The 57,822-nt window shown below is 37.2% G+C and overlaps 1 protein-coding gene across 1 annotated transcript; it reads left to right on the top strand.

Moving 5' to 3' along the window:
- The first annotated feature begins 18,741 nt into the window (after positions 1 to 18,741).
- LOC100691163 (histone-lysine N-methyltransferase EHMT1) lies at positions 18,742 to 41,765 on the top strand. The gene is given in 25 exon segments (XM_019356477.2): positions 18,742 to 18,840; positions 20,356 to 20,807; positions 20,916 to 21,051; positions 22,432 to 22,514; positions 23,097 to 23,325; positions 23,476 to 23,621; positions 24,616 to 24,759; positions 25,593 to 25,897; positions 26,030 to 26,113; positions 26,149 to 26,153; positions 26,204 to 26,293; positions 26,393 to 26,436; positions 26,438 to 26,500; positions 27,795 to 27,917; positions 29,528 to 29,629; positions 29,720 to 29,824; positions 31,662 to 31,816; positions 33,647 to 33,814; positions 33,967 to 34,111; positions 34,283 to 34,360; positions 34,784 to 34,899; positions 36,480 to 36,566; positions 36,671 to 36,749; positions 37,525 to 37,700; positions 41,286 to 41,765. Coding segments are annotated over 24 exon segments (3,153 nt in total). The 5' UTR covers positions 18,742 to 18,840; positions 20,356 to 20,414; the 3' UTR covers positions 41,383 to 41,765.
- The last annotated feature ends 16,057 nt before the right edge of the window (positions 41,766 to 57,822 follow it).

Below are 57,822 nucleotides of genomic sequence, written 5' to 3'. Positions count from 1 at the left end.
TGTGTGTGACAGAGAGAGAGAGGGAGGGAGAGAGAGAGAGTGAGAGAGAGAGAGAGAGAAAGCCTTTTTATGGGATGATCTCATTGTAAGATTCAAATTCAATATATTTAGACTGGTTGACTGAATTGGATCTTGTGTGTGTGTGTGTGTGTGTGTGTGTGTGTGTGTGTGTGTGAGATGATCTCATTGTAAGATTTAAATTCAATATATTTAGACTGGTTGACTGAATTGGATTTTGTGTGTGTGTGTGTGTGTGTGTGTGTGTGTGTATGTGTGTGTGTGTGTGTGTGTGTGTGACAGAGAGAGAGAGAGAGAGAGAGGGCGAGAGAGCCTTTTTATGGAAGCATCTTATTGTATGATTTAAATTCAATATATTTAAACTGGTTGACTGAATTTGGTCCTGTGTGTGTCTCTCTGTGCATGTGTGTTTCCATATGTGTACATATTTCTGATTGTGTGACTGTTATACTTTTTTTGCTGATTTTTTTCATTTAACAATTATATTTGAGGGACCCTTAGCATGTTCAGGATTTTTTCAGCTGTCCATTTTGCTTTTCCAATTTTTCTATTTAACTTATTACTATTGTGCTAAGTCATAGCATTTCTGCTGCTTTTCAGTATTTGTGCTAAATACAGCATTTCTGCTAAATCATACTATTTCTGCTATTTTATAAGATTTGTGCTAAATACAGCATTTGTGCTAAATCATACTATTTCTGCTATTTTATAGGATTTGAGGTAAATATATATTTCTGTGTAATTATAGTATTTCTACCAAATCATAGTATTACTGCTAAAACTAAAGTATTTCTGCCGAATCTTGATAGTTCTGCTATGTTATTGTACTTGTAATTAATTATAGTATTTGTGCCCTAGCATAGTATTTCTGCCAATCTTAGTATTATTGGTAAATCATAGTTTTTGAGCAAAATCATATTATTTGAGCATATTCATTCTATTTGTGCCATAGAATAGTATATTTGCTGAATCGAAGCATTTCTGCTATGTTGTAGTATTTGTCCTAAATCACAGTATTTCTGCAGTGTTTAGGTATTTTAGTTTAAATAAGTATCTCTGTAATCTTGTACCATATTTGCTAAATTTCTGTATTTCTGAGAAGTTATCATGTTTCTGCTAAGTTACAATATTTCTGCTAAGTTCTGCTAGGTTATTTTATTTCTGCCGAGTATTATGTTTTCTTTACATTATTGCAGTTCTGCTAAGTTTTTACATTTTTGCTAAGTTCTGCTATGCTTCTCCAATATATTACAATTTTTTGCTACTTTTCAGCTTTTTCAGCTATTTTTAGCAGACAGCTTCAGCGTTACAGCATCCACACTGCATTTTCGCAGGAAATGCAAATTTTTCTAGTTATTCTTCAAGTTGCTTCCGTACGTTTTTCGTCCGTTAACTACTTCCACAATTTTCAGCCGATTTTCCCCGTTCAAATTTTAAACTATTCTGCTATTTCTGCTAATTTCTGCAATGATTTTTGCTATTTTTTGCTATTATACTTTTTAAAATATTAAGCTTTTATGCAATTTTTTGTCCCATTGAAATGAATGGAAAACTTCCAAATTCTGCTAAAACTTGCTTGTTTTGAAACTTAACTACTTCCTCATACCTTCACCTAGAACAACCATTCAAACTTTAAAATGTTCACAAATTTTTCTGCTATTCTTGTCTGATTCAGCTTTTCATATCTTTTAACATTTTTTCTTATCCTCTTCAAGTTTTGAGTTTCATTTTTGTGATTTTTCACAAATACATGCGTTGTTATGGTTGCTATGCAGTTGGTTCTAAGTGAGCCACTGTACCTTTGCAATTTTCTCTTCATGTCCGAACAACTTCTTGCTACTCGCTCAATTTCCACTCAACCCACACAAATTATACATCAAAACGTAGGTATTTTTGCTGGCTTTCAGAAAATGTCACTATCATTGTTGTGGGTTTTATAGAATTTTGGCAAATCTCCTCAGACCAACACAAAGTCTGAAAACTTCCCATAGAAAGTCAATGGAGAGTTCGTTCAAAGTCACCGCTGGATTTCTCTAATGAGAGGCATATTCGAATCGTCATATCTCCTTAACGAAGCGAAGTTAAGACATGAGGCTTGTCCCGGTATATCTTCAGACACTCCTGACGCTCACAATTCAAGAATTTTTTTCTCACCTATTACCATTTGGCCATGAATTGGGTTTGTTTGAGGGTAGGAAATTTGTCCCTCGCTCAGATTTCTTCAGATTTCAAACTCTGGAAATGAGGCACTTTTTTCTCTCGTCATATCTTTTTGATGGATTTCAACAGAGACCTGAAACTTTCCATGACTGTTCACCAAAGCCTGCTGTTTCTTACGGTGAAAGAATGATTTTGATGCTCCATATAGATTTAGAGTTACAAAACGTTGTTTGAGGGCAAGTCAAGGCAGTTTTGGTTTGCCTCTACTCAGTTACAGTGTATTACAAGTCATATATCTTCAATAATTTATATTTTATCTCTGAATTATGAAGACCTGCAGATTTCCCCATCTCTTCTGAACAAAACGGTGTCAGAATGACCGTTCTAGCTCCTACGGTTAGGAAATTATGGCCATTTGTTCGAGGGGAATCCTGAATGGGAGAAATACACTGAAGAAAACCCATAGCTCTCTTTGTGTCTGTGTGTGTAAGTGCTGATTACAGCAGGTGCAGCCAATTTAGCTGACCTAGATATACCAAGCCCAGACTCTTAACAGCCACTGTACACTTTGCTCTCTGTGTATGTGTGTGTGAGTATCAATATTTCTCCCATGTTAAAGTATTACTCCTCCATAATAGTATTTGTGCTAAATCAAAGTACTTCTACTACATCTTAGTACTTCTGCTCAATCATAGTATTTCTGCTAAATTATGATTTAGCAAATCATGGTGTTTGTGCCAAATCATGGTTTTGGGGCAAAACCATAATATTTATTTTATGTTAAAGTATTACTACTAAGTGGAAGAATGTCTGTTATGTTATAGTATATTTGCTGAATATAGTATATCTGCCAAATCATAGTATTTACCCCAAATCATAGTATTTATGCAAAATTGCAGTATTTCTGCTAAAAAGCAGAAATAGTACCTTTTAGCAGAAATTTCTGTCAAAAGATATTATTTATGTTAAAACATAGTATTTCTCCTAAATCATAGTATTTATGCCAAATCAAAGTATTTGTACTAACTCATAGTACTTCTGCCAAATCATAGTATTTCTGCCATATCACCGTATTTGTGCCAAATCATGGTATTTTTTTGCCAAATCATAGTATTTGTGCCAAATCGTAGTATTTGTGCCCAATCATAGTATTTCTGCCCTATCATTGTATTTGTGCCAAATCATGGTATTTGTGCCAAATCATTGTATTTTTTTGACAAATCGTGGTATTTGTGCCAAATCATGTTATTTGTGCCCAATTAAAATTTCTGTTATGTTATAGTATTACTACTAAGTCGTAGAATTTCTGTTATGTTATAGTATATCTGCTGATTGTAGTATATGTGCCAAATCATAGTATTTATAGCAAGTCATAGTATTTGAGCCTAAACATAGTATTTCTGCCAAATTGTAGTATTTGTCCAAAAACATAGAATGTCTGCAAAATCATAGTATATCTGTTATGTTATAGTATTACTACTAAGGCATAGCATTTCTACCAAATCATAGTATTCCTTCAAAATCATAGTATTACTGCAATTTCATAGTATTTGAGCGAAATCATAGTATTTGTGAAAAAACATACTATGTCTGCAACATCACAGTATATCTGTTATGTTATAGTATTACTACTAAGTCACAGTATTTCTGCCAATTCGTAGTATTTGTACTAAATCATACTACTCGTGCCAAATCATAGTATTCAAATCAAAATATAGTATTTGTACCAAAGCATTGTATTTGTATGAAGTACAGTATTTCTGCCAAATCATAGAATTACTGCAATTTCATAGTATTTTGAGGAATCCCTTTTGTTATAGTATTACTTCTAAGTCATAGTATTTCTGCTTTGTCATAGTATTTGTACTGAAACATAGTATTTCTGCCAAATCATAGTATTACTGCTATTTCATAGTATTTGAGTGAAATTACAGTGTTTCTGCAAAAACATTGTATTTCTGCTAAATCATAGTATTTCTCTCATCTTACAGTACTCAATCATAGTATTTCTGCCAAAGTTTAGTATTTCTGCCAAATCATATTATCTCTGCTAAATCATAGTGTCTCCCAAATCATAGTATTTGTGCCACATTATGGGATTTTGCCAAAACATGGTATTTTTTTGCCAAATCATAGTATTTGTGCCAAATCGTAGAATTTTTACCCAATCATAGTATTTCTGCCCTATCATTGTATTTGTGCCAAATCATGGTATTTGTGCCAAATCATGGTATTTTTTTGACAAATCGTGGTATTTGTGCCAAATCATGTTATTTGTGCCCAATTAAAATTTCTGTTATGTTATAGTATTACTACTAAGTCATAGAATTTCTGTTATGTTATAGTATATCTGCTGATTATAGTATATGTGCCAAATCATAGTATTTATAGCAAGTCATAGTATTTGAGCCTAAACATAGTATTTCTGCCAAATTGTAGTATTTGTCCAAAAACATAGAATGTCTGCAAAATCATAGTATATCTGTTATGTTATAGTATTACTACTAAGTCGTAGACTCTCTATTTTGTTAAATTATATCTGCTGAATACAGTATATGTGCCAAATCATAGTATTTATAGCAAACCATAGTATTTGTGCTAAAACATAGTATTTCTGCCAAATTGTAGTATTCCTTTAAAATCATAATATTACTGCAGTTTCATAGTATTTGAGCAAAATCGTAGTATTTGTGCAAAAACATACTATGTCTGCAAAATCACAGTGTATCTGCTATGTTATAGTATTACTACTAAGGCATAGTATTTCTACCAAATCATAGTATTCCTTCAAAATCATAGTATTACTGCAATTTCATAGTATTTGAGCGAAATCGTAGTATTTGTACTAAATAATGGTACTTGTGTCAAATCATAGTATTTTTTGCAAATCATATTATTTGAACCAAAACATTGTATCCGTACGAAGTCATAGTATTTCTTCTAAATCATAGTATTTCACCCAAATCTCAGTAGTTGTGCTAAAACCCAGTATTATTGCCAAATTGTAATATTTGTACTGAAACATAGTATTTCTGCCAATACGAGTATTTGTACTAAATCATAGTACTTGTGCCAAATCATAGTATTTCTGCCATATTGTGCTAGTTGTGCAAAAACATATACTATGATTTTGCAGAGAGTCTATCTATTATGTTATAGTATTACTACTAAGTCGTAGACTTTCTGTTTTGTTATAGTATATCTGCTGAATATAGTATATGTGCCAAATCATAGTATTTGTGCTGAAACATAGTATACTGCCACATTATAGTATTTGTGTAAAACCAGAATGTCTGCAAAATCATCATATATCTGTGATGTTATAGTATTACTACTAAGGCATAGTATTTCTGCAAAATCATAGTATTTTTGCAGAAACATAGTACTTCTGGTAAATCATAGTATTTCTACTAAATAATAGTATTTCTGCCAGATCATATTATTTGTTTCAAATCATAGCATTCGAACCAAATCATAGTATTTGTGCCAAAATATTGTATTTGTACAAAGTCATAATATTTCTTCTAAATCATAGCATTTCAATCAAATCTCAGGAGTTGTGCTAAAACGCAGTATTATTGCCAAATCATTGTATTTGTACCCAAACATATCAGTTCAACTTATTTAACTCTTCTCAACAGCCCAACACCTCTTCTTCACCCCGTTTCAGCAGAATTGTGTTTTCACCCCTTTTCAGCACAAATCCCAGCTTTTTCAGGTGTTTTCAACAGAAATCTCTTTTTTAGCAGACATTCTGCTGATTCACCTGTTTTCAGTGCAACGTTCTACTTCTTTACCTCTTTTCAGTAGAAATTCTGCTGATTCACCTATTTTAAGCAGAATTTTCAGCCTTTCACCTCTTATCAATACAAATCTCAGTATCTTCTGCTCATTTCAGAGGAAACCTTTTCACCTCTCCTCTTTTCAGTACAAATTTGAACTTCTGTACCCCTTTGAAGCAGAATCTTTGCCTTTTCACCTCTTTTCAGCAAAAGTTTCTGTTTTTTCACTTGTTTTCAGCATAATTTTTCAGTTTCTTTAGTGCCATACAATTTTTGCAGCACACAGCTTCAGCGTTCCGGCATCCACACAGCATTTTCGCAGGAAATGCAAATTTTTCTAGTTATTCTTCAAGTTGCTTCCGTACGTTTTTCGTCCGTTAACTACTTCCACAATTTTCAGCCGATTTTCACCGTTCAAATTTTAAACTATTCTGCTATTTTTGCTAATTCCTGCTATGACTTTTGCTATTTTCTGCTCTTATACTTTTTAAAATATTAAGCTTTTTTCCTTTAATTTGTCCCATTGAAATGAATGGGAAACTTCTGCAATTCTGCTAAAACTTACTCTTTTTTGAAACTTAACTACTTTCTCATACTTTCGCCTAGAACAACCATTCAAATTTTAAAATGTTCACAAATTATTGGGCTATTCATGAATGATTCAGCTTTTTCATATCTGTTACCGTTTTCATCTTATCCCTCTTTAAGTTTTGAGTTTCATCTTTGTGATTTTTCACAAAATACATGCGTTGTTATGGTTGCTATGCAGTTGGTTCTAAGTGAGCCACTGTACCTTTGGCAATTTTCTCTTCATGTCCGAACAACTTCTTGCTACTCACTCAATTTTCACTCAACCCACACAAATTATACATCAAAACGTAGGTATTTTTGCTGGCTTTCAGAAAATGTCACCATCATTGTTGTGAGATTTATAGAATTTTGGCAAATCTCCTCAGACCAACACAAAGTCAGAAAACTCTCCATAGAAAGTCAATGGAGAGTTTGTTCAAAATCATCGCTTGATTTCTGTAATGAGAGGCATATTCGAATCGTCATATCTCCTTAACGAAGCGAAGTTACGACATGAGGCTTGTCCCCGTATATCTTCAGACACTCCTGACGCTCACAATTCAAGAATTATTTTCTCACCTATTACCGTTCTGAAATGAGTTAGACTTGTTTGAGGGTAGGAAATTCGTCCTTCGCTCAGATTTCTTCAGCTTTCAAACTCTGGAAATGAACCACTTTTTTCTCTCGTCATATCTTTTTAATGGATTTCCACAGAGACCTGAAAATTTCCATGATTGTTCACCAAAGCCTGCTGTCTCTTACGGTGAAAGAATGATATTGATACTCCAAATAGATTTAGAGTTAGAAAGCGTTGTTTGAGGGCAAGTCAAGGCAGTTTTTGCTTTGCTCTACTCAGTTATGGTGCATTAGAAGTCAAATATCTTTAATAATTCATATTTTAATGATAATGTGTCAACACTTTAAGATTCCCCCATCTCTTCTGAACAAAACGGTGTAAGAATGACCGTTCTAGCCCCTACGGTTAGGAAATTATGGTCATTTGTTTGAGGGGAGTCGTCATTATGAGAAATAGACTGCAAAAGTCCTGTGTCTCTCTGTGCTGCGTGCACCTGTTTTGGCGGGAAAAAGTGCACAGGCTCTCTGATTGGTGGATTCAAATTCAGCAGCTCCCAGGCTGCTTGACTGAGCTAGAAACTTACTTCTCTCTCCCTGTGTGTGGGTGTGTGTTTGTGTGTGTGTGTGTGTGTGTGTGTCTGTGTGTGTTTGTGTGTGTGTGTGTGTGACAGAGAGAGAGAGGGAGAGAGAGAGAGAGAGAGAGAGAGAGAAAGCCTTTTTATGGGATGATCTCATTGTAAGATTCAAATTCAATATATTTAGACTGGTTGACTGAATTGGATCTTGTGTGTGTGTGTGTGTGTGTGTGAGAGAGAGAGAGAAAGCCTTTTTATGGGATGATCTCATTGTAAGATTCAAATTCAATATATTTAGACTGGTTGACTGAATTGGATCTTGTGTGTGTGTGTGTGTGTGTGTGTGTGTGTGTGTGTGTGTGACAGAGAGAGAGAGAGAGAAAGCCTTTTTATGGGATGATCTCATTGTAAGATTTAAATTCAATATATTTAGACTGGTTGACTGAATTGGATCTTGTGCGTGTGTGTGTGTGTGTGTGTGTGTGTGTGTGTGTGTGACAGAGAGAGAGAGGGAGGGAGAGAGAGAGAGTGAGAGAGAGAGAGAGAGAAAGCCTTTTTATGGGATGATCTCATTGTAAGATTCAAATTCAATATATTTAGACTGGTTGACTGAATTGGATCTTGTGTGTGTGTGTGTGTGTGTGTGTGTGTGTGTGTGTGTGAGATGATCTCATTGTAAGATTTAAATTCAATATATTTAGACTGGTTGACTGAATTGGATTTTGTGTGTGTGTGTGTGTGTGTGTGTGTGTGTATGTGTGTGTGTGTGTGTGTGTGTGTGACAGAGAGAGAGAGAGAGAGAGAGAGGGCGAGAGAGCCTTTTTATGGAAGCATCTTATTGTATGATTTAAATTCAATATATTTAAACTGGTTGACTGAATTTGGTCCTGTGTGTGTCTCTCTGTGCATGTGTGTTTCCATATGTGTACATATTTCTGATTGTGTGACTGTTATACTTTTTTTTGCTGATTTTTTTTCATTTAACAATTATATTTGAGGGACCCTTAGCATGTTCAGGATTTTTTCAGCTGTCCATTTTGCTTTTCCAATTTTTCTATTTAACTTATTACTATTGTGCTAAGTCATAGCATTTCTGCTGCTTTTCAGTATTTGTGCTAAATACAGCATTTCTGCTAAATCATACTATTTCTGCTATTTTATAAGATTTGTGCTAAATACAGCATTTGTGCTAAATCATACTATTTCTGCTATTTTATAGGATTTGAGGTAAATATAATATTTCTGTGTAATTATAGTATTTCTACCAAATCATAGTATTACTGCTAAAACTAAAAGTATTTCTGCCGAATCTTGATAGTTCTGCTATGTTATTGTACTTGTAATTAATTATAGTATTTGTGCCCTAGCATAGTATTTCTGCCAAATCTTAGTATTATTGCTAAATCATAGTTTTTGAGCAAAATCATATTATTTGAGCATATTCATTCTATTTGTGCCATAGAATAGTATATTTGCTGAATCGAAGCATTTCTGCTATGTTGTAGTATTTGTCCTAAATCACAGTATTTCTGCAGTGTTTAGGTATTTTAGTTTAAATAAAGTATCTCTGTAATCTTGTACCATATTTGCTAAATTTCTGTATTTCTGAGAAGTTATCATGTTTCTGCTAAGTTACAATATTTCTGCTAAGTTCTGCTAGGTTATTTTATTTCTGCCGAGTATTATGTTTTCTTTACATTATTGCAGTTCTGCTAAGTTTTTACATTTTTGCTAAGTTCTGCTATGCTTCTCCAAATATATTACAATTTTTTGCTACTTTTCAGCTTTTTCAGCTATTTTTAGCAGACAGCTTCAGCGTTACAGCATCCACACTGCATTTTCGCAGGAAATGCAAATTTTTCTAGTTATTCTTCAAGTTGCTTCCGTACGTTTTTCGTCCGTTAACTACTTCCACAATTTTCAGCCGATTTTCCCCGTTCAAATTTTAAACTATTCTGCTATTTCTGCTAATTTCTGCAATGATTTTTGCTATTTTTTGCTATTATACTTTTTAAAATATTAAGCTTTTTATGCAATTTTTTGTCCCATTGAAATGAATGGAAAACTTCCAAAATTCTGCTAAAACTTGCTTGTTTTTGAAACTTAACTACTTCCTCATACCTTCACCTAGAACAACCATTCAAACTTTAAAATGTTCACAAATTTTTCTGCTATTCTTGTCTGATTCAGCTTTTTCATATCTTTTAACATTTTTTTCTTATCCCTCTTCAAGTTTTGAGTTTCATTTTTGTGATTTTTCACAAAATACATGCGTTGTTATGGTTGCTATGCAGTTGGTTCTAAGTGAGCCACTGTACCTTTTGCAATTTTCTCTTCATGTCCGAACAACTTCTTGCTACTCGCTCAATTTCCACTCAACCCACACAAATTATACATCAAAACGTAGGTATTTTTGCTGGCTTTCAGAAAATGTCACTATCATTGTTGTGGGTTTTATAGAATTTTGGCAAATCTCCTCAGACCAACACAAAGTCTGAAAACTTCCCATAGAAAGTCAATGGAGAGTTCGTTCAAAGTCACCGCTGGATTTCTCTAATGAGAGGCATATTCGAATCGTCATATCTCCTTAACGAAGCGAAGTTAAGACATGAGGCTTGTCCCGGTATATCTTCAGACACTCCTGACGCTCACAATTCAAGAATTTTTTTCTCACCTATTACCATTTGGCCATGAATTGGGTTTGTTTGAGGGTAGGAAATTTGTCCCTCGCTCAGATTTCTTCAGATTTCAAACTCTGGAAATGAGGCACTTTTTTCTCTCGTCATATCTTTTTGATGGATTTCAACAGAGACCTGAAACTTTCCATGACTGTTCACCAAAGCCTGCTGTTTCTTACGGTGAAAGAATGATTTTGATGCTCCATATAGATTTAGAGTTACAAAACGTTGTTTGAGGGCAAGTCAAGGCAGTTTTGGTTTGCCTCTACTCAGTTACAGTGTATTACAAGTCATATATCTTCAATAATTTATATTTTATCTCTGAATTATGAAGACCTGCAGATTTCCCCATCTCTTCTGAACAAAACGGTGTCAGAATGACCGTTCTAGCTCCTACGGTTAGGAAATTATGGCCATTTGTTCGAGGGGAATCCTGAATGGGAGAAATACACTGAAGAAAACCCATAGCTCTCTTTGTGTCTGTGTGTGTAAGTGCTGATTACAGCAGGTGCAGCCAATTTAGCTGACCTAGATATACCAAGCCCAGACTCTTAACAGCCACTGTACACTTTGCTCTCTGTGTATGTGTGTGTGAGTATCAATATTTCTCCCATGTTAAAGTATTACTCCTCCATAATAGTATTTGTGCTAAATCAAAGTACTTCTACTACATCTTAGTACTTCTGCTCAATCATAGTATTTCTGCTAAATTATGATTTAGCAAATCATGGTGTTTGTGCCAAATCATGGTTTTGGGGCAAAACCATAATATTTATTTTATGTTAAAGTATTACTACTAAGTGGAAGAATGTCTGTTATGTTATAGTATATTTGCTGAATATAGTATATCTGCCAAATCATAGTATTTACCCCAAATCATAGTATTTATGCAAAATTGCAGTATTTCTGCTAAAAAGCAGAAATAGTACCTTTTAGCAGAAATTTCTGTCAAAAGATATTATTTATGTTAAAACATAGTATTTCTCCTAAATCATAGTATTTATGCCAAATCAAAGTATTTGTACTAACTCATAGTACTTCTGCCAAATCATAGTATTTCTGCCATATCACCGTATTTGTGCCAAATCATGGTATTTTTTTGCCAAATCATAGTATTTGTGCCAAATCGTAGTATTTGTGCCCAATCATAGTATTTCTGCCCTATCATTGTATTTGTGCCAAATCATGGTATTTGTGCCAAATCATTGTATTTTTTTGACAAATCGTGGTATTTGTGCCAAATCATGTTATTTGTGCCCAATTAAAATTTCTGTTATGTTATAGTATTACTACTAAGTCGTAGAATTTCTGTTATGTTATAGTATATCTGCTGATTGTAGTATATGTGCCAAATCATAGTATTTATAGCAAGTCATAGTATTTGAGCCTAAACATAGTATTTCTGCCAAATTGTAGTATTTGTCCAAAAACATAGAATGTCTGCAAAATCATAGTATATCTGTTATGTTATAGTATTACTACTAAGGCATAGCATTTCTACCAAATCATAGTATTCCTTCAAAATCATAGTATTACTGCAATTTCATAGTATTTGAGCGAAATCATAGTATTTGTGAAAAAACATACTATGTCTGCAACATCACAGTATATCTGTTATGTTATAGTATTACTACTAAGTCACAGTATTTCTGCCAATTCGTAGTATTTGTACTAAATCATACTACTCGTGCCAAATCATAGTATTCAAATCAAAATATAGTATTTGTACCAAAGCATTGTATTTGTATGAAGTACAGTATTTCTGCCAAATCATAGAATTACTGCAATTTCATAGTATTTTGAGGAATCCCTTTTGTTATAGTATTACTTCTAAGTCATAGTATTTCTGCTTTGTCATAGTATTTGTACTGAAACATAGTATTTCTGCCAAATCATAGTATTACTGCTATTTCATAGTATTTGAGTGAAATTACAGTGTTTCTGCAAAAACATTGTATTTCTGCTAAATCATAGTATTTCTCTCATCTTACAGTACTCAATCATAGTATTTCTGCCAAAGTTTAGTATTTCTGCCAAATCATATTATCTCTGCTAAATCATAGTGTCTCCCAAATCATAGTATTTGTGCCACATTATGGGATTTTGCCAAAACATGGTATTTTTTTGCCAAATCATAGTATTTGTGCCAAATCGTAGAATTTTTACCCAATCATAGTATTTCTGCCCTATCATTGTATTTGTGCCAAATCATGGTATTTGTGCCAAATCATGGTATTTTTTTGACAAATCGTGGTATTTGTGCCAAATCATGTTATTTGTGCCCAATTAAAATTTCTGTTATGTTATAGTATTACTACTAAGTCATAGAATTTCTGTTATGTTATAGTATATCTGCTGATTATAGTATATGTGCCAAATCATAGTATTTATAGCAAGTCATAGTATTTGAGCCTAAACATAGTATTTCTGCCAAATTGTAGTATTTGTCCAAAAACATAGAATGTCTGCAAAATCATAGTATATCTGTTATGTTATAGTATTACTACTAAGGCATAGCATTTCTACCAAATCATAGTATTCCTTCAAAATCATAGTATTACTGCAATTTCATAGTATTTGAGCGAAATCATAGTATTTGTGAAAAAACATACTATGTCTGCAACATCACAGTATATCTGTTATGTTATAGTATTACTACTAAGTCACAGTATTTCTGCCAATTCGTAGTATTTGTACTAAATCATACTACTCGTGCCAAATCATAGTATTCAAATCAAAATATAGTATTTGTACCATAGCATTGTATTTGTATGAAGTACAGTATTTCTGCCAAATCATAGAATTACTGCAATTTCATAGTATTTGAGGAATCCCTTTTGTTATAGTATTACTTCTAAGTCATAGTATTTCTGCTTTGTCATAGTATTTGTACTGAAACATAGTATTTCTGCCAAATCATAGTATTACTGCTATTTCATAGTATTTGAGTGAAATTACAGTGTTTCTGCAAAAACATTGTATTTCTGCTAAATCATAGTATTTCTCTCATCTTACAGTACTCAATCATAGTATTTCTGCCAAAGTTTAATATTTCTGCCAAATCATATTATCTCTGCTAAATCATAGTGTCTGCCAAATCATAGTATTTGTGCCAAATTATGGGATTTTGCCAAAACATGGTACTTGTGCCAAATTATAGTATTTGTGCCCAATTAATATTTCTGTTATGTTATAGTATTACTACTAAGTCGTAGAATTTCTGTTATGTTCTGCCAAATCATAGTATTACGGCTATTTCAAAGTATTTGAGTGAAATTACAGTGTTTCTGCAAAAACATTGTATTTCTGCTAAATCATAGTATTTCTGTTATCTTAAAGTACTTGCACTCACTTATAGTATTTGTGCCAAAGTTTAGTATTTCTGCCAAATCATATTATCTCTGCTAAATCATAGTGTCTGCCAAATCATAATATTTGTGCCTAAGCACAGCATTTGTACCAAAACATAGTATTGCTGCTATATCACAGTATTTGAGCCAAATCATAGTATATGTCCTAAAACATAGTATTACTGCCAAATCATAGTATTTGTCCTAAAGCATAGTATTTCAACAAAATCACAGTATTTCTGCTATGTTATAGTATTTGTGCTTGTAGAAAAACCTGTGTTATTGTGAGCTACATTACCCAGCAGCCTCTGAGCAGTGAGGGAATTCATGGGACTTCTGAGCTAGATGGTCTTCCTTCGTTCCTGGGCTAACGATTAAGGAGAGAGCTGCTGGGAAGGGGAGCAAATAGCCCATCCTGTATTTGTTGGGGATGGTGTGTGTCACATAAATGTGAGTTAATGTTCCATGCTTAAGATGTTTACCCTGCTACTTGTGTGTATTGGTTTTAGTTACCTTTAGCGTATGTGCCAGTTAGCGATAGCTATGGCAGCCCAGTTATTTGATTGTTTTGGGCTTGTTCCTCCTTTGTTTGTTCCCCCTGCAAATTTATGTGAATTTGTACACTGTAATATCGCTGTATTACGTAGTGGCTAAGTAGGAGGCTGACTGTTACTAAGTGCATCAGTGTACATAGGTCATCTCTTGTGTTGGAGTGCCCTCTTGTGGCGCCTTTTGGGTAGTGCCTTAGTAAACGTGAACACTGCAAAGAAGTGGTATCAGACTGGTTTGTAGTGGAGGAATTTGTTGCCAGTTTCTTTCATCTTTAATCCGTATTCATGTTGTAATGTAGTAACTTTTGTGGCACAAATACCACAATATGGCAGAAATACTATGTTTTGGCACAAATACTTTGATTTGGTATACTTTAGCTTCTTCACCCCTTTTCAGCAAAATTTTCATTTTTTTCACTCCTTTTCAGCACAAATTCCAGCTTTTTTTTGGCTGTTTTCAGAAAAAAAAACTCTTTTCAGCAGAAACTCTGTTGATTCACCTCTTTTCAGCGCAAGGTTCTGCTTCTTTGCCTCTTTTCTGCAGAAATTCTGCTGATTCACCTCTTTTCTGCAAAATTTTCATCCTTTTCGCCTCTTATCAGCACAATTCTCAGCAGCTTCTGCTAATTTCAGCAGAATTGTCAGTCTATCCACCTCTTCTTTGAGAGAATGGGTTTGGCTCAGTGAGATGAGTAGCTGCCTTGAGACCAGTAGGGTCAGGTTCAAATCCTGCTCATGGCAAAAAAATTTTTCACCACTTTTCAGCAAAAATTTCTCCGTCTTCACCCCTTTTCAGTAGAATATTTGGCTTTTCACCACTTTTCAGCAAAAATTTGTGCTTCTTCACCTGTTTTCAGCAGAATTTTCAGTTCTTCACCGCCATACAATTTTTTGCAACTTTTCATCTTTTTCAGCTATTTTCAGCAGACAGCTTCGGCGTTAAGGCATCCACACAGCATTTTCGCAGGAAATGCAAATTTTTCTAGTGCTTTATTATACTTTATTCTGGTTGCTTCCGTACGTTTTTTGTCGTTTAACTACTCCCTCAGTTTTCAGCCGATTTTCTCAGTTCAAACTTTAAAAAATTCTGCTCTTTCTGCTAATTATTGCTATGACTTTTGGTGCTCATAACTTCTATACTTTTTGAGATATTGAATTTTTTTTTGCAATATTTTTTGCCCATTTCTGCCATATTATCAGTGGCGTCACTGATTTTCCTTGCCGGGATGACCTGTGTTTTAGCTCAGTGAGATGAGCATCCGTTCTCAGACTGGGAGTCCCGGGTTCAAATCCCGCTTATGGCAACATTTCTTTCAGTTAACAGTTAAACTTTTTTAACTCAATTTCAGCTTTTTCACCCCTTTTCAGCAAAATTTTTAGCTTTTTCACCACTTTTCAGCACAAATCCCAGCTTTTTCAGCTGTTTTCAGCAAAAACCTCTTTTCAGCAGAATTCTGAAAAGAGTTCTGCAGAACTCTTTTCAGCCCAAATTCTGCTGATTGAACTCTTTTCAGCAGAATTTTCAGAATTTTCACCTCTTATTAGCACAAATCTCAGCTGTTTTCAGAAAAAACACTTTTGAGCAGAAATTCTGCTGATTCATCTCTTTTCAGCGCAACTTTCTTCTTCTTTACCTCTTTTCAGCAGAAATTCTGCTGATTCACCTCTTTTCTGCAGAATTTTCAGCCTTTTCTCCTCTTATCAGCACAATTCTCAGCAACTTCTGCTCATTTCAGCAGAATTGTCTGTCTCTCCACCTCTTCTTTGTGAGAATGAGCTTGACTTATTGAGAGTGACTTTGGCTCAGTGAGATGAGTAGCTGGCTTGAGACTAGGAGGGCCAGGTTCGAATCCTGCTCATGGCAACATTTTTTTTTTCACCACTTTTCAGCAACAATTTCTCTGTCTTTACCCCTTTCAGTAGAATTTTTGGCTTTTCACCACTTTTCAGCAAAACAATTCTGCTTCTTCACCGGTTTTCAGCAGAATTTTCAATTTCTTCACCGCCATATAAGTTTTGCAAGTTTTCAACTTTTTCAGCTTTTTCAGCAGGCAACTTCAGCGTTAAGGCATCCACACAGCATTTTCGCAGGAAATGCAAATTTTTCTAGTTCTATATCTTCTTCCATAATAGATAACTGTACACCATCATTGCAATCTAAACTTCAGCTCAGCTCAAGTTTGAAGTCAATTGGAAACTTTTTTCTGAATACACTCAAATTCTTTTTCATATTTTGTAAATTAATCAGAAATGCAAAGACATATCAATGTTTAAAACTCACATTGATTAGAATTCATGACTGATGATTGATAAATTACCTATAGGTGTACGGATGCCCATATACAGCATTTAAAGCTATTGTGTACATTATATTATCTACTCTCAGTTTATCATATTAAATCTCAACTTATTAGTTACCAAACCTTTTTCCAAACACATCAGCACTAACCAAAATCATTTTGTTGACTTATATAAAAATAAATTTGCCATATTAACGTTTTAAACATTTCTATCTAATGTCATTTAAACCCCTTGTATAACAACAGTTGGACCTCCAAATCTTTTAAGCTTTCAGTTTTTTCTAAGTGTCACACATTAAATAGTTTTCATCTCTTTCAATCAAAAAGTTAAACTGCATTTTTTTAAACGTACCAGTAGCATTAATGGAGACCGAGAAGTAACTAAACATTTAAAACAGTTATCAGTAGAGAAGAAAGAAAATAACCCATTTCAGCATTTTTAGTTCAGATCAGAATTATTGTTCTGATTAAGGAAACAGTCAATTTTGCCAACTTATTGTCCTGATCCTCCAATTTTCTTTTTCCAATGTGATTAAACCAAATTCAAGTTTGTGGGTTTTTAAAAAAAAATAAAAGCAGATACACATTAGGATGTTCAAACCTTCTGGGGTTTTCTTTTTCTTTAATCAGTTCAAAACATGGAGTAATTTTCATTTCTGGATTTCACAGAGTGAAAATCCAGGTCAAATATACAATGTGTTATGCTGAGATTTTTATGAACAGCTATCTGCACTGATGTTTACTGGGTACATGTTATGTTGACGTCCTCCAGGACGCAAACACAAAAACCTGTTTTATTCTGAATAAATGTGTGAGATGGCCATCAGGCCTCTATATCCACCTCCAGGTTTTAGTGACTACTTGGATTGGGGAGTCTTATTTAGAGCAATGTGTCTCTTTGGTTAATTGCTCAACTGAGCCCATTTTTGTTCAGTCTTTTTCTAACTGAACTTTCACATTTAACATGCTAACTGAAGCCTGTAGAGTGTGAGATGTAGCTCTTTTATTTTCTGTATTGTACAATCTGACTTAGGGTGAATTTGCTGGGATTTCCACTCCTAGAAAGATTGGTGACTGTGTTGCATGTTTTGAATAATCTTCTTCAGAGTAGACTTTTTGTGTAAGCTGATAGGGAATGAAAAGAACTATAAAAAGCTGCTGTGGTTTTAATTTTCCAAGAGAGGTGTCATGTATTTAGCAATAGCAATACATTGTTTAGTGACACTACTTTATGTTCTAAACAGAAGAACACCAAGTGTGATGTATGTGCGCATTGATCCACCTGTGCTCTTCCACAACATGTTAAAAGTAAGTCACTTTCCACTTAAAGGGTTGTTGTGCCTAAGTAGCCGAGTTATAATGCTCCCAAGACACCTATAAGCTATTGTCATTTTTGTAAACAGAGAACTCATGTACATTACAGGTGGCAAATTATACAAGGCATGAAAGCAGCCTGATATCAGATAGAAGTGTTGCACTTCTATTTTCAGGCAGGGTAGCACAAAAGAGGAAAGAAATGTAAATCATGCCTATGTGTCTTGACTCAGCATGTGATGACAATGTATCAGAAAAGCTGAGAATAATTACTCTAAAGCAGGGGTCTCAAACTTAAATGAGCTGTGGGCCAATGCTGGCACTGTCATCCCATTGGGAGGCCACTTTAGTGTTCAAGTAGTACAGTAGTGCATTTAGTATTTAATAAAATAAAAATGCAGACATAAGTGTACACATTAGTTTTTGACTCTCTCACTGAACTAACACAGCTAATCCCTCAACATGTTTGTAATCTCTGCTCATATTGCCTTCATAATAAACAACAAACAGATCCTTCCTAACAAGGAAGGATTTGTTTTTAAAGAACTGAATTTAACATTGCACTCAACAACAAACAAATCCTTCCTAACAAATAAAGGAACTTCAGGTAGTGTTTAACTAAAACACAGAATCTTTATTTGAAATAAAGTATGAGATTGTTTGATAATTCTCCGAAAAACACCGGCTTAACAGAGGTAGTGGCAGTATTATTACCAGTTTATAGACTGGCAGTTTTAGCATAAATAAATACGCCGGGTTCGTACTGTTCTAAGTGAATGAGCCGAGGTCTTCGGCTAATGAAAGCAGAGACACTCTACAACACTTGAAAAAGATTTCGCCAAGGATGCAAGTTGCAAGCGCTCGCAATGCGTCACGTGAGCATGCGGGTGGGGCGGAAGTGAGGACCGTAGTGTTCCTGTTCCATCGGTCCCACCTTAGTTTGGACAGCTATGCGGATGAGTGTAGGTAGGATGAAACTCTGCTGGTGTAACTTTTTGTTTTGGCTTTTAGCGCTACAACCTCTGGTTGTCCATTATCACTCGTGGCTTGCAATGCTTCTCTACGGAAGCGAGCTTTGCACGGCCTTTCTTGCATCTTTAACCCAGTTTGTGTTTCTTATGTATTAGCATACCTTCTGGTCACAGAGCTAACTGTTGACTTCTCTAAAGTCTCTAAAGAACATGTAATACTTGAAAAGCGTGAAAGGTGGCTTTTCAGACACGCCGAGTTGTTTTGTGGTATCTGGAGATTCCTCAAAGATTCATGTAGTGATCACGACTAAAAAGAATTCGTCAACGAAAGGATTACAAATATTTGAAGTCGTTTCCTAATTTAGGCTTTTGCTTCCGAATGAAAATAAAAATGGCAGCCCATCTGCTGCAAGAATAACATGGGAAATGGCATTTCAAAAACGTATTTTGCATTAATACGTCGTTTTCATTTGGATTGTTTGGAAACGTCTTTCGGAATTCTCCAAACAACCCCGAGACAAGAGAAAGTGCATCTGAATAACATTCAGTAGTTTTCGAAAGTACCCGCTAAGTTTACTTTTAGGATAAACGGTGGTTAGATCGGTTACCGCTGAGCTGCTATTGGTAAACAAAACAGGGCCACAAACTGATACCAAATATTCGTATTTTTTCTTTACTGCTGCTTTCGAACTAATATGTATACTAAAGTTGTTAAAATTCTGTCCTAAGCGAAACACGCAAATAGGCGACGTGAAATATGTATACTGCGTGGTGTGTCACGTAACATGACAAAAATTACTGGCCAGACCCCTTGGGGTCAAAGTTCATTGACATGCAAATATGTGATAATTGTGTTTTTGCTGCACTCTCCATGCCTTCTCTGTTGAATATTTAATGTTCATAGAAGGGTATTTGCACTGCTTTTAGTTCGTATTAAGATCAGATGTCTCAAACTTCATCGCAGTGTAACCTCGAAAAGGAGCGCTAAAAACGACAGTACAATTTAATTTTCAGTTGAGCTTTATTTATGTAGTGAGTTTACAACAAGCTCAAAGGCCCTTTGGTAAGGTCACTACATGCATAAGGAACCTTTCAACCTACATGCATAAGGAACCTGTTGTTGAAAAAAGTCTAACCAGATAACAGTACTACATGTGATTATTTTGATGAACAAATTTTACGCTCAAATTAATTAAACCTTACTTTGCACGAATGTTTTCAATTATTTTTATTACAAACCTGGTGATTGCCTTTTAGGGGAAGACTAAAACTTATTTGAGATACACCAAATGTTTTTTTTTTAACCCTGAGGATCAAAGGAAATCTGGTGCCATAAAGGATGTCTTGAATATAGCTATTGTTCAATGACTGATAATAACCTTAAATTCAACACCAGCTCAAGGTCAAGGATGAACCTGCGTAAAACCTCTCCTAAGACCTGTTAAAGAGCTTAGCAACGTTTTTCTGGAACAAGCATTTGTGGCCTTAATTTTTTTTCTTGAATCTTTAGGCAGTTCTAATGCACCCACAGTCTGACGTGCTCCAACACTCAGCCACCTCAGCACAGCAATGGATCACAGCGGAGCCGATGAGGGTCCTTCTCCCAGCAGACGACCTTCAAGTCCTGCTTCTAGAACACCTGTGGGTGTCAAAGGACAAGTGTCACTGAGCAGTCAAAGGCCCAAAGTATTGATAACTCCCTTTCACAGCTCACCCATAGCCAACGCAGCTTTTCACAGCAAACGGACAGCAGCTGGGAACCCTCTGGGATCTCCGGTCAGCCTTTTTCTGGGCACTGCTGGATGTGTGACCACTCCACTGTTCAGAGAAAGACCTGCTGCTGCTGCAATGGCTGCCATCGCCACCACTGCTGCTGGGAACTCAGAAAGACAGGCTCACAGTTCAGGCTCATCACAGGTGACAGCAGGAAAAAAAGTGCAAGCAAGTCCGTCTACTGACAAGGTAAACAGATTTTCTTTGAAATGTTATCAGGCAGTATTTAGAATATGCTGTGTGTTTATATAATGCACATATGAACTTGATAACATCACATTCTCATCATCTGCAAAGGGTGCCAGTTTGAAGATGTCAAAGTTGGCTGTGAGAGACTCAGTGAAGTCTGGACCGCTGTTCAACATGGAGCTTCATCACGGCCCCAAAGGCAAAGGAAAGAGGACTGTCTCCACTTCAGTCAAACCTCAGGCTGGTCAGTCCATCCATTCCTTTGGAAATTAAAATTTTAATGAAATCTTTTATTGATTCCAGTTTGCTGCAGACAGATGGCATCATAAGTAACAAGTATGCACCAAAGTGCATGCCACGTTTACTGTTCAAAGGAGTAGGCAAAGAAGAAATCTGTGCATATATATCAAAGGAGCTATGTTTAGAAATGTGTCCAAACAGCAGTTTGCTTCTGAGTACGAAAAGAGGAATTCTCTATATCTGTGTCTGTTCCCTACCTTTACTTCATATGAACTGCTTACACACTTAACAGATTTTTTTGCTGGGAACAGGTGGAAAAGCCATATAATTTTAAAGGCTTTTAGATAAGTAGTTATTAAATTTTGACTAAAAATTGTTTTCTGTTCTTGTTTTCCAGTTGCCTGTGTGAGGCATTTAGTAAACAGGTGTAAATTGTAGCTGTGCAGTCACTAATAATGCTCCAAATATTTTTTTTTTAAAAAGTAAACTATTAAAGCCTATATACCCGCACTGATAGAATTTCTTTTCCTGACCTGCTAACGTAGGTCACTCTTTACAAAAGACATCAAATTTTTTGAGCTCTTACTTTTAATTTATAATATGTTATTATGTTAAAAATGTTTTGAATTTGCATGATTTTACACTATTAATCAAAACCGTTCTCACGGTGAGATTTGAGTTTCATCCACTATATTTTTGAGTTTCACATCAGCAACGTGTATACAAATATTTTCTCCAAAGTTTTTTGTAGTTCTAACTTCAATGGACTGAATTGAATTAATTTGAAACTGAAGTTTTTAAAAATATAATTATTGCCAAAAGGCATGCAGACTGCTACTACAAACATTTGTAAAAGAATGAGTTGCTCTCAGGAGCTCGGTAAATTCTAGTATGGCACCATGAAAAAGTGCTACCTGTGCTAGTCCAGTCATGAAATTTCCTCTCTTCTAAATATTTCACAGTCAACTGTTAGTGGTATTATATCAAAGTGGAATCAAGCGGTAGACCACAGAAAATCACAGAGCAGGGTCAGCAGATGCGGAGAAGTTGCAAACTTTCTGCATAGCCAATCGCTACAGACACAAGTTAAAGCGTAGACTGCACCCGAGGCCTTCTCACTCAACGTGAGTTTCCGAACTCACAAATGTACTTCTGGAAGAACGGTCAAAAATTCTCATAAACACTCTGCTAAACCTTGTGAAGAGCTGAAGCTGTTATACCTGCAAAGGGTAGGCCACCATCATATTTAAGAATGAGATGTCGCTAAAGTTCATGTGCATGTGAAGGCAGACAAGTGAATACAATTGGCAGTATATAATTTCGCAGTTTTGGCATTCACAGAATAAATGGTAAAATGATTTTGGTCTTTTTGTCCCTTTCCTAGGTCTAAAGAGGAAGAAGCGGAAGATGGGAATGTACAACCTGGTCCCTAAAAAGAAGGCCAAGGCAGTTAAACAGCCAGAGAAGGCAGGTCCATTAATTTATTTGCTCACTGACACAAACGTTGACTGGGGGTTGGGTTGAAAAGAGGCACTCTACTAAGATATTACGCAGTTGTTAATAACAAGTGCAGATCCTTGAAACTCATGGCCTTGTATGTTTTCCTAAATGGGTTTAATTCATTATTTGTCAGACTGATTCTGAGTGGGACATTGGCATTTTTCATTTGTCACTGTCACAATGTGGTTTTCTTGTTCAACTGTTTCAGAACTTTTGCTATAAAAGGATGTCTACACAGAATGCTGTTTGCTTGTTGCAAAAAATTGCTTTGTAGTTACTGGTCACTCGTTCACTTTAATTTGTTATCATACATGTCAATCATAATGTCAATACTTTGCTCTCACTGGTAGTCACTTGACCTAGAAGTTGAGAAGTTTAACTTGAGACCTGCCCACTGGACTTTGAGGTTGGCAAGTGTTGTTTTCATGGACTTGTTCCTGCAGACTACTTCCAGTGTAGACCAGCCTTTTTTTCAAATGACTAGACATAAAATGTCAGAAAATGTTATTCCTGTCTTTATTTATTTTTTATTATTTTTCTGTGTTTTAGAAAGAGGAGCCTAAAGTCAGAATGAAGAAGAACCAAACTGCAGCTGTTGAGAAACCAGTGATTCCACCTGTAACTGTACAGGCTGGAGCAACGACAGCTGTCAGGGGTGAATCGCACGTGGAGGAGATGGAGTCAGGACAAGGCAGCCATGTAGAATACACAGAGCTGGCTTTGGACTGCCTGGACCTGAAAGCTCAGCAGGAGCTTCTCTCGCCATCCATATCACCAGGTAAGATGATCTTACTGAATGATAACTGGATTACCTCTAACCTAAAGTCATCACGTCTTCTCTTTTCTTTCTACAATGCTCAGTTTTAGAGGGCACAGAGGTCACAGGCTTGCTGTGATGTGTATTAGAATAACAGGATTTTGTGTGTAGGTCTGGCAGCATATTCTGAAGTGGCAGAAACAGACCTGGCTGAGGAATTACCGCTATGCTGCTGTCGCATGGAGACACCTAACAGCAGAGGAGGCCTCTCTGCGTTGGACCAGACCTGCATGGCCACGGAGAGTGCAGATGGAACGGTAAAGATCTGCTGGAATAACAAAGACATTCATGGTCTCATTGCCCCTGGAGAAAAAAGCTTTACAGTGAACTATATGAAATTAATTTTATTTGTAAACATCTTCAGATAAACAATACATGACTTTTTATTTAGCTAAGAGTTACGGTTAGCCAAGTAGTATATGGAAAAATTAACTACAGCCTTTCTGCTTCGATAGGAATTAAGAGATTAAGTAGTGCTGCTAATCAAATATACTTGATTAGATGACCATTAGTAAGTGTGGGCATCTCTATACAAGCAGAGGTTTTGGTAGGGCCTGGAGCATTCAGCCGTGTTAGCTGAAAAATTAGTAATGGTCTTAAAGAAGCAATTGCTGCTGGGACAAGTTTTAAGGCCATTTCCAAATAATATAAACTCGTATCATGCAACAGAGAGAATGTCTTTCCATGAGTGGATGTACCAGCAAATTCACCACAATGGAAGACTACAGTGGTCAGAGAAATCTGTCTGACAGCTAAAACAGAAAGTCCAAGAGTTACATGTCAGACTCTGTAGGCCTTAGCATGTTAAATGTTAAAGTTCATCACAGTAAAAAAAATTTTAAAAAATGGCTTGATAGGAAAGGTTTCTAAATCCTCTTTTCTCTATAAAAGACATCACAGCTTGGCTTTGCTAAGATGCATCTGAACAAAACGCACAACTTCTGAATCAATGTCTTTTGGAGAGATGAGATCAAAGTGCAGATGTTTGGCCTTAATACACAGTGCCACATTTGGCAATAACCTAACACCTCATACCAGCTGTCAAGCACGGTGATGGAGAGGTGATGATTTGAGCTTGTTCTGTAGCCACTTTTGTATACCAAAGTATTCCAAAATCAAAAGCGAGACCATCTGCTTGCGAGCTAAAGCTTGGCTGAACTTGTCCTTTCATGCAGCGTGACAATAACCCCGTTTGCATTAATGCTGCACCAGTGCGGTATTCATTTTTTGTGTCTGTCTGTGTCCGCTCAGCTAAATCGCTGTCACAGGCGAGTGATGAAGCAGGAAATGATGCGCCCCTCCAACACTGTCCATCTGCTGGTGTTGTGCGAAGATCACCGAGCCGGTATGGTCAAGCACCAGTGCTGCCCTGGATGTGGACTCTTCTGTAGGACGGTGAGCAGAGAAAGCACACAAAGTCCTGAGATTATCAATGTACTGCAGTACATGCTCAAATATACTGCAGTATATTGGACATTTTGTTTCAGCCCAACGCCACACTGAATCTGAAATGAAGCAGTCAGGATATAATCAGAGAAGACTTTGATCTTTAACCTTTTGGGGTCCAGGGTGTAATTGGCTGTTTTTGACAACTTTTTATTTTACCTTTATATTTCACCTTTAAAAAAACATTTTTCATTTTGGCATACTATATTAACACAATTGAATTACAATCAAACAAAAAATGTAAAACAATCTGAATAAGAAAAAGTTTGAATTTTTTTACTGTAAAAACCACAAACATGTTTAGCGAATCTTTTTCATAACTTGAAATGCAAATAGAAAGTGTACATGTTAAAAACTTATGCACAAATTTTGCAAACAGTAAAGTTGTATGCAACCATTTACACAAAAATGAGGCCAATGCCTCAGGCATTTCTTGTACTACAACTTAAAAATTTTTAAAGGACAATCAGGTGTCAGAGATTAAGACTCTAACATGACAGCATGTGGAACAAGTGATGCGCTCGGAATACTTTCCACATGCACTGTTTATTTACTTTACACATTTAAAGGGGATGTCACATTCCTCCAAGAGACTCATTTACAGATTTCTGACCTCTCTTCCAGGAAGGTTCCTGTCTTAAAATCAATACAAATCAACACAAAATATTAGTAATCGCTTTGAGTGTATATGTGGCTTGACAACTAAAAACATCACCTGAAATGTTTCAATCTGAAACATGTTGAATGTTTCACTGCTGTACTTCTTAACTTTCATCCCACAGGGCACCTTCATGGAGTGCAGGCCCTATGGCAGCATCTCCCACCGCTTTCACCGTGACTGCGCCTCCATCCTGAAGGACCGAAAGTTTTGCCCCCACTGTGGAGAGGATGCCTGTGGGGCGAAGGAGGTCACAGTCCCCAAGGCTGATTTGTCACCCTCTGTCCCTAGATTAAATCCTGGGTCATCGCTTCCAGCTGTATCTGTGGTGGCTACGCCGCCTTCAGTCCCAAACATGTTACGAATACAGGGGCTCAGAGCTAAAAAGAGCAGTGAGCCGCAGAGAGGCAGAGATGAGAGCCCAAGCAGGTAACATAGTGCTGCTTGTGCCCATGTCATCGCTTTTCCTCACAGATGAAAAGTAAAGACATGACTTTCTGTATTTAAAGGAACTATTAAAAGATAAATCAAGCTTACTACTTGTTTCTTTTTCCTCTGCAGGTTAAAGAATGAGGCTGTGAACACTGCAGAAAGACTTCCTAAAGAGTCACTGGAGAGCATTCTGTTGGCACTAGATGATGAGAAGTAAGGTTAACCTTGAAATGTAAGAGTGACATCAGTGTGGGTCTCAAAGTTTACAGTTTGAGATAAATGAATAACCTTTATTTTTTTCAGCCTCAAACCAAAGAAGGTCAAGTACCCCCACAAGGCAGCTGTACATTTCTGCAAAGCAGGGAGACCTCCAGAAGGTCATCCAGCTACTAGGTAGCTCACATATGTTCTCAGAAGAAAATTGGCTTAAGCAAAATCAACTCAGGATCTATTTGTTGGCGGCTGTTTAAGACCAAAATTTGTGTGTTACAGTTGATGGGAAGGACCCCAACTTCTTGATGGAGGGCCAAAACAGATGCACCCCCCCTTCATGCAGCAGCTGCTGAGGGTCACCAGGAGATCTGTGACATGCTGGTCCAGGTGAGACGATACTAGCTTCACTGCAGACTGCTCCATAAGACGTATTGGAGACATCCTTTTTGGACACCCAAGTTGTAAATGCGATTACTCAAGAACAAGGTGATACCATAGGCGCATCTACTAGAAATCTTTGAGTTTCAATCTAAGTAACCTTGAACTCAAGTTTTCTTGCAACTATAACTCAAGAAGCAAGTCACCTAGGATTTTCACATTTATACTGTATGTGGATCTATTAGACTGAGGAGCAGCACTGGCGGCCACCAGTACTTTTCTATTCTGTGGGAGGAAAGCTGGAATTGTGTCAAATAAATCCTGGGAAGACATTTTTAATATCAGTGATCCCTAATCTTGAAAAATGACATTGTATAGAGTTTTGAAAAGAAAATAATTAGTAAGTATAGATAAATAAATCCTTATCAGATAGTTTAAAAAATGAATGGCCAATTAATCATTGCAAAAAGTAGAAACAAATTTTAAAAAACTAATCCTATAAATTAATTCAGCTTGCACCATGAACTAATATGTCGGAGTGCATTTGTTTATCTGTCCAGTATTATTAAAATTCCACTTCCATCCTTTCTCAGAGTGGTACTGAAAAAACTGGTTCATGCATTTGTTACTTCAAGGCTGGACCAACTCCCAGTTTGGATTCGGAAGTGAGACACCCTCTCCACTTTTAGTTGAGGTGACCTTGAACCATCCATTAGTTTGGCTTTCACTGTTGGGAGATTTCCGATAATGCACTAGCACTTCTACATCGCTCCACTTTTTCCCCCCCATATGATCATATCAAAGCATTGTCATTTGTCTTCATCTGCTCTGTTTGTTGTTCATGGTTTCTCTGTATGAGTTAACATGCCCATCTGGGCTCACAGGTGGAAGGCGTAGTCATACCGGATACTGACTTTAAAGCTTATTATAATTGTACAAACTCCATTTTTTCAGTATGTACTGTATTTCTATGTATGTTTGTGCATATTGCTTCACCTATGTCCCATTTTCCTATCAAAATATAAAGTAATTGAGCAATAAGGTATCATCCTAAATTTTGTACAGTACAGTATGTGCCAGTCAAGGATTCCCAGTTTAGTCTCTGGTGTAAATTATTCTTTAAAAATTATATTAAAAAAATAACAACAACACAATAACAATAACAATCGTTTTAGAGTTTATCAAAAAAAGGTTCTGACAAATTTCCTGTTAACTTCCGTTACTGAAACAGATCTTGGTTTGGCAAGGCACTGGCTGAAGTCAGTGTGTAAACTTGTCACGTTGTGTTTGTGTGCACACACAGGCTGGAGCTAACCTGGACATGTTTGATGAGGACCAGAGAACACCACTGATGGCAGCCTGTGAAAACAATCACCTGGACACAGTGAAGTATCTTCTTCGAGCCGGAGCGTCCGTCAGCCACAAGGTGGGTGGGTCGGTCCCCATCTTGGGCACCATCAACGTCTCCTGTCAGCCTGGTGTATGCTGTAGTCAGATTCAGTGTCATCCATCACTCAGTCTGATTCCACTCTCTGTCATCTACTGCCACTCCTCAGGACCTTCAGAACCTGAGGTTCTGTTTTTAAAATCTCATTCATTTTTTCACCTGCTTATTAACAACTCTGTTGAAAGGGGGGGGGGGGGGCAGGCGATCACAAGAATCTTAGATTATTGTACAGTTGAAGAGATTCAGGGACCTGAAAATAACCAAAACAGTAAAGCAAAAAATAAAATAAAATTTCACTACATGGGCAACCTGGTAGCTGTTCAGTTTCTAGCTCTACACAATTCACAAGATCAGTTTATGGATGGGGAGGTTTGAACATGAGTTCTGCCTTGCATGGGAAACTGGTCACAACTGGCATTGAGAGGTTCAGGCAGCAGCTAACCCAGGTACAGTTTTGCAGAAAATCTGCCTACAACTTTGTCTTTGTGTAGGTTCTCGGTCATCCAGATCATTATAGTCTAAGGAGCTGGGAAGAAAGCAACTGGACCTCTTTAAATTTTGTAAAGATGTTTTACCTCATCAAAGAAGCTTCTTCAGTTTTAAAACCAAAAGGTAGACAGTCCCAGGTATTTAAACCCTAGTGTGGGTTGTCCCTTAAGAGGGTCATTGAGTCAAAACTCCAAAACACAAGCTAAGCAACACAGTGTATTCCGTGCAGTGCCAGCCATCCATGGCACAACATAGAAGAGCCAGTTTGACAGAAAAAAGACTTGTCTGTACATTAGCACCTTAAAGGATAATGGTCACTCTTTTGAGGATGCCAATGTTCATATTTTGGAAAGAGAAGACAGATGGTTTGAAAGAGGAGTAATAAAAGCCATTTATGTCCACTGTGAACGACTATCATTGAACAGAGGGGGTGGCTTACGACACCAACTGCCTGCCCCTTACAGTGCAACCCTGAGATCCCTTTCCAGGCGCCTCAGTCCCGACAAACATCTCAACAGGTCACATGTGTCAATCATATACATTAGAGACCAGAACTAGAGTGTCTTGAGTCAACCTTCGTCATTACTGAGTAATGAATAATAATCCACTGGTTTTCCTGGTGTGATGATATGACGGCAGCATTACTACACTAGAATGAAGTGTATTGTTTTCATCTACATAAATAGTTTGATTTGTTATGGGTTAGTGAATGTAGGATATGCAAAGGGTTCTGAGTATTTTCAGAATCTGCTCTGTTGTGATTTGTTCTTTTATTTATGCAGAGAATTGATTATGTAATTGTGGCCGAGGAAAGAATTAGCATTGAAGCAACAAATAGGCGAGAGACCCCCGTTAAGCAAGTTTCTGAAACTACTATATGAAATATAAATATGCTCACCAGCTGTAAGGCATAAAGAGTGGAGCAGGAGCAGGTAGAGAACATTTCAGAGCTGCTTGGTGCACTTTGCTTCATCGTTTTTTGTCTATTGTCCTTTTTCACTCACAAGGTCCAGAAGTCAATAAAGTTCCCTTTCTTCTGGGCTTTGACAGTGTTGGCAGCAATGCAGTGTTGTTCAGTGTGAATCATGTTGTCATCCCAGGATATCATGGGCTTCACTTGTCTGCATCTGGCAGCTAAACTGGGGCATTACAATATAATCCATCATCTGCTCTCCAAGGCATCCAAATACATCAACTGTCAGGTAAAATACGGTGTGATTCACTAACAAACCCCTAATAGTCATGTGTTACGGGGAATCTTGGTGTGACATTTTCAGCGTATGTGTGCACAGGATGATGGAGGGTGGACTCCCATCACCTGGGCCATCGAGTACAAGCACAAGGAGCTGGTCCACCTGCTGCTGGCCAAAGGAGCCGATGTTAATATCCGAGATAAGGTTGGTGTGCTCGGCATACTGTTTTACTCTTGTTCCACACACACAGGAGAACACTCTCCGACTAGTCTAATTGTATTCTGTTAGGCTACATTCACACTGCAGGTCTTAATGCTCAATTCCGATTTTTTGATCAAATCCGATTTTTTTTGTCTGCTTGTTCACACTACAAATAAAATGCGACAGCAAACGCACTCTAGTGTGAACGCTCAAAGCGGCCCGCATGCGCAAAAGAAGATGTGACACACAACGCGCTTTGTTTAGACCCAGAGCAAACAATATTGTTTGACTGATGGCCCTTAATATAAAGACTTCAGACTTTACGTTTCCCAATTTTTGCTTTAAGTTATTTTGTTATTTACATAATAATGTAGATAACCTAATAATTATCCTTATTGCTGTTTTAGAGGATCGGTGCTTCAAAGGATAGTTGCAGATTTCTGTCAGAATCTGCAGATTATACAGTACAAATAAAATGTTCACGTTTCTCCAACGTTGTCTTCCCAACAGTTTCACTGACATCTACACTGGATGGCCAGGAAGCGTTTGCGATGTCCTCTTGGGCGCTTCTCCGGCGCTGATAATTGGCGTCTGTCTTGTGTCAGTGACGTAAAAGACGGATTTAATGCGACATGACCGTTCAAACAGCAGTCGCTTTCTAAAACATCGGATATGTATCGGATTCAGTACCACATACGAAAGTGACCCAGATCGGATTTGAAAATATCGGATTTGTGCCGTTCACACTGTCATACCATGATCGGATATGGGTCGCATAGGGTCAAAAAAATCGGATTTGATGCGCTTTCGCCTGCAGTGTGAACGTAGCCTTAGATTTCTTTACAAAAAATTTAAACCTGTCATCTGAGTGAAGTTTAAGTAGTCACAAGACATCGTGGAAATACTGGCCTTTCTTTGGGGCTTTTCCCTCCTATTGGAACTGTTTTTCTTTTTAATATGCTATTGTGCTGAATGCTTACATATTGAAAAAGGGGGAAAAGCATCTGGTACAAAAAGTCCTGACCTATTTAGAAATAAAAAATCTAGGCAGTCCACAGTTAAGTTAGGACTTGGACATTTTTTGAAAACTAAGACATTTTTTGAGATATTGTCTTGACCTCTACAAATTCTGCCTTTTAAAAAAAAAAAGCATTAACCGAGACTGTGCAAGAAGCTTGTTGATTCGTAATGAAAGTGTCTGGTCACCATAAAAAGTGGAAATTAAATGTTTCTTTCTTTCTTCATAATTTTGTTTTTGGGATCTTCCGGAGTAGCTTTTCGAGATTCGTTGTCTTAAAGTGGGTCTGGTTTTAGCTCCTCTTCCTTCAAGCCAACGTTTTTCTGTTTTGCCTCATACAAACACGGTTTGAAGCAGCTTGGTGGGCTTAGCTAGTTGTGTCTTTCAAATAAAATAAAAAAAATTAAGGATATCAGCTATGTCTAACAGATTTTTGTCAGTCGTGGGCCTTACTTGGAGACCTATTATTATTATTATTATTTGAACAAACTGTTTATGTTAAGATACACTGACATGCCTACATGCCTTGATGGAAATCTGTATCCAAAAAAAGTGTTTTCCTCCTGAGGTCACAGTTCAGGGATTCACATACTCAAAATAGTAGCTTTTTCACTTGCATGTCTTTCTTTCTGCTACCCCTGGGGGATTAGTCCGCGCACAGAGTCAAATTCATTGGCAACTTTAACTTAGTGCTAGTGTGACTTTTTGGAGCTCAGTAAAGTCTTTGCAAGTGCTTGTTGAGATGTTTTAGAGCACTGTTGCCGAGGGTAGAGGTATGTCATGTCTGAGGCTTACACCTTACACCTGTCACTGTCATTTTAGGAAGAGAATGTCTGCCTACACTGGGCCGCTCTGTCAGGCTGCGATGACATTGCCCAGGCTCTGCTAGAGGCTCGATGCGACCTGAATGCTGTGAACGTTCATGGTGATACACCGCTTCATGTCGCCGCCAGAGAGAACCACCTGGAGTGCGTAATGTGAGTGTGAAGTCTGAGTCTCAGAGGTCACTCAGTTTCTTCACATCAGATGATGATGCTGATTTTGAGGAAACGGTAAATTTTTGTTTGTCTGTAATGAGAGAAAAGAGGAAACAAAGGGTTAAATTATAGCTTAAGATTAATACATTTATTTTAGCAAATCAAAATTTTTCAGCCAAAACAATGAGGCGGCATGCATAAAAAGCTTTCAGCTATTTAGTCACTGAATTTCTTGCATTTGTTTGCTTCTTGGTTTCAACCACAAACAGATTATTTAAACATTTTGTTTCTTATACAAAGTATTCAAATGCAGCTGCAGCTGTAGAAAGCCTTATCTATAAAATACAGTCTGCTTCTCCTGAAAATGTGGTAATACGCAAGAGCTCTAGAACAAATAATATGTGGGTTTCCATTCTGGGAAATCAGTGCTTAACTGATAATACAGAACCAAATGAAGCCCCTAATTTCTGAGGCAAACTGATATTAATCAGAAGGTTTGATTCCCGGCTCTTCTAGTGTCTGCAAGTGTCCTTGCTCAAGGTACAGAGTTGCATATGTCCATTGAGTGTGTTAGAAAGTGCTTAGTAGGGATGGGTATTGATAAGATTTTCACGATTCCGATTCCATTTTCGATTCTGTTTAATGATTCGATTCTTTATCGATTCTCTTATCGATTCTTTTTAAAAAAGGAGAACACTAAGGTCGATTAGCTTAGAACTTTGTTTTATATCTTCTCTTTGAACAAGATAGAAATTTAGGAGTAACATGGCCTTACAAAGCCAACAGTGAGATCTTAAGAGATCCACAGCCTACGGCTCTTCAATGGGGTGTCACAGGGTCCCCAGGAAAAAAAAATTGTAAATGTAAAATAATAAAATAAATATTCTTCTGTAGCAATAACAAAGTATAACATAAATTGTTCTGTAGCAATTACACAAGAATATCCAGTAATGTCCCTGCCTACAATTAAACACATTCACTTACCGAAAATCGGGGGCATCTGCTGTGGCACATGGGTGCAAGCCTTTGACCACAAACTTAGTCACTGCTCGGTGACATTCGTCTATCCTGGCCTGAAAGGAGACGCTACCGGTAGACTGCAGCGAGAACTGACAGCATCTGAGCCAGCCAGACTCTGTCTGTGTCTCTCATCATGGTCACCTAAATGCAGCGCACAGTAATGGCAGGTTTTGTAATAAGGCAGATCGCGCTAACATAATATGTACTGTTAGTTGATTATTTACCTGCCGTATTAACGGGAGAGGACGTGCAAACGTTACCGCTGCTGCTGGGTTGAGATTCACGAGTCCAGAGCGGAATTAAAAATACGACATTCATTTAAGGTTATCGCGTGTTTTGTGAGCAAATGCTTTTGCATATTCGTAGTGTTTCCTCCTTTAAATGAAATATCTAATTTGCAAGTATTGCAAGTTGCCCTGTTGTCATCCGTTCTTGTAAAGTATAATCAAACTTTTGAGCGTTTGAGCCGCTTAGGCGCCCTGCCAGGTAAATGATGCTCCGCAACGTCATTCGGGGCGACTGGAATCGATAAGGGAATCGTTTGCAAAAATGGCAAACAATTCCAAGGAATTGAAACAGTGGGAACCGGTTCTCAACAAGAACCAGGTTTCGATACCCATCCCTAGTGCTTAGGCATAGATAAAAATGCTATATAGCTGTGTTTGTGATTAGGTAAATGAGATTTAGAAATGGTTTTGACTGCTCAAATTGAGCAGTGACAGTGAGGACCAGTCTATCTCACTGTTTGTCACCTTCACTCTGTTTTTTTAGATTACCATAAGTCTTAACTTAAACATTCTCCATATGCAGGTTGTTTCTGTCTCGTGGAGCTGATGTCAGTCAAAGGAACAGGGATGGAGAAACAGCTCTGGACTGCTGTGCTTGCGGTTCCAAAGTGTGGACAGCCCTTAATACCAACAAGAAGCTGACTGATGCCAGGAGAGGAAGGGAATGCCGTGGAGAGAGAGTGCTCAGCAGGTAGTGCTGCACTTTGTCCTATTCCTTTGTTGGCTGAAGAATTTCTGCTTTCACAAAATCTGCCATTCCTCAAAAAGGAAAACTAAAAACTTGTAGATTTTTTTGGTTTGTTTGTTTTGTTGTGGTTTTTGTTTTCCTTTTCTGTCTGTTAGGGACATTTCTCGGGGGTATGAGGCAGTGCCTATCACCTGTGTTAATGCAGTGGACAGTGAGCCATTGCCTGAAAACTTTAAATATATACCAGACAGCTGCGTTACTTCCCCGCTGAACATAGACAAAGATATCACTCACTTACAGGTAAGACTTGCAGGTATAATAGGTGTAAATTATACATTTATTGCAGCAGTCCAGAGAAGGCACAAGTGCTCTGAAGTAGTTTGCAGTCATTATGCAGAAAATGACTAGCATTGTAAGAGAATAGTTACTATCATGGCCAGCTTCTAACAGTTCGGTGATTGTGTCACTCAGCACTGCACCTGCACAGACGACTGCTCATCTAGCACCTGCATATGTGGCCAGCTCAGCTTGCGTTGTTGGTATGACAGTGTAAGTAGAACCTGTGCACCTGCTGAAATGATTACACATGACACCCAAATTTCCTCATTTTAAATAAGAATGTGTTCTTAATGACTTGTTTAATAAAGCATACATTTGCCTCCTTTACTGTTGGGGTCTAAACTGGTTTTACATTACAGTACAGCCTGGCCCACTTAGATTTTCTTTATCTCTTCAACAAAGAACCTAGATGTTGTGAACATAATGTTTCTTCACATTCTGTTGACAGTTCGGGTAACTTTGTAACTTTCTAAAACAGAAATTTGAAGAATTGTTTTTTTTGTTGTTGTTGTTGTTGTTGTTTTTTTAAGGCACATCAGTTTCTACTTGGCACTAAAATTACCAACAGATGCTCTGAAGAAAATCTGTTTTTATTCCTAATAACTATTTGTCTCATGGTGTATGTGGTTGCAGGAGGGTCGACTACCACTAGACTTCTGCCAACGGGAGCCCCCGGTGCTGTTTGAATGTAACCATGCGTGTTCCTGCTGGAGGACCTGCAGGAACCGTGTGGTCCAGAATGGACTAAGGTAAAGTGCTGCTGTTTGGTATTCTACTTTTAAACCTGTGAAGAAAGTGAGCCTCATAACAAAGATCAGCTGAAAGCAGCCACTTTGATCACATGGATGAGTTTTTGCAAGGAAGATGCTCAATGATAAATTCTGTCAATGGGTCCTGAATAGCGTTGGGAATCGAGAACCAGTACTTGTAGAAAACCAGTTCCCAGTAGGCCAATTACTTTGAATTGTTAGTCTGCCTGCCTATTGATCGTATATCAGTTCTTGCACACTTGCTACAATCAGCTGATTTTAGTTTGCGTGTCAGAGGAGCATGGATATGAACACTTATCTTTATTGCACAAGAGGACGAAATAAATGGTAAAGTGGAAAACGGCATGCAGGACAGAAATTATCGCTTTAGGCTGCTCACACAACTTTGGTTCTTTGCAAGCATCTGCCAAGAGAGCATGCTAACACTAAGCTAGCCAAGAACCTAGAGTGAAAGCTGAGTTAACGCCAACCCCAGCCAGGGACCCAGACCCTGAACTTCAACATGTAACAAGGAGAAGAGCAGTCATGCTGCAGCATCCCTTTCTACCTGTTCATGTTTCAAAAGCAGAATCACTGGGGTGATCACTTTTTTGTGCTGGTTTTCATCTTTGCTTGCTGTCCCAGCTAGGACGAGGGGGCGGGGTACACCCTGGGCAGGTCGCCAGCTTGATGCAGACAGACAGACAGACAGACATTCACACTTGCATTCACACCTATGAGCAATTAAGAATCTTAAAAGCCTGACACATTGCCCTGTTTTGATCTCAAATTCAGCTGACTAAAGTAGAGCATCAGTTTATCCCTACCATTTATTTTTAGGGGGTGGAGAAGTGCTTCAGGGTGCTGTGGTTTGCACTGTCACCTTACAGCAAGGAGGCTCTGAGCTTAAGCCTGCTTGTAACGTTACTTTGTGGAGCTTACAGGTTCCATCTTTATTTAGCAGTTGGACTTTCCCTTTAAAGATTTAATGGTGCTCCTATTGTTACAGAGAACATACTGTGAATAGCTGTTTCTGCAGTTACAGTGAAGGATATGCATTTTTGAGAGACAGATATTTCCCTGCATTTTCAGCAACTAGGTAAAATGTGTATTTCAGGCCCAGGCCTCTAAAAATTGTCACTTTTGTCTATAACAGTTTACATACTCTTCAGAAATCTTTGCTCATTAGCTCAAAACTTGCTTTATGTTTGTGTTTCTTTGGAGAGTGCCTGTTGTTACTACCTTGATTGAGGTTTCATGCAAGTACAGGTGATATTAAACTGCATTTAGGTTTTCCTAAGGAAAGCAAAAGCATCACATCAATCATGCCAGCTCGATGTGTATGCTGTGGGAACCATTAGGTGACAGCCTATATGCCCGAGACATTGCTGGCAGGCAGTCTTATCCTAGGCTGGAAGAGGGAGAACTCAGCTTGCGGTGCAAGGAAAAGGACTCACTTTCTAAGATGTTTTCATCTTGAATCAAATCAGTAGATTTCTTCCGTCTTAATTTTCCTCTAAAGCATACTGCCACTTCTGCCATCTACATTGAGGAAATGATTGCCTTGTTGTTTTTTTCAGGGTCCGGCTACAGCTGTTCAGGACACAGAATATGGGCTGGGGAGTGAGAGCCATGCAGGATATCCCTCAAGGAACATTCATTTGCGAGTGAGGATTGTTTCATAAGTGAAGCAGTAAAATGTAATGTTTTAGAGCATAAAAGATTTATAAAATAAGCTGTGCTATGAGCTCACTTCCTTTCTGATCCGCAGGTATGTTGGCGAGATCATCACAGATGGAGAAGCTGACAAAAGAGAGAATGATTCCTTTCTGTTTACCCTCGACAATAAGGTGGTTCAATAAGTTTAAATATGTTTTTAAAGCTGCACTCAACAGTTTGTTTATATACAGTCATGGATAAAAGGAAGTACATTTTTTGCAATTATAAAGTCTAAGTGTAATTGTAGGTCAAGGTACAAGGTCTTGAAAAATCAGGCCCCGTGTTAAAGACTTCATAGTACTGTATCACCCCAACAGAGCTCCTCACTCTCAGACTGTGGGCTTACTTGTGGTTTCTAGAGTATTTAAAAGTAGGATGAAAGATAGTCTTCAGCTTCCAGTATAGATTCAGGAGACAGACACCCTCTGTACTTTTAAGACTAGGGTTAAAGCTTTCCTTTTCGATTTTGGTCTTTCTGACTTAGTTTCTCAGGTCATTTTAGAGAAATTTCGGCCCACTCATTTTCACAACATTGCTTCAGTTCCCAGGCATTTGTTTATGAACAGCTCTTAGCGTCCCGTCACAGCATTTCAATAAGGTTGGAAATTTGACTTTGACAGGACTGTTGGAACACTTTCATTCAGTCCAGCCATTCTGGAAAAGAATTGCTGCTGTGAGCAGCATTTCACATGTGCTCACTGTAGGTTCAACTTTATGAAAAAATGATCGATAAAATCTAGATTAACTGTTTGCTTTTGTAGAAGCTGATCATGTGTGTTTTTTGCTCTTTCAACTTTATCGTAGTGGTGTCACCTTTTTCTAACATCTATCTTATCAAAAGGCAGTCATTAGCAGGATACAAATTTGACTTTTTCTTTTGTTTTGTTTTTTTAACCATGTGTGCAGGTTGGGGATGCCCATTGTATTGATGCAAGACTGTTTGGCAACATTGGTCGCTTCATCAACCACCTATGTGAGCCCAACCTGCTGGCTGTGAGGGTGTTCACCATGCACCAGGACTTACGCTTCCCTCGGATAGCCTTCTTCTCCAGTCGGTCCATCAGAACTGGAGACCAGATAGGGTGAGTGGTGACGAAAAATCAGTGGGCTCAATAATGGCTATTTGCTAAATGGCCGATCAATTAAAAAGTAAAAAGATGGGAGAAATGCACTTGAACCAAGTTTTGAGTGCTGAGGTTGCATAGTTCATCCACCAGAGGGCACTTTGCAACCATCCAAACAGAGTCCGACAGCATTAGAGAGTAATTAAATAAGCGTCTATGTCAATGTGTCAAGTGTCTGCTTTGGGGTCTCCTCAGAGTAGTACACTACCAATCAAAAGTTTGGACTCACCTTGTCATTTATTGGTTTTTCATTATTTTTTACTACTTTCTATATTGTAGATGCATAATGAAGACATCAAATAGATGAAGCAAGATACAGGGAGTGCAGAATTATTAGGCAAATGAGTATTTTGTCCACATCATCCTCTTCATGCATGTTGTCTTACTCCAAGCTGTATAGGCTCGAAAGCCTACTACCAATTAAGCATATTAGGTGATGTGCATCTCTGTAATGAGAAGGGGTGTGGTCTAATGACATCAACACCCTATATCAGGTGTGCATAATTATTAGGCAACTTCCTTTCCTTTGGCAAAATGGGTCAAAAGAAGGACTTGACAGGCTCAGAAAAGTCAAAAATAGTGAGATATCTTGCAGAGGGATGCAGCAGTCTTAAAATTGCAAAGCTTCTGAAGCGTGATCATCGAACAATCAAGCGTTTCATTCAAAATAGTCAACAGGGTCGCAAGAAGCGTGTGGAAAAAACAAGGTGCAAAATAACTGCCCATGAACTGAGAAAAGTCAAGCGTGCAGCTGCCAAGATGCCACTTGCCACCAGTTTGGCCATATTTCAGAGCTGCAACATCACTGGAGTGCCCAAAAGCACAAGGTGTGCAATACTCAGAGACATGGCCAAGGTAAGAAAGGCTGAAAGACGACCACCACTGAACAAGACACACAAGCTGAAACGTCAAGACTGGGCCAAGAAATATCTCAAGACTGATTTTTCTAAGGTTTTATGGACTGATGAAATGAGAGTGAGTCTTGATGGGCCAGATGGATGGGCCCGTGGCTGGATTGGTAAAGGGCAGAGAGCTCCAGTCCGACTCAGACGCCAGCAAGGTGGAGGTGGAGTACTGGTTTGGGCTGGTATCATCAAAGATGAGCTTGTGGGGCCTTTTCGGGTTGAGGATGGAGTCAAGCTCAACTCCCAGTCCTACTGCCAGTTTCTGGAAGACACCTTCTTCAAGCAGTGGTACAGGAAGAAGTCTGCATCCTTCAAGAAAAAGATGATTTTCATGCAGGACAATGCTCCATCACACGCGTCCAAGTACTCCACAGCGTGGCTGGCAAGAAAGGGTATAAAAGAAGAAAAACTAATGACATGGCCTCCTTGTTCACCTGATCTGAACCCCATTGAGAACCTGTGGTCCATCATCAAATGTGAGATTTACAAGGAGGGAAAACAGTACACCTCTCTGAACAGTGTCTGGGAGGCTGTGGTTGCTGCTGCACGCAATGTTGATGGTGAACAGATCAAAACACTGACAGAATCCATGGATGGCAGGCTTTTGAGTGTCCTTGCAAAGAAAGGTGGCTATATTGGTCGCTGATTTGTTTTTGTTTTGTTTTTGAATGTCAGAAATGTATATTTGTGAATGTGGAGATGTTATATTGGTTTCACTGATAAAAATAAATAATTGAAATGGGTATATATTTGTTTTTTGTTAAGTTGCCTAATAATTATGCACAGTAATAGTCACCTGCACACACAGATATCCCCCTAAAATAGCTAAAACTAAAAACAAACTAAAAACTACTTCCAAAAACATTCAGCTTTGATATTAATGAGTTTTTTGGGTTCATTGAGAACATGGTTGTTGTTCAATAATAAAATTATTCCTAATAATTCTGCACTCCCTGTATATTAAATTATGTAGCAAAGAAAGAAATGGATAAATAACTCTAAATGTGTTTTATATTTTAGATTCCTGAAAGTAGCCATGCTTTGCTTTGTTGATGGCGCTGTACACCTTTGGCCTTCTCTCGGTGGGCTTCATGATGTAGTCACCTGAAATGGTTTTTACTTCACAGGTGTGCCTTGTCAGGGTTTAGTTGTTGCCTTCGTAATGAGGTTGGCACCATCAGTTGTGTTACGCAGAAGTCAGGTTAGTACACAGCTGATAGCCCTATTTGACAACTGTTAGAATTCATGTTATGGCAACATCTGTTTGCTTTTATAGAAGCTGATCATGTGTTTTTTTGCTCTTTCAACATTTATGTGTCACACACAGACATATGTAAAAAAAAAAAATGACAGTCCATCATTACTATAAGAACTGAAGGTCAGTCAGTCCATAAAATTGCTAAAACTTTAAATGTGTCCCCAAGTGCAGTCGCAAAAACCATCAGGCATTACAGCGAAACTGGCTCATATGAGCCCGCCCCAGGAAAAGAAGACCAAGAGTCACCTCTCCTGCTGAGGATAAATTCATCCGAGTCACCAGCCTCAGAAATCACAAGTTAATAGCAGCTCAGATTAGAGCCCAGATAAATGTCACACAAAGTTCCAGTAGCATCCACATCACTACATCAACTTTTCAGAGGGGACTGTGTGAATCAGGCCTTTATGGTCAAATAGCTGCTAAGAAACCACAGAAAAGCAACAAGCAGAAGAGATTTGTTTGGGCCAAGAAACACATGGTCTGGACATTAGACCAGTGGAAATCTGTGCTTTGGTCTGATGAGTCCAAATTTGAGATTTTTGGTTCCACCCGTCGTGTCTTTGTGCAACATAGAAAAGGTGAATGATGGTCTCTGCATGCATGGTGCCCACCGTGAAGCATGGAGGAGGTGGTGTGATGGTATGGGGGTGCTTTGTGACACTGTTGGGTTATTCAAAATTGAAGCCACACTGAACCAGCATGGCTACCACAGCATCCTGCAGCAACAGGCCATCCCATCCCATCCTATCCCATGCCTTCAGTGAGAATCTACAAAGTAAATAGTTATAAAAAATAAAGAAAAACCATTAAATGAGAGGGTGCGTCAAAACTTTTGACTGGTACTGTACATACCCCAAACACCTTGCCTGGAAGGCTGTAAAGTCCCAGATGAGACTTTCACATTGAGTCAGTAATGGCAACACCTTTTAATGAGATGCAGGGGCAGAAATAACCACTGTACCACTGAGACTAATGTGTACACAAAGTTTTAGATGAATTTGTTTGGAAACTAGTGCTGTCAAAATTAACGTGTTAACGCAAATTAATCCGCCATTACGGTCAACGCGATAAAACATTTTAACGCATTTAATGCATCTGGAGTGCAGAATGATTCAAAATCCCTGAAATGTTTCTGTCAAAGCATTTCGGGCAGTTTGTCCAAGTAGAGTTACCTTCACACATGCGCAAATAGGCAGTTGATCTGGTAGTGACGGGCAGCTGAACCAGTCAACTCAATATGGAAGGTGATAAAATAAAATTGGCCAGTATATCGGAATATCAGATTTTTAAATGACCAAATATCAGTATCTGTTAAAAATCATGAATTTTCCAGGCTGTAGGATGAACAAGTTAACACAATTGCTCTCTTTTCCTCAACAGGTTCGATTATGGCGATCACTATTGGAGGGTGAAGAGCAAGTACTTCGGCTGTCAGTGTGGATCTAATAAGTGTCGTCACTCAGTTGCTAGTAAATAGAAATTCACTGATTCCTCTTTGTTACTGTGGCCTCTTTAATGTGAGAATCACTGCTTCCTGAACCAGATACCATGTAAAAGTAATGTCATGACTACAAGCAGTTATGTTGTCTGATATTTACCTGAAATAAAAGAGAGCCATGTTTTAATCACCAAAGCACAAGATCTAACTTATTATAAAGAAGTTACTTTTCTGTCAGAAAAACTAGTCCTAATGAAGACTGAGAGACTAACAGATGATTTTTACATTCATGGATTCTTACTTTCATATTTCTACGTGTGGAATAATGAAGTTAACTGATTTGTGGTAGTCTGAGTTCTTTTGTGAACTTTTATTTTTTAACCTCGTGTTTGCTTTGTAGTCATTAAACATATTTTATATCATCTGTGTTATTTTTTGTGTTAATAGAGAAATGTGTCAGCAGAAGTAGCTTTTTTCCCCCTTCATCTTTGCCGGATGATGAGGTCTGACTTACAGTTGGTATTCCAGTTCATCTCAGGCTTCTTGGGTTAATGGGTTTGAGGGTCTAGATTGTATACAAAGACAGTAAATCTAGCCATAGCAATGTCATAATTTTGTTTTGCATTATAGCCACCACTGTCTTGGTGTTTCGAAGCTGGATGTGACAATTTGTATAAGAGCAGGGGTTTCATGAGAAATTTACAGCCCAGTAAAACCACTGCATAAAAACGGATCCCTTTCGTTTAGATTAAAAGAAAAAGAAGTACAAAATTAATATGCAATTAACCGGTGATTTACAAACAATATGAACACCATGTTTTAATTTTAAAATAATTTAACTGAAATAAATAAAAACTAGAAAAATTTGCATTTCCTGCGAAAATGCAGTGTGGATGCTTTAAAGCTGAAGCTGTCTGCTGAAAAAGCTGAAAAGTTGCAGAAATTGTAAAAACTTTGCAGAAGCAAAGGAACTTTGCTAAAATGGAATAACTTAGCAGAACTGCAATATGTTAGAGGAAACATAATACTTGGCAGAATACAATAGCATAGCAGAACTTAGCAGAAATATTGCAACTTACCAGAAACATAACTTCTCAAAAATACAAGACTTTAGGAGAAATAGTATAAGATAACAGAAAAAATATATTTAGCCAAACATTCTTGAACATTACAGAAATACTATGATTTAGAAAAGCAGTACAACATAGCAGAAATGCTGCAATTTACCAGAGACACTGCAATATACTATGAATATTGTAATTTTATATAAATACTATGTTTTAGCAAAAATACTCCAGTTTAGCACAAATATTATAACATAGCAGAAATACTATTCTATAGCAGAAATGCTATATTTAGAAAGAAAAATATAATATAGTAGAAATACTATGATTTAGCAGAAATCCTACAATATAGCTTAATAACAATGATTTAGAACAGATACTATGATTGAGCAGAATAGTAATAACTTAAGTGAAAATATTGGAAAGGTAAAATGACAAGCTGAATAAAAAGGAACATGGTTAAGTTTGCTCAAAACTCATTTTTGTTTACCTCTGAAAAAATAAAATAAAAATACATTTAGGAAAAAAACAAATAAGAACAGCCAACAGATACATGCAAAATCAAATATGGATACAAAAATGTACAGAGAGAGACACACAGAATGGGTCTATGCCAGTCAACCAGTCTGAATATATTATATTTTTATCCAACAATGAGATGCTGCCCTAAAAAGGGTCTTTGTGTGTGTGTGTGTGTGTGTGTGTGTGTGTGTGTGTGTGTGTGTCTCTCTCTCACTCACACACACACACACACAGCATCAGCAGCAGAAAGTGAACAGGGGCTGTTAACAGCATGTTTCTAGGTCAGTCAAACAGCTGTGAGCTTCTCAATTTGAATCCACCAATCAGAGAGGCTGTGTGCTTTTTCCCGCCAAAACAGGTGCACCTGTTTTTACACACACGCAGCACAGAGACAGGATTTTTGCAGTCTATTTCTCATAGTCAGGATTCCCCTCAAACAAACAGCCATAAATTCCTAACCGTAGGGGCTAAAACGGTCATTCTTAGACCGTTTTGTTCAGAAGACATGGGGGAATCTTGAAATGTTGACCATTTAAAATAAAAATATGAAATATTATAGATATATGACATAGATGATTGGTTGGCTTAGAAGCCACGAAGGCCCCAATATGCAAATTTGAATGTGCCAGCCCTCAGATATGATTGGCTGGCTGGGAAGCCATGAAGGCAACAATATGCAAATTTGAAGGTGCCAGCCCTCAGATATGATTGGTTGTCTTAGAAGCCATGAATGCCCCAATATGTAAATTTGAATGTGCCAGCCCTCAGATATGATTGGCTGGCTGGGAAGCCATGAAGGTAAAAATATGCAAATTTGAATGTGCAAGCCCTCAGATATGATTGGTTGTCTTAGAAGCCATATAAAAAGCAGTAAAACTATACTATGATTTGGTAGAAAAACTATAATTAATCAAAAATACTATATTTGGCAGAAATACTATTTTTTTTTAGCAGAAACACTATATTTAGCACAAATCTTATGAAATAGCAGAAATAGTATTATTTAGGAGAAATGCTGTATTTAGCACAAATACTGAAAAGCAGCAGAAATGCTATGACTTAGCACAATAGTAATAACTTAAACAGAAAAATTGGAAAAGCAAAATGAACAGCTGAAAAAATGCTGAACATGCTAAGGGTCCCTCAAATGTAATTGTTAAATGAAAAAAAAATCAGCAAAAAAAAGTATAACAGTCACACAATCACAAATATGGACACATATGGAAACACACATGCACAGAGAGACACACAGGATCAAATTCAGTCAACCAGTCTAAATATATTGAATTTAAATCATACAATAAGATGCTCCCATAAAAACTCTCTCTCGCCCTCCCTTTCTCTCTCTCTCTGTCACACACACACACACACACACACACACATAGGGAGAGACAAGCAAGTTTCTAGGTCAGTCAAGCAGCCTGGGAGCTGCTAAATTTGAATCCACCAATTAGAGAGGCTGTGTACTTTTTCCCGCCAAAACAGGTGCACCTGTTTTTACACACACGCAGCACAGAGACAGGATTTGTGCTGTCTACTTTTCATAGTGAGGATTCCCCTCAAACAAATGGCTATAATTTCCTAACCGTAGGGGCTAGAACAGTCATTCTCACACCGTTTTGTTCAGAAGAGATGGGGGAATCTTAAAGTGTTGACAATTTATCATTAAAATATGAATTATTGAAGATATTTGACTTCTAATGCACCATAACTGAGTAGAGGCAAAGCAAAAACTGCTTTGACTTGCCCTCAAACAACGCTTTGTAACTCTAAATCTATATGGAGTATCAATATCATTGTTTCACCGTAAGACACAGCAGGCTTTGGTGAACAGTCATGGAAATTTTCAGGTCTCAGGTCTAACATTCTATTGTTCAGAAGACATGGGGGAATCATCAAGTGTTGTCTTTTTAAAAGAAAACATGAATAATTATAGATATATGACATAGATGATTGGTTGTCTTAGAAGCCATGAAAGCCCCAATATGCAAATTTGAATGTCTCAGCCCTCAGATATGATTGGCCGGTTGGGAAGTCGTGCATGACTTGATATGTCAATTTTGAAAATTACAGTTCTCACAGAGGACTGGCTCCCTGAGGAGCTGGCAGGAATACATAGAAATACTATGATTACCCAGAAATACTGCGCTTAGTAGAAATATTATGTTTTAGCAAAAATACTATAAAATGGCAGAAATAGTATGATTTAGCACAAATGCTGTATTTAGCACAAATACTGAAAAGCAGCAGAAATGCTATGACTTAGCACAATAGTAATAACTTAAATAGAAAAATTGGAAAAGCAAAATGAACAGCTGAAAAAATGCTGAAAATTCTAAGGGTCCCTCAAATGTAATTGTTAAATGAAAAAAAAACTCAGCAAAAAAAAGTATAACAGTCACACAATCAAAAATATGGACACATATGGAAACACACAAGCACAGAGAGACACACAGGATCAAATTCAGTCAACCAGTCTAAATATATTGAATTTAAATCATACAATAAGATGCTCCCATAAAAACTCTCTCTCGCCCTCTCTTTCTCTCTCTCTCTGTCACACACACACACAAACACACACACCTACACACACACACACACACACACACTAGCAGCAGCAGCAGCCAAGCAGCCTGGGAGCTGCTGAATTTGAATCCACCAATCAGAGAGGCTGTGTACTTTTTCCCGCCAAAACAGGTGCACCTGTTTTTACACACACGAAGCACAGAGACAGGATTTTTGCAGTCTATTTCTCATAGTCAGGATTCCCCTCAAACAAATGGCCATAATTTCCTAACCGTAGGGGCTAGAACAGTCATTCTTACACCGTTTTGTTCAGAAGAGATGGGGGAATCTTAAGGTGTTGACAATTTATCTTGAAAATATGAATTATTGAAGATATTTGACTTCTAATGCACCATAACTGAGTAGAGGCAAAGCGAAAACTGCCTTGACTTGCCCTCAAATAATGCTTTCTAACTCTAAATCTATTTGGAGTATCGATATCATTCTTTCACCGTAAGAGACAGCAGGCTTTGGTGAACAGTCATGGAAATTTTCAGGTCTCTGTGGAAATCCATCAAAAAGATATGACGAGAGAAAAAAGTGCCTCATTTCCAGAGTTTGAAATCTGAAGAAATCTGAGCGAGGGACGAATTTCCTACCCTCAAACAAACCCAATTCATGGCCAAATGGTAATAGGTGAGAAAGAAATTCTTGAATTGTGAGCGTCAGGAGTGTCTGAAGATATATTGGCACAAGCCTCATGTCTTAACTTCGCTGCGTTAAGGAGATATGACGATTTGAAAATGCCTCTCATTAGAGAAATCCAGCGGTGATTTTGAACAAGCTCTCCATTGACTTTCTATGTAGAGTTTCCAGACTTTGTGTTGGTCTGAGGAGATTTGCCAAAATTCTATTATACAGAAATACTGTAATCAGCACATATACTGTAACATGACAGAAATTCCTCCACTTAGTAGTAATACTATAACATAACACAAATATTATGATTTGGCACAAAAACCATGATTTGGCAAAATACTATGATTGAGCAGAAGTACTAAGATGTAGTAAAAGTACTTTGATTTAACAGAAATACAATTATAGAGGAGTAATACTTTAAAATGGGAGAAATATTGATACACACACACATACACAGAGCCTAAAGGGAACAGTATTTGTGCCATGGAGTGTTAACAAGAATCTGAGGTCAATATTAGAAAAGCTGCTAAAATCATAAAAGTTTGCAGAATTGTAATAAATGATGAATATGAATTAGTGGTCTGTGACAGTGTATTAATTTGTAGGGAAAAAAACATGTTGACTAAGGTGTAATTGAACCCACGACCTTTGGGTTGCAGACCTGTGTCATTACAAACTGTGCCACTGGGAAAGAGAATAGGGACATGGAAAACAGGGTGATGAGCAGTCAGAATTAGATCGCGGTGAGAGGCAAAGAGCGCCGTTTTTTGGAGTTACAAAATGTCGTGTAACTCAAAAACTAGGTGGACTAGAAGCATAATTCTTGTACTGGGTGAATCAGCGGACTTTGGTGTACTTTGACTGTGATTTTCATTGCTCGTTGTGCATCCGTCGCGGAGATATGACGAGAGAAGAAAGGGCAGACCTCAGATATGATTGGCTGGCTGGGAAGCCGTGCAGGCCCTGATATGTAAATTTGAATGTCTCAGTCCTCAGAGGATTGGCTGCCTGGGGACCTGGCAGAAATATATAGTAATAGTATGATTAAGCATAAATACTACATTTAGCAGAAATACTGTATTAAGCACAAATCCTATAAAAAGCAAAAATACTATATTAAGCAATATAAATATCCTATAAAAATCCTATAAAGAGCAAAAATACTGTACTATGATTTGGAAGAAAAACTATAATTAATCAGAAATACTATATTTGGCAGAAATACTATATTTAGCACAAATCTTATAAAATAGCAGAAATAGTATGATTCAGCACAATAGTAATAACTTAAACAGAAAAATTGGAAAAGCAAAATGAACAGCTGAAAAAATGCTGAACATGCTAAGGGTCCCTCAAATGTAACTGTTAAATGAAAAAAAACTCAGCAAAAAAAAGTATAACAGTCACACAATCACAAATATGGACACATATGGAAACACACAAACACAGAGAGACACACACAGGATCAAATTCAGTCAACCAGTCTAAATATATTGAATTTAAATCATACAATAAGATGCTCCCATAAAAACTCTCTCTCGCCCTCCCTTTCTCTCTCTCTGTCACACACACACACACACACACACACACAGGGAGAGACAAGCAAGTTTCTAGGTCAGTCAAGCAGCCTGGGAGCTGCTAAATTTGAATCCACCAATCAGAGAGGCTGTGTACTTTTTCCCGCCAAAACAGGTGCAGCCGTTTTTACACACTCAGCACAGAGAGAGACAGGATTTCTGCAGTGTATTTCTCATAGTGAGGATTCCTCTCAAACAAATGGCCATAATTTCCTAACCGTAGGGGCTAGAACGGTCATTCTTACACCGTTTTGTTCAGAAGAGATGGGGGAATCTTCAAGTGTTAACAATTTATCATTAAAATATGAATTATTAAAGATATTTGACTTGTAATGCACCATAACTGAGTAGAGGCGAAGCAAAAACTGCCTTGACCTGCCCTCAAACAACGCTTTCTAACTCTAAATCTATTTGGAGTATCGATATAATTCTTTCACCGTAAGAGACAGCAGGCTTTGGTGAACAGTCATGGAAATTTTCAGGTCTTTGTGGAAATCTATCAAAAAGATATGACGAGAGAAAAAAGTGGTTCATTTCCAGAGTTTGAAATCTGAAGAAAACTGAGCGAAGGACGAATTTCCTACCCTCAAACAAGTCTAACTCATTTCAGAACGGTAATAGGTGAGAAAAAAATTCTTGAATTGTGAGCGTCAGGAGTGTCTGAAGATATATTGGCACAAGCCTCATGTCTTAACTTTGCTTCGTTCGGGAGATATGACGATTCGAAAATGCCTCTCATTACAGAAATCAAGCGGTGATTTTAAACGAACTCTCCATTGACTTTCTATGGGGATTTTTGAGACTTTGTGTTGGTCTGAGGAGATTTGCCAAAATTCTATAAATCCCACAACAATGATAGTGACATTTTCTGAAAGCCAGCAAAAATACCTACGTTTTGATGTATAATTTGTGGAAGTTGAGTGAAAATTGAGGAAGTAGCAAGAAGTTGTTCGGACATGAAGAGAAGACTGCGAAACCTACAGTGGCACACTGGAAGCCAAGTGCATAGCAACCATAACAACGCATGTATTTTCTGAAAAATCACAAAAATGAAACTCAAAACTTAAAGAGGGATAAGATGAAAACGGTAACAGATATGAAAAAGCTGAATCATTCATGAATAGCCCAATAATTTGTGAACATTTTAAAGTTTGAATGGTTGTTCTAGGCGAAAGTATGAGAATGTAGTTAAGTTTCAAAAACAAGCAAGTTTTAGCAGAATTTTGGAAGTTTTCCATTCATTTCAATGGGACAAAAAAAAGCATAAAAAGCATAATATTTTAAAAAGTATAACAGTTAAAAATACCAAAAGTCATAGCGCACATTAGCAGAAATAGCAGAATAGTTTAAAATTTGAACGGCGAAAATCGGCTGAAAATTGTGGAAGTAGAAAAGTGCCAAAAAAAGTGCAAAAAGTGGCAACTAGAATAATAATAATAAGAAAGTAGAATAAAGAATAAAGAGAAACAGGAACTCAATAGTGTGGATGCATAAAGCATCCACACAACTAGAAAAATTTGCATTTCCTGCGAAAATGCAGTGTGGATGCTTTAAAGCTGAAGCTGTCTGCTGAAACTAGCTGAAAAAGCTGAAAAGTTGCAGAAATTGTAAAAACTTTGCAGAAGCAAAGGAACTTTGCTAAAATGTAGTATCTTAGTAGAACTGCAATATCTTAGAGGAAATATAATACTTGGCAGAAATACAATAGCATAGCAGAACTTAGCAGAAATATTGTAACTTACCAGAAGCACGATAACTTCTCAAAAATACAAGAATTTAGGAGAAATAGTATAAGATAACAGAAAGAATATATTTAGCCAAACATTCTTGAACATTACAGAAATACTATGATTTAGAAAAACAGTACAACATAGCAGAAATGCTGCGATTTACCAGAGACACTGTAATTTACTATTAATATTGAAATTTTTTTAAAAAGAATACTATGTTTTAGCACAAATACTGTAATTTGACAGAAATACTATCATTTGGCAGAAATACTATGTTTCAGCAGAAATACTCTGGTTTAGCACAAATATTATAACATAGCAGTAATACAATTATATAGCAGAAATGCTATATTTAGAAAAAAAAATATAATATAGTAGAAATACTATGATTTAGCAGAAATACTGTAATCAGCACATATACTGTAACATGACAGAAATTCCTCCACTTAGTAGTAATACTATAACATAAAACAAATGTTATGATTTGGCACAAAAACCATAATTTGGCAAAATACTATGATTTAGCAGAAATACTATGATTGAGCAGAAGTACTAAGATGTAGTAAAAGTACTTTGATTTAACAGAAATACAATTATGGAGGAGTAATACTTTAAAATGGGAGAAATATTGATACACACACACATACACAGAGCCTAAAGGGAACAGTATTTGTGCCATGGAGTGTTAACAAGAATCTGAGGTCCATATTAGAAAAGCTGCTAAAATCATAAACGTTTTCAGAATTGTAATAAATGATGAATATGAATTAGTGGTCTGTGATAGTGTATTAATTTGTAGGGAAAAAAAACATGTTGCCCAAGGTGTAATTGAACCCACGACCTTTGGGTTGCAGACCTGTGTCATTACCAACTGCGCCACTGGGAAAGAGAGGGAGCGCCTGGAAAACAGGGTGATGAGCAGTCAGAATTAGATTGCGGTGAGAGGCGAAAAACGCTGTTTTTTGGAGTTACAAAACGTCGTGTAACTCAAAAACTAGGTGGACTAGAAGCATAATTCTTGTACTGGGTGAATCAGCGGACTTTGGTGTACTTTGACTGTGATTTGCATTGCTCTTTGTACATCTGTCGCTGAGATATGACGAGAGAAGAAAGGGCAGACCTCAGATATGATTGGCTGGCTGGGAAGCCGTGCAGGCCCTGATATGTAAATTTTATATGTATCAGTCCTCACAGAGGATTAGCTGCCTGGGGACCTGGCAGAAATATATACAAATAGTATGATTAAGCATAAATACTACATTTAGTAGAAATACTATGTTTTAGCACAAATACTATAAAATGGCAGGAATACTATAATTAAGCAGAAATACTATATTTGGCAGAAACACTATATTTAGTACAAATCTTATGAAATAGCAGAAATAGTATGATTTAGCAGAAATGCTGTATTTGGCACAAATCTCATAAAATAGCAGAAATAGTATGATTTAGCAGAAATGCTGTATTTAGCACAAATACTGAAAAGCAGCAGAAATGCTATGACTTAGCACAACAGTAATAACTTATAGAAAAATTGGAAAAGCAAAATGGACAGCTGGAAAAATCCTGAACATGCTAAGGGTCCCTCAAATGTAATTGTTAATTGAAAAAAAAAATCAGCAAAAAAAGTATAACAGTGACACAATCACAAATATGGACACATATGGAAACACACATGCACAGAGAGACACACACAGGATCAAATTCAGTCAACCAGTCTAAATATATTGAATTTAAATCACATAATAAGATGCTCCCATCAAAAGGCTCTCTCTCGCTCTCTCTCTCTCTCTCTCTCTCACACACACACACACACACACACACACACACACACACACAGGGAGAGACAAGCAAGTTTCTAGGTCAGTCAAGCAGCCTGGGAGCTGCTAAATTTGAATCCACCAATCAGAGAGGCTGTGTACTTTTTCCCGCCAAAACAGGTGCAGCCGTTTTTACACACTCCGCACAGAGAGAGACAGGATTTCTACAGTGTATTTCTCATAGTGAGGATTCCTCTCAAACAAATGGCCATAATTTCCTAACCGTAGGGGCTAGAACGGTCATTCTTACACCGTTTTGTTCAGAAGACATAGGGGAATCTTGAAATGCTGACCATTTAAAATAAAAATATGAAATATTAGAGATATATGACATAGATGATTGGTGGGCTTAGAAGCCACGAAGGTCCCAATATGCAAATTTAAATGTGCCAGGACTCAGATATGATTGGCTGGCTGGGAAGCCATGAAGGCAACAATATGCAAATTTAAATGTGCCAGGACTCAGATATGATTGGCTGGCTGGGAAGCCATGAAGGTCCCAATATGCAAATTTGAATGTGCCAGGACTCAGATATGATTGGCTGGCTGGGAAGCCATGAATGCCCCAATATGCAAATTTGAATGTACAAGGCCTCAGATATGATTGGCTGGCTGGGAAGCCATGGACCCAACAATATGCAAATTTGAATGTGCAAGCCCTCAGATATGATTGGTTGTCTTAGAAGCCATATAAAAAGCAGTAAAACTGTACTATGATTTGGTAGAAAAACTATAATTAATCAAAAATACTATATTTGGCAGAAATACTATTTTTTTTAGAAGAAAAACTATATTTAGCACAAATCTTATAAAATGTCAGAAATACTATAATTAAGCAGAAATACTATATTAAGTACAAATCCTATAAAATGGCAGAAATAGTATGATTACTGAAATAAAAATAAATACTGAAAAGCAGCAGAAATGCTATGACTTAGCACACTAGTAATAACTTAAATAGAAAAATTGGAAAAGCAAAATGGACAGCTGAAAAAATCCTGAACATGCTAAGGGTCCCTCAAATCTAATTGTTAGATGAAAAACAATTAAGCAAAAAAAAAGTATAACAGTCACACAATCACAAATATGGACACATATGGAAACACACATGCACAGAGAGAAACACACAGGATCAAATTCAGTCAACCAGTCTAAATATATTGAATTTGAATCATACAATAAGACGCTCCCATAAAAACTCTCTCTCGCCCTCTCTTTCTCTCTCTCTCTCTGTCACACACACACACACACACACACACACACACACACACACACACACACACAGGATCCAATTCAGTCAACCAGTCTAAATATATTGAATTTAAATCTTACAATGAGATCATCCCATAAAAAGGCTTTTTCTCTCTCTCTCTCTCGCTCTCTGTCAAACACACACACACACACACACACACACACACACACACACAGGGAGAGAGAAGTAAGTTTCTAGCTCAGTCAAGCAGCCTGGGAGCTGCTGAATTTGAATCCACCAATCAGAGAGCCTGTGCACTTTTTCCCGCCAAAACAGGTGCTCGCAGCACAGAGAGACACAGGATTTTTGCAGTCTATTTCTCATAATGATGACTCCCCTCAAATAAATGACCATAATTTCCTAACCGTAGGGGCTAGAACGGTCATTCTTACACCGTTTTGTTCAGAAGAGATGGGGGAATCTTAAAGTGTTGACAATTTACCATTAAAATATGAATTATTAAAGATATTTGACTTCTAATGCACCATAACTGAGTAGAGCAAAGCAAAAACTGCCTTGACTTGCCCTCAAACAACGCTTTCTAACTCTAAATCTATTTGGAGTATCAATATCATTCTTTCACCGTAAGAGACAGCAGGCTTTGGTGAACAATCATGGAAATTTTCAGGTCTCTGTGGAAATCCAACAGAAAGTTATGACGAGAGAAAAAAGTGGTTCATTTCCAGAGTTTGAAATCTGAAGAAATCTGAGAGAAGGACGAATTTCCTACCCTCAAACAAGTCTAACTCATTTCAGAACGGTAATAGGTGAGAAAAAAATTCTTGAATTGTGAGCGTCAGGAGTGTCTGAAGATATACGGGGACAAGCCTTATGTCTTAACTTCGCTTCGTTAAGGAGAGATGACGATTCGAAAATGCCTCTCATTACAGAAATCCAGCGGTGATTTTGAAGAAACTCTCCATTGACTTTCTATGGAGAGTTTTCAGACTTTGTGTTGGTCTGAGGAGATTTGCCAAAATTCTATAAATCTCACAACAATGATAGTGACATTTTCTGAAAGCCAGCAAAAATACCTACGTTTTGATGTATAATTTGTGGGAGTTGAGTGAAAATTAATCAAGTAGCAAGAAGTTGTTCGGACATGAAGAGAAAATTGCCAAAGGTACAGTGGCTCACTTAGAACCAACTGCATAGCAACCATAACAACGCATGTATTTTGTGAAAAATCACAATTTTGCAACTCAAAACTTAAAGAGGGATAAGATGAAAACGGTAACAGATATGAAAAAGCTGAATCATTTATGAATAGCCCAATAATTTGTGAACATTTTAAAGTTTGAATGGTTGTTCTACGTGAAAGTAGGAAAAAGTAGTTAAGTTTCAAAAACAAGCAAGTTTTAGCAGAATTGCAGAAGTTTCCCATTCATTTGAATGGGACAAATTAAAGGAAAAAAGCTTAATATTTTAAAAAGTATAACAGTATAAAATACCAAAAGTCATAGCAGGAATTAGCAGAAATAGCAGAATAGTTTAAAATTTGAACGGTGAAAATCGGCTGAAAATTGTGGGACTAGTTAAGTGCCAAAAAACGTACAAAAAGTGGCAACTAGAACTAGAAAAATTTGCATTTCCTGCGAAAATGCAGTGTGGATGCTGTAATGCTGAAGCTGTCTGCTGAAACTAGCAGAAAAAGCTGAAAAGTTGCAGAATTTGTAAAAACTTTGCAGAAGCAAAGGAACTTTGCTAAAATGTAGTAACTTAGCAGAACTGCAATATCTTAGAGGAAACATAATACTTGGCAGAAATACAATAGCATAGCAGAACTTAGCAGAAATATTGTAACTTACCAGAAACACGATAACTTCTCAAAAATACAAGAATTTAGGAGAAATAGTATAAGATAACAGAAAGAATATATTTAGCCAAACATTCTTAAACATTACAGAAATACTATGATTTAGAAAAACAGTACAACATAGCAGAAATGCTGCGATTTACCAGAGACACTGTAATTTACTATTAATATTGAAATTTTTAAAAAAAATACTATGTTTTAGCACAAATACTGTAATTTGACAGAAATACTATCATTCGGCAGAAATACTATGTTTCAGCAGAAATACTCTGGTTTAGCACAAATATTATAACATAGCAGTAATACAATTATATAGCAGAAATGCTATATTTAGAAAAAAAAATATAATATAGTAGAAATACTATGATTTGTACTATGACTTTGTACTTCCGGCGCCCCCCGTGTGCGGCAGCCTGTTACAGCAGCTCTGCTCATTCTGAGTTTCTTTCCTTCTTATCTTTTTTCTTCTAGTAATTTTTATAACTAACGTATTAGTATTTTATTTTATTTTATTGTATTTTATTGCATTCCAGTGTTTTCTAATTTCTGCTACATAACTTTGCACTTTTGCTGTAACAAAACAAATTTCCCACCTGTGGGACTAATAAAGGCCATCTTATCTTATTTAGCAGAAATACTGTAATCAGCACATATACTGTAACATGACAGAAATTCCTCCATTTAGTAGTAATACTATAACATAACACAAATATTATGATTTGGCACAAAAACCATGATTTGGTAAAATACTATGATTGAGCAGAAGTACTAAGATGTAGTAAAAGTACTTTGATTTAACAGAAATACAATTATGGAGGAGTAATACTTTAAAATGGGAGAAATATTGATACACACACACATACACAGAGCCTAAAGGGAACAGTATTTGTGCCATGGAGTGTTAAGAAGAATCTGAGGTCCATATTACAAAAGCTGCTAAAATCATAAAAGGTTGCAGAATTGTAATAAATGATGAATATGAATTAGTGGTCTGTGATAGTGTATTAATTTGTAGGGAAAAAACACATGTTGCCCAAGGTGTAATTGAACCCACGACATTTGGGTTGCAGACCTGTGTCATTACCAACTGCGCCACTGGGAAAGAGAGCGAGTGCCTGGAAAACAGGGTGATGAGCAGTCAGAATTAGATCACGGTGAGAGGCAAAAAACACAGTTTTTTGGAGTTACAAAACGTCGTGTGACTAAAAAAACTAGGTGGACTAGAAGCATAATTCTTGTACTAGGTGAATCAGCGTACTTTCGTGTACTTTGACTGTGATTTGCATTGCTCTTTGTACATCTGTCGCTGAGATATGACGAGAGAAGAAAGGGCAGACCTCAGATATGATTGGCTGGCTGGGAAGCCGTGCAGGCCCTGATATATAAATTTTATATGTATCAGTCCTCACAGAGGATTAGCTGCCTGGGGACCTGGCAGAAATATATACAAATAGTATGATTAAGCATAAATACTACATTTAGTAGAAATACTATGTTTTAGCACAAATACTATAAAATGGCAGAAATACTATAATTAAGCAGAAATACTATATTTGGCAGAAACACTATATTTAGTACAAATCTTATGAAATAGCAGAAATAGTATGATTTAGCAGAAATGCTGTATTTAGCACAAATACTGAAAAGCAGCAGAAATGCTATGACTTAGCACAACAGTAATAACTTATAGAAAAATTGGAAAAGCAAAATGGACAGCTGGAAAAATCCTGAACATGCTAAGGGTCCCTCAAATGTAATTGTTAAATGAAAAAAAAAAATCAGCAAAAAAAGTATAACAGTGACACAATCACAAATATGGGCACATATGGAAACACATATGCACAGAGAGACACACACAGGACCAAGTTCAGTCAACCAGTCTAAATATATTGAATTTAAGTGATATAATAAGATGCTCCCATCAAAAGGCTCTCTCTCGCTCTCTCTCTCTCTCTCTCTCTCTCTCACACACATACACACACACACACACACACACACGCACACACACATACACAGAGCCTAAAGGGAACAGTATTTGTGCCATGGAGTGTTAACAAGAATCTGAGGTCCATATTAGAAAAGCTGCTAAAATCATAAAAGTTTTCAGAATTGTAATAAATGATGAATATGAATTAGTGGTCTGTGATAGTGTATTAATTTGTAGGGAAAAAAAAACATGTTGCCCAAGGTGTAACTGAACCCACGACCTTTGGGTTGCAGACCTGTGTCATTACCAACTGCGCCACTGGGAAAGAGAGCGAGCGCCTGGAAAACAGGGTGATGAGCAATCAGAATTAGATCACAGTGAGAGGCAAAAAACGCCGTTTTTTGCAGTTACAAAACGTCGTGTAACTCAAAAACTAGGTGGACTAGAAGCATAATTCTTGTACTGGGTGAATCAGCGGACTTTGGTGTACTTTGACTGTGATTTGCATTGCTCTTTGTACATCTGTCGCTGAGATATGACGAGAGAAGAAAGGGCAGACCCCAGATATGATTGACTGGCTGGGAAGCCGTGCAGGCCCTGATATGTATTTGTGTGTATCAGTCCTCACAGAGGATTAGCTGCCTGGGGACCTGGCAGAAATATATAGAATAGTATGATTAAGCATAAATACTACAGTTTTTAGAAAAACTATATTAAGCACAAATCTATAAAAAGCAGAAATGCTATATTAAGCAATATAAATATCCTCTAAAAATCGTATAAAAAGCAGTAAAACTGTACTATGATTTGGTAGAAAACCCTAATTAATCAAAATACTAAATTGGCAGAAATACCAGAAACACTATATTTAGCACAAATCTTATGAAATAGCAGAAAGAGTATGATTTAGCAGAAATGCTGTATTTAGCACAAATCTCATAAATAGCAGGACTAGTATGACTTTGCAGAAATGCTGTATTTAGCACAATACTGAAAAGCAACAGACATGCTATGACTCAACACAGTAGTAATAACTTAAATAGAAAAATTGGAAAAGCAAAATGGACAGCTGAAAGAATCCTGAACATGCTAAGGTTCCCTCAAATGTAATTGTTAATGAAAAAAATCAGCAAAAAAAAGTATAACAGTGACACAATCACAAATATGGACACATATGGAAACACACATGCACAGAGAGACACACACAGGACCAAATTCAGTCAACCAGTCTAAATATATTGAATTAAATCATATAATAAGATGCTCCCATAAAAACTCTCTCTCGCCCTCCCTTTCTCTCTCTCTCTGTCACACACACACACACACACACACACACACACACACACACACACACAACACCCACACACACACATAGGGAGAGACAAGCAAGTTTCTAGGTCATCAAGCAGCTGGGAGCTGCTAAATTTGAATCCACCAATCAGAGAGGCTGTGTACTTTTTCCCGCCAAAACAGGTGCAGCCGTTTTTACACACACAGAGCACAGAGACAGGATTTTCTGCAGTGTATTCTCATAGTGAGGATTCCTCTCAAACAAATGGCCATAATT

The sequence above is a fragment of the Oreochromis niloticus genome, unplaced genomic scaffold, assembly GCF_001858045.2.
Source record: "Oreochromis niloticus isolate F11D_XX unplaced genomic scaffold, O_niloticus_UMD_NMBU tig00003718_pilon, whole genome shotgun sequence".
NCBI lineage: Eukaryota > Metazoa > Chordata > Actinopteri > Cichliformes > Cichlidae > Oreochromis > Oreochromis niloticus.
The sequence above is the reverse complement of the archived record's forward strand: the minus strand, read 5'-3'. Positions and strand labels throughout refer to the sequence as shown.